Source organism: Taudactylus pleione, unplaced genomic scaffold, assembly GCF_031769625.1.
Source record: "Taudactylus pleione unplaced genomic scaffold, aTauple2 ptg000217l, whole genome shotgun sequence".
Taxonomy (NCBI): Eukaryota; Metazoa; Chordata; class Amphibia; order Anura; family Myobatrachidae; genus Taudactylus; species Taudactylus pleione.
The window spans coordinates 5397603-5467994 of record NW_028284619.1 but is presented as its reverse complement, the minus strand read 5'-3'; the positions used below and the strand labels follow the sequence as shown (position 1 = coordinate 5467994).

Here is a 70392-nt window from a genome sequence, read left to right as displayed (position 1 = left end):
CCTCCTCCACCACCAGTGATCACATTCTGCTGTTCCTCCTCCAACATAGGTGATCGTATTCTGCTGCTCCTCCTCCTCCACTGATGTTAATATTACAGTGCTCGTTCTCAACCACAGGTGATCACATCTCACTGCTTCTTCTCCACTGCAGGTGATCACATCCTGATGCTTTTCTTCCACCACCAGTGATCACATTTTTCTATTTCTCCACCATCACTTGTGGTTATATCCTGATGCTCCTCCTCCACCATCTGAGGTCACATCCTTCTGTTCCTCCACCATCACCTGTGATTATATTCTGCTGCTCCTCCTCCACCACCTGTGGTCACATCCTTCTGTTCCTCCACCATCACTTGTGATTATATCCTGCTGCTCCTCCTCCTCCACCACCTGTGGTCACATCCTTCTGTTCCTCCACCATCACCTGTGATTATATCCTGCTGCTCCTCCACCACCTGTGGTCACATCCTGATGCTACTACTCCCACTGGTGACCACATCCTGTTGCACCTCCTTCACCACCAGTGATCATATTTTGCTGCATTTCCTCTATCTCTGGTGACCACATGCTGTTGCTCTTTCTCCACCATAGGTGACTACATCCCACTGCGCCTCATCCACCACCAGTGACAATATCCCGCTTCTCCTCCTCCACCACACCAGTGATCACATCCCACTGCACCTCCTCTACCCCATGTACTTTCTTTCTTGTTTCTCCTCATTACTCCTATTATTGTATCTTACTATCCTCCACCTCGCACATTCCCCTGTGACCCACAGCCCTGAAGATGGCAGAAAAGTGCAATCTTTTTTTATATTTTTGCCCTATGGAGTTGGCGATAACCCTGACAGTAGTAAGATTTAATGGTTTCCTCAACAAAGGCTTCCCCATGTAAATCGCACAATATTATAGTAACATAATGGGGGCACAATATAAGTTTTATAATATTTAGGTTTTTTTAAGATCATTATACAAATAAATTTTACTTTGAAACAGTATTGCGATGTGTAGTGTGGGTGTTTTTGAAAAATTGTGATTTTTAATGCGATTTTACCTTTACTAAATTTGGTGGATTTAAAATTGCCAGAAAATACCACAAAACTGTGTCTTTGACAATATGCTCCTTAGTTAATTTCAGCGGTGGAAGTAGCTTGTGGGCCATGTGCAACAATGTGAATTGCCCCCCCGAACACACATACACCAAGTATATATAAATATATATATCTAATAGTGTGCACTCTAGGGCCCTCATTCAGAGCCGTACGCTCTGAGCAGAGCGCACGCTCTGAATGAGGGCCGCCCTCCATGAAAATGGAGTGTCCTCCTGGACGCTCGTATAGCTGTGGGTCACCACCCACAGGCTATACGAGCGTGCAGTTTGATGGCCGCGATGGTCTTGACCATCGCGACCATCGAAACTGCGAGCCGGAGCCTGCGGTTGAGGTTTTCAACCGCAAGCTCCGGAGTGATTTTGGCTCTATCAGAGCCAAAATCACTCCCACTGACATCACTAGTGATGTCAGTGGGCCGGCTTCTGACGGGAGGCGTTCCCGTGGGAACGCCCCCGTCAGGGAGGCACGCCCCCGGCACGCCTACCAAAGGGGGCGTGCTGTCAATCAACATCGACAGCACGCCCCCTTTGATCAGACACAACGAGCGAAGGACTTTCCTTCGCTCGTCGCGTCTGGCGCATGCGCATGACGGAGCTCCCTCCGTCGTGCGCATGCTCAGTCCAGAACATCGACCCACTTGCGAGCGGACAGCCGCTCGCGAGTGGGTCTGAATCAGGCCCTAGGTTTTAATTGCACAAGGTACTGACATTGGAACTTATGAAGTACAACATTTTGGACACATCATTGAAGCTCATGTACAGTTGTATATTCATCAGTAATTTAACATTAATAGTACCATTAATATAATCAATCTTTCATTATATTTACTGTAAAATAATGCTCCAATTCACATTACGTCATGCTATAATACTTCTTATTCACATTACACCTCATACTGTAGTAGTGCACACAATTCACATTACGCCGCACAGTATTGCACAATTCATGTTACCTTATTCATGATGTGCCACACAGTAATATCCCCTATTCATATGCCACACAGTAATGTCCTCTATTCATATTATGCCACATAGTAGAGCCCCTTTTTCACATTATGACACAGTAGTGCCCCTTATTCACAATATGCCACAGTAGTGCCATTTATTCACATTATGCCACAGCAGTCCTCCTAATTCACCTAATCATTTTCATTACCATGGCCAGATGGACCATGTAGGTGAAAATCCAGCAAATAAAGCTTAACCACCTTCTCCTCCCTCTTTGCTACTCTCTGACTCTCTGATTATTAGTACCAGTACCTGGCTGGCCTACTGGTAATGCTGTTGGCAACTGGTCCCTTCATTGTTGCGGACCAAGTGCACTGCACCACCGCTGGCTCTGCCACTGGTTCATTTCTTTGTTGGCCTCAAATAACACAAATATTGAAACTACTTATAAGTCCTTCTTTAATTACTGTAAGCCTGTCAGGTTTTCAGGGGTAGAATCACCTACTGAAGGGTTGTGATCTAGTTTGGGAAGGATTCGGGGTGAAAGGCCTGGATACAAGAACTCCTCGTCCACAGATCTTGGATGTTGACGAGACCTGGTCAAAGGTGCGGAGTCTAACCTGCAGGGGAAGTGTTCGCCAGTGACCCCTCCAAGTGGGATATGCGCTTAGCTGCACCCTGCAGGCAGGTAGTGGTCCTTTGACCAGGTATCCAAGATCCGTGGTCTGAGGGTGGGTGGTGGAATTGTGCATGATTTGGTTCAGGGAGAAGGGGGGTGGGTTGCGAGATCAGAGGGGAGCAATTTTGGGTCATGATTTTAATTGAGGGAAGGGGGGGTATCATGTTTCAGATGGGATAGAGGGGGAGAAAGTCAGGTCTAGGTTAAGCTTGCAATTGAGGGAGTGGGGTTATCAGGTTTGGGGGTATGATAATATTTGAGGAAGAAAGGGGCTGTCAGATCTGGGGTCTACTTGTAAGTGTAAACAAAAACAAAAAAATTGGTAATCTTTTTTTTAATTTATTTTATCAATATAAATTGGTCACTATTTTTCTGAAATTGTTGGTGTATTTGGGGCTGATTCTTTTAATGGTAAAATAAATATGTGTTTTAATGTCAAGTCAGTAATAGTCTTAATAATAGTCAAGTCTTATTTATTTTACTAGTGGTGAAAAGCCGTTTTCGGCGAAAAAGTTTTGCCGTTGACGTCATTTCGTCAGGCAAGAACTTATCCCCATATTCAATTCCAAAAACTTTTCGCCGGTGCAAAAAGTCTGTGCCTTGTAACCAGCGGAAAAGATTTGCTTCTGAATGAAGGCGGAAAAAAGTGCAGAATTGGGGGTTTTGGGAGTAAAGTTGTGGGAACACCCCTGTAGCCTTGGGGCAGCCCCCCAAAGGTAAACTGCATAAAAAAAGTGTAAAAAATACTTTAGATAACCCCAAAAAAGTACTTTCATTTTGGGGGCAAAAAAGTTCAAAGTTGGGGGACATGCTTGCACCCATTTTCATGTACCCCAAATTTGCTGGGACTACTTATTCTTGACTAAAAAAACCCTGCTAAATGCTATTCTTCCCTTGTGCAAAGACGTTAAATAGCAGCTATTGAGAGCATTTAAGCACCCCAAATTCTTTCAGCAGGGCTATTCGGGGGTATCTATAGTGATCCCCAATGTCAGGCCATCTTTTGGTGTCAGGCTGATTTCCCCAAATCTGACAGCACTTTTCGCATGTTTGAGTTTCACCGGTACGCGTTTACCTGTCCTTTGGAATTGAATACGGGGATAAGCGCGAAACTTTTCCACATGCAAAACCAGCGAAGACGCCAGAAACTAAAGAATGCGAGTCGCACCTAATTGAATACGGGCCATAGAGTTGTACTTTATTAACTACGTGTAAGGCTACTTTTCTGTAAAAATAGGTTCAGGAACCATGGGTAGAGCTATAGAAAAAGAATTCCATGTATATGCTGCATACACACACAACGATTTTTTTGAACGATTATCGTTAACGATATCGTTTAAAAAAATCGTTCACTTTCTAAGTTAAAACGGTGAACGATTATCGTTCATGCGCATTCACGTTTGTAGTTTGTAGTTCAATCAGGCTGACCAACTCAACGATTTTCATTAAGGGAATATGCAAAAATTGTTTGTAGTTCAAAAAAATCCTTCATTACACTTTAAAAAATATGACAGATAATCTGAAAGAAAATCGTTCAGAAAATCGTTCAGAAAATCGTTGGTAACAAAATCGTTGTGTGTGTATACAGCTTTACACTTACAACAAACTCTGTGGCTGCAGTTCTGTAAGCATGCCTTCACTGAGCTTCATCTACATGAGATTGCTTGTTACAGCCCAGTTCCTCCTTTTCAGCCATAAGTGAAGATGTGCTTGAAATGCATGCAACTCTGTATCACTTGTATTTACAAATGCCCAGTTCATGCCTTTTATTCGTTGCCATGTGTTTATGGAAAGCTAGGGCCACTTGCTTGCAAATGCCCCCCAGGCTAATAGTTGCCAGCCAGCCCCTGTCTCACACTCTGAGCCTGATTCAGAGCCGCTCGCTCTGAATCAGGGTCGGGCTATTTTTTTTTGGAGCGGCCTCCTGGCCGCTCACACAGCTGTGGGTGACCACCCACAGCTATAGCGAGCGGCCATGATGATGGTCTCGATTGTCAAGACCATCGTGACCATCGGGCTTGCGATGAGACCCTTGTGGTACGGTCTTGTGGCCGCAAGCCCTAGAGAGCTTTCGGCTCTAACAGAGTGATGTCAGTGGGGCCGCCCCCAAACGGCAAGCGTTCCCTCGGGAACGCCTCCGTTTGGGCAGCCACCCTCCCGGCCCGCCCACCAAAGGGGGCGAGCTGTCACTCAACATCGACAGCTCGCCCCCTTTGGTGCGAGACCCGGAGCGACGGATTGCCCGCCGCTAGCCGGGTCTCACGCTTGCGCACGATGGAGCCGGCTCCGTCGTGCGCATGCACTGTGGGCCACCATCGACCCGGTTGCGAGCACTCAGCACTTGCGACCGGGTCTGAATCAGGCCCTCTGTCCTCAGGACCCCACACACAGGACATAAGTCACTTTTTCCAGGTCACCCAGAAGGTGCACAGGTGTATTCATTACTCACTGACACATTTTTAAATATCTACAGGTGGAGATAATTATATCACTTTTGATTCTGTGAGAAGACCTGGAAAACATGCACTGTTTGGGGTCCTGAGGACTGAGTTTGAGAACCTGTGCTCTAATATAAAATAATCAAACCCAGATGTACTTACAATTAAAGAAGTTTATATGCCAGGTTGCTGATTGATTGGAGATGTGGTAAATATGTTAACCACACTGACACATAGGGGTCTGTCTGTTGGGCCCTTCCTGCTGGCTGTATTATACCCCTTTTACATCGGAGCTAAAACCCGGGTTTTTGAAGGGTTAACCCGGGCAGCTCCCTGGTGTAAAAGAGGAGAGAGTTGGGATCGCCGGGTCGAGTGACCCGGCAATCCAACCCAGGTAACTGGCAGGGTTTAACACGGGCGTAGCCCGTGAAACCCCGCTGTGAGAACAGCGCACTCCGGGTCACGATGACCTGAAGTGCGCTGCTAGCCGGCCGATTGGTCCGGCTTCAGTGGCGCTTGGAGATGACGTCATCTCCAAGCGACCACTTTCACTCCGCAAAAGCCAGGTCTATGCAGACCCGACTGCGATGTGAGCGGCGCTGACTCGGGAATATCCCGAGTCGGCGCCGGCAAAATTCCGGGTCTGATCCGATAGGAACTTCGTTCCAACTCCGGGTCAGACCCGGAATTTAGGTGGAAAAGGGGTATTACAGGAATGCACCAGCAACCAGGAGGGATAAAAAAAAACCATATCAATGTGACTGCACTAACAAACTAATCTTAATGACTGTTCCTGTTGGCTGAGTAAATCTTGGAGTATGAATGTGTCTTAAGGCCAGGCCTGAATGTATCAAATTGCATGTAAGTAACAGTGGTACTATATACTACTAATAAGGATATTATACAAACTGACAGCTTATTGAACTAACCATTGATTACTAAGAAAGTTAAGGCCCCCATACATCAGCAATCTGAAAACCACAATTGAACAATTTGAAGATTTATTGCCCGATCTTTGGATTTCCCAATCGAGCAATCTGTGCCCATACATTACAGATCTTTTTCAGTGATTTGCAGATCGATTGCAGCAAACACAGATCTGGCAATCTTGAAAGGCCCATCATTTTGCTAGAAATGGTCTACAAATCTGCTGATCATGTCCATACACTAGCAATCTACAGCCCCAATCGATCTGTGAAATCCAACATGTTGGACAATCTGATTAAACAATTCCAATCACTTTTTGGTTGCAATCTGCGATCTGTAAAGCCCATACATTGCAGATTTTTATACACAATCGATTGCAAATTGCACGATTGCTGCAATCTATCTCTGATGTAAAGGCCCCCATACATCAGAGATGGATTGCAGCAATCGTGCAATTCAGACTTAGGAGTGGCCATCGATGGTTAGCAACCATGGTCAAGGGTTTGGCCATTGATGGTAGAGATCCGATGGTTCCTCACCATCGATGGCAGATAGAACTGTAAAGTGTGTTTTTTTTTTTCTCTGTAGCCTGTGCATGGACTATGGAGAGTGCTACTGTTTCCGGAGGGCGCAGGAAACGCTCACCTCCCTCCCAGCGCTATAGTTGATATTTAAGCTCAGGAGGAGGGAGTGGAGGAGTGAAGGGGCGGAAACACAGGACGGCGCTGGGCGCAGCACAGCCTAGCGCCGGCCCTGTACGCACAAAGCGGCACTTAAGACGCACAACATCAGAAATATCTTGTAAAAGGGTTAGGCATTCCTGGGTAGTGGCAAAACAGATGCATGGAGGTGGTCCTTCTTGTATGCATTTTTGGGAGTGTTGCTGAAGTGTTTGCATCCAGTCGCTCACTCAGGAGGCCATACACCTAGGGGCGTATCTATAATGGGTGCAGGGTGTGTGGTGCACATGGGCCCCTGGGTCCATACACAGTGCACCCATACCTTTTAATACTTACCTCTCTGAAGCCCCATGTCGACTGAAGAGGTGCTATACAAAATTTCTGGAAAATGGTCGCTGCTGAATTTTCCTCGTGTTCTGCGCATGCATGCTAGTCGGGATTGCCCACCCTCCCGATTTCAGTGGGAGTCTGCCGATTTTGAATTGAGACTCCCGCTGCCCCGCAAACCCTAGCAGTACTCCCGGGTTTCCCTTGCACCCCAGTCAAAATCCAGAGTGCATGAGCCTGCAGATGTCGTGGGGCGTAGCCTGCATGGGAGACGTCACAATGCAATGTTAAAGGCCGGCCACTGCGGGGTTATGGGTAGTGGTGGCCGCCTATCACTGTGTGCAGTTCAATTGTGTGCCTGGCAGCTGTAGAGGTGGACATGGCATCAGCGACTTTCCTTACGGTGGCCCTGTTACATGTAAGGGAAAGGTAATTACTAAATAAACTGGTAAATCAACAGAGCTGGGGTCCATGAAGGCTGGGTGCTGAGTCACAGGACACAGGCATTAACTGCACTCTGAAAGGGCACTGAGTGACAGCCATCCATTCCATGGCTGTCAGTGAGTGCCCTCTCTGAGGGCTGGTAATGCCTGTGACACTCAGCACTATCTTTCCAGATGGCGAGTGAGCACAGGCCCTCACCTCTGTTAATACGCCCCTGCATACTCCGAGGCAATATCTGCACCTGCCACACGGCTGGTATAACTTTTGTTGGGGTGACCGATGGTGACATCTAAAGATGCACCTGTCTGCATTACAGGGTCTTCAGATGCACACAGTGGGCATCTCAGTCCTGGCACATTCATATGCACGGATGTGCACCAGGAAAGGGATTAATAGCGGCATTTGTATAAAGTTGCTGATGGGCAAACGCCAAACCAAGCAGCCGCATCTGCGCCCACTTCTGAATCTGGCCTAAACTGGGAAGGAAAGGCAGCTGCTCTTACAGACATGCCACCTCTTCTATGTCATAGTAACCTTGAAGCAAACCCAAATATAACAGTATATTTGCTGATCGCATTGTTTTCCTGCAGATGCTGGGCTCCTGCATGCATACCTGGATGTTATCCATAATCCAAATATCCATTGGTTTACTTCCATTTTCATTTGAATCCATATGATAATGATCCAAGATATTGGTAAAGACTCTGCGATTCTGAGCGCCTAATTATTGTAAATAAAACTTAAAGCAATGGGACACTACAACTAGCTTCAGTGAGTCTGAAATATATGGTGACGGGTAAATCTAGCTCCTCAGCAGCAGAGTAAATAGAATTTTGAACCTCGAGCTTTAGGGGCATTTTCTGATTTGGGAACAAAGCCAAAAAATCAAGTTACTTTGCACCTAAACAAATCACTGCAAGAGGTGCAAAGACATGGGCGTTTTTTTTTTGTTCTTTATTTGCATGCATGGTAAATGCTGGCTGCTTTTGTATGTAGCCCACAAATGCTGGACAGCTCTATTTTTACACTGGAATTTGAGTTTGGACACGACCTTCTCTCAATTCTAAATCTCTCTGCACATTTTAATTCTCCCCACACATGCAGTGCAACATTGTTTTGCCTTGCTCTTTTTGCTTTGCCCCCAAGCCTCACACTGGTCTGTATATCAGAAGTTTGTTTCATCAGCTGAATGTGCTAGAAGCACCAGAGCAGAGAGACACCCCAGGCAGGAAAGAGGAACTGCAGGGGTAAGGTGCATACACACAATGATTTTTTTGAACGATCATCGTTAACGATATCGTTTATCGTTCAGTCATTGAAAAAATCGTTCACTTTCTAAGTTAAAACTAGGAACGATTATCGTTCATGCGCGTTCACGTTTGTAGTTCAGTCGGACTGACCAAATGAACGATTTTCATTAAGGGAATGTTCAAAAATCGTTTGTAGTTCAAAAAATTTGTTCATTACATTTAGTAAATGAACGTTTTTAGTAAACTATTTTCGGTCATTTTTCCCTTGAAAAAATGAACGAAAATCTTTTACTAAAATCGTTCATTTACAAAATCGTTGTGCGTATGCAGCTGTAGTGATAGGTGAACGATTTCCAGTACATTGGGGGAGATGTATGAAGCCCAGAAGTGGTATCAGCGCACGTTATGTGCACTAATACCGCTTCTCCCCAATGTATGATCGGGGGTCTGGGCGGTAAATGACAGGGGTGCTATCTACAAGATAGCAGCGCTGATAGCCTGGGCCATGTATGAACGGTCAGATCGCCTGACCATTCGGCTCACTGTCTACAGCTACAGACTAGGCTGATGCGCTGCTGTCTCTAACACTAGGTTGATGTGCTGTGGTCTCCAGCGCGTAGCGCCGGAGGGGGGAGTTAACGTTCCCTCCTCTCCAGCCGATTAGATGTTCATACATCTCATCGGTAGTGCTTCCTGCTTTGACTCGGTAAAGAGGCGAAGCAGGAAGCGTCATAGTGGCACGTTAAGTGCCGCTATAATACATGTACCTCTCGATAACTTCTTACCCCTTAGTCCATTTATGGATGAAACTCATAGGGTTTCTAGTGCCGTGTCCATTCAATAAGCGGGAGGATCCTGCCAATTGAGCTCACATCCATAATGGTGGTGGCAGGATTATATCATCACCTTGACTGTATTGTGACTGTGGATACTCTGTCACCTTCTTTATGCTGTAAGCAATTTTTATTAATCATGTATTTTTTTATTTTTTAATCAAAACTTAACAATTGCCAATTTATTGATCAGCCATTGGACGAGCGGGGCACATGCCCTGGGCGCCGTGGGACCGGCAGCGCGGGGAGGGGGGGGCGCGCCGCTGGCCACGGTACCAGCCCGCCCTAGTTAGCCAGTGTAGTGCCAACCGCAGTGTGTGGTCAGCACTACACATTTACACAGGACCGGCGCTAGGCTTCCCAGCGCCGGTCCTGTGCTGCACAGCTGAGCCCCTTCCCTCCCCTTGAGCGCTTGCCCAATAGCGCCAGGAGGAGGGTGGAAGGCGGGCTCATGCTGTGCATAACACACACATCGCCGCCAGCGCTGGTGGGGCGATGTGTGTGTTAACCAGCAGCCAATGAGAGTCAGACGACTCTCATTGGCTGCTGCTGCTACTGCACACACATCACCGCAGAGCGGCAGCAACATGTGTGTGAATCAGCAGCCAATGAGGTCAGACAGACTCTCATTGACTGCTGCTGCTGCACACACATCACCGCCATCGCTGGCGGCAATGTGGGTGTGTGTAACCCTGTGTAAGGGTTAAAGTGATGTATAAAAGAGAAAATAGATGTCTAAGAATGAGTTAATAACTATATCCATAAATACGGTGTGAAATGAGTGTTATAACCTACATTATTTGTTATAACAGAAAAATGTATGTGAAATTCATATAGGATAGGAGGTAAAAATATATTTCATTTATCTATTTACAGCAAAATGCCATTTATGAGGTAAATGTCAAATATACTGTAGAGATATATGTGATGTGATGTAAATATGTGGAAATGTATGCACCCTGTGCATGTTAGATATCTATGATACCAGTGCACTTTAGTGCTTCATGCTGCAAATATACATTTCACAGACATTGGTGATAGTTGCAGAAGGGGGCGGAGTAATATAGATGGGAGTGAATTGGTTCCTGTCAGGATCCGGTGAGAGGGAGGATATATAATAGCTGTTAGCAGCAGCTGATAGTTAGTCTGCTGATCCCTCCCTCCAGTGCCTGCCCTCCTGTGACCCGGGCAGCCAGTGAGCAGCGATATGCTGCCGGGCACAGGGGGGCAGAGCCGGAGAGGGAGCCCAGCCGGAGCTGGGGAAGAAGGTGGGACAGCTGCACCCACCCTGTCTTGCCGATGATGCTAGAGAGGAGGCGTCGCGGGAGGTGGACCCTCACCGATCGGGGCGTTCCCTGGTGAGAGGAGGCACTGGCTCAGACAGCAGGACGATGGTCGCAGTGGGACTGTCGGCGTCATGGAGCAGGCGCCAGCTACAGTTGGCCAGGAGGTGGCTGTCGGGAGTCCCCCTGTGATGGAGGTCTGAGAGGCGGGTCCTGGGCAGGCAATTCAGCCTGAATTCAGGCTGACTGCAGAGGCTGAAGCAAGCAGCAGCTCCCACTACAAAGGACAGCCCGGCGGCTGTATCTTTATACCGCAGGGGTGTGAGTACAAATACAAGCACCACACTCACAATAATCACCAGCTACCCTTCAGACATTACTCAAAGGCTTAATTTCTGCCTAATCATATAACCGACTTACTAGCAAGCTGAGGCAGCAAAGAGGAGGGACCAAAAGGGATAGATAACTCAATATCTATAAGAGACTGGGACTTAGGGAAAAAAAGCTATTCCCTCAGGGAATACAGGAAGAATTTGCAGCCTGAGGCAGATATAAGTCAGGGGGAGTTGGTGTATGCATCTACTGTACTATCTAAAATAGTGCCAGTTACACTTATAATAAACAGCACACAGCACCAAACTCGGGTGTTTGCATTGGCAGGACTGCTGTATAAATATAATTATTTTGGAGTATGAATAGTTATGTTCATTGATACTGTGATGGAATAACCCCACAGGACTATGGAGTAGATGTATTATAGCGGCACTTAACTATAGCCGCTATAACGCTTCCCGCTTCGCCTCTTTACCGAGGCGAAGCAGGAAGCACTACCGATGAGATGTATAAACATCTCATCGGCCGGAGAGGGGGAGCGTTAACCCCCCCTCCGGTGCTACCCGCTAGAGACAGCAGCGCATCAGCCTAGTGCTGATGCGCTGCATCTCTGTCCCGGCCGGCTCCACTGAGCATGCGCGGGATCTCGCAAGTATCGCGAGATCCCCACGTGGAGCCCTGGAGCCAGCAGCCACCACAGCAGGGACAGCACTGTCCCTGCTGTGGGTATAGGCTAGCGCCAGGCTGTAGCTGATGATAACGACAGCTACAACCGGCCGAACGGTCACGCGTTATGACCGTTCGTACATAGCCCAGGCTATCAGCGCTGCTATCTTGTAGATAGCAGCGCCAATAATGACAGGGGCGCATAGCGCCCCTGTCAATTACCGCCCAGACCCCCGATCATACATCGGGGAGAAGCGGTATCAGCGCACATAGCGTGCGCTGATACCGCTTCAGGGCTTCATACATCTCCCCCTATATTTGTTGATATTGCAAGGCTTATATACTTACCAAGGTACCAGCATAAGCACATTATATGGACTTACCTATATTGTAAAGGGGAGTCCAGTTATACTAATCTATGGCATGACAGAGTCTATAATACGACCAAGGAAAAGTGAAGGCTTGCTAGAGGAAAAGCCCCATAAGGATAATTAACAAAGACAATATCTACACTTCAGAAACTGAACTGGAACTATAAACTCTGGATTGGAACTATTTATAAATATAGTCTCCGAACTAATGTTATAACATTGTTTAAGTTTAAGGGTTTTGTATATTAAGAATTGTATTGATGTAATAGATGGAGTTGTATTTATCCTCTGTATATTAACAGCAGTTTATATGCAAAGTACAAGTGAAGATCCTTTACTTATATTCCTTATAAAAGTAACTATAATGTTTTTTTAACTACTGTGTGTTTACTTACCTGGAGTGATTACAGTGGGAGATACATTACTGCGGAATCCGTGGAAGGAGAAGGCATTGGTGGTAAATGTGAAGTGAAATGATACAGTATTGTATTGTGATTACACATTATCTATACACCACACTATATATTCTATCACTGGGTTTTCCCAGGTGAGCCCTTTTGACATTTAAAATAATTAACCTGGGTGGAGGCACTGACAATGGGGATGTACACCACTTAGAGGAATGCTAAGGGTGGGTACATTTGGAGTAACAAAGGAGTTAGTAACCTGGTGACCCTCTAGTGGTAAAAAGGGGGTTTACATGTATGTTAAACAGCAGTCAATGAGAGTCAGATAGACGCTCATTGACTGCTGCAGCCGCAGCGCCCACTGCAAGAGCCGGCTCCCTTCCGGCTCCTGCAGTGGGTAATGGGAGAGACGTCATGACATCTTGACGTCTCTCCCATTAATGCAGAGCGCGCCAGCCCGGTAGGACTGAAGTGCGAACGGCAGCGTGGATTCAGGTAAGAATTTTGACTTTATTGTTTCATTTCAGTGTGTATTTACCGGGGGGGGGAGGCTAAGGAGGGGACTACTACTGGGGGCACTGCTTCAGGTGGGGTAGGTTCCACTACTGGGGACTACTACTGGGGGGGGATACTACTGGGGACACTGCTTCGGGGGGGGTTCCACTACTGGGGTCTACTACAGGGAGGGACTATTACTAAAGAGGGGACTGCTTCGAGGGGGGGCACAGGACCACTACTGGGGGCTACACTACTGGGGGCATTAAGGGGGACTCCGACTGGGGCCACTATAAAGGGCACTGTGTAGGGGGGACTACTACTGGGGGCACTGCATTGGAGGGACCACTACTGGGGACTACTACTGGGGGGGACCACTACTATTGGGGGCACTGCATCAAGGGGGACTCCTACTGGGGCACTATATAAGGGCTTACTACTGGGGGCACTGAAAAGGGAGAACCACCACAGGGGGCACAACTACTGGGGGCACTACTGGGGGGCTGCATATGGGTGATCACTACTGGGGGCACTGTATAAGGGGAACTAATGGAGGGCTGCATAAGGGGGAACTGTGTAAGGGGCACTGCATATGGGGGATAACTACTGGGGGGCCTGTATAAGGTGAACTAATCGAGGGCTACATAAGGAGGAGCACTACTGGGGGTACTGTATAAGGAGCACTACTGGGGCCTGCATAAGAGACCACTGCTGGGGGCATTGTATCCTGGGGGTACAATATAGGGGGGACTGTATAAGGGGCACTGCATTAAGGTGCAAATGGAAAAATGTTCCCAGTGACAAGAAAGGGGTGTGTGTCAAGTTGACATGCCCCATTTTTCAGTGGCCATGCCCCTTGTGACCACGCCCATTTTCCGCCGTACACGCACATAATGGTGAGGGGGAGTGGGCTCCATTTTCAAATTTGCCCTGGGCTCCAAATACCCTAGTTACGCCACCGTGCATACGGGATGTAGTTAGCAGATCGGCTGGATGCGATGCCACTGGTCTGAATCTCGACGCTGTAAGTCTGACAGGGGACTTAATATAGGCATCGAAATACAGTCTATCTTTAATACCGATGCTGGACCAGACGCCAGCCTGAACCTGGTAAGTCCGGGGCATCTTAGCTGTTAGCCGCAGCTGTATGCTCAAAGCATACTAAATTGGAATTGCCCCAATTAGCAAAGCAAAACCAGAATTCTAAAAAAAGTGTAATCTCATGGTTTCATTCAAATCTCTAAAATAATGTCCCCAACCTAAAAATCCATTGGGTTTCACATCTCAATAATTTTAATGAGTGATCCCCTCTGTGTATAACTGGCAGAATCTGGTCTATAATTATATAACATAAAGTGGATAAAGCGTGCCCTGCTGACAAAAAAATGTTGTCACTGGTGATCACTGTTTATTCTCCTTGGCCATTAGGTCTAAATATCATATAATTGTTTTTCTGAGATTAAACGGAGCTTCAATCCTTAGGTGAGTTGCAAGTGTAGATCAAAACATTTGTAGCTCCAAGGAATATATAGCTATATATTTTATAAATGTTGCTCCTGATGTTTATTTTTTTTTTTGGCTTGATTGCATAAAAAATTGCAATTACTACAACTGGCCACTAGATGGGGGTGTTGCTTGTCTTTAAAGTTTGGCAGCCAGAAATCTACTACTATGAAGTGGTGTTAATATGAATGAAAAGTATATCGGTCTGTACATATACTCTATACTTAGTACTGACTCTATTTTGCATCTTTTTATTGCTGCTGGTAGTGTGTGCAGTGCAGGGGCATTTCTACTTAGGAGGGGGCATGTGTGCTCTCTACGTCACATGCCCCCTCCTCTCCGTTTGGCAGTGCACTGAGCTGTGCACAGTGTCTATAGTGCATGTGCAGGTCACCGGGAAAATTGCCGCGGTGGCCATTTTCCCTGTACTGCGCATGCGATGGAAAATGGCAGCTATGGCCATTTTCCAGACATATTTACAGCACCAGACCCCGCTCTGACGTGGGACTCCAGAGAGATAAGTATATTGTGTGCAGAGTGGGGCCCCCCTGGACCCAGGGGCCCGTGTGCCCCACACACCCTGCACCCATTATAGATACACCCCTGGTGCAGTGCATTTCAGGATATTATCTTACCCTACCTATACAAGTCCCTTCCGATTTTCTTCCTGTGAAGCCTTCCTACTATAACTCCCCCAGCTTCTCACATAGGAGCTGTCATTGGTGGTCAGTGAGGAACATTTCTTTGAAAAGGGGCAGAGCTTTTAGCACTCCTGCGGGCATATCCTGGAAGCTGCTCCCAATGAAGCGGTTACAGGACTGTGCTGGACTGGCTACTTTGCTTTGCTCCCGTTCAGCTGGCCAACCTTATTTTAGGTTAGTCTTTGACTCCCTCTCTGGCCACATGCTCCCCTTGCTCCGGCCATCACTGTTTACAGCTGAATGTTTATAGCTACGGTGCCGGCCATGAGAGGTGTGCACATAGACTAAGCTAATTGCCAAAAGCTGCAACTGCTGTCTGCCCTTTTATATCCCCATGACTAGCAGCACATGACCCGTTTACAATGGCTTCCAAAACCCCCTTCTCCCACCAACAGAGCAAGCCTCTGCCTCGTGCTGGATGACTGACAGCTAAGAGGGCACGAGAGGCTTCTAAAGCCGCCTTCTCTCACAGCTGCCATAGCCAGCCACCCGGCTCACGCGCACACCACTTCCTGTCTCAGATCCTTTAGCTCTTATAATGATTTAGTACCTGGCGCTAGCAGTGGTGCAGTGCAAAAAGTGTCACAAAGCTGCACACCTACACGAGAAGCTTTGCCAATGTTCTCTCAATCAAAACAGAACAAAAACTGGTATGAGGTGGCGCTTAACAGACACAAAGTTGTGTAAGGATTATTATCCTATTTTTAATCACAATAATAAAATACAAAATACACATATCCTAAAGACATTCACATGTACATATCAAATATCTAAACAATAAAAAAGTCTCAAGAGGGACCTAAAGAATAGCATATATCCCGATTCCACACTGTACTAAACAAACGACCCTAATGTGTTAAATTGGTGCCTGTGGTGTTTCAAATAATTGGAAGTTGATATTTATGTAGCCACAATGATCTATAATGTAGTAAACAATGTTGCAGTAAGGCTATTACATTACTGTGTTAAAGTTCTAGTAATGCACTTCTAAAAAATCCTTTTGTAGAATGTCCTGGGTAAAATTTGTACACTCAGGGCCTGATTCAGAGCCGCTCGTAAGCGGTCGCTCATTCGTTCGGAACGACGTTTGCACATCTGCGCATGCGTACAGTTTTTAATACGCATGCGCGAACCAGTCAGTGCGGCCGAAAATCGTTTGTTCGCTATATAGCGAGTGTCTGCTATTTTGAGTGACAGGAGGAGGCGTATCTGGGTGGTAACAGGGGAAGGTGCTTGAAAACGGGGAGTGGAGATCAGAACGCAGGCGTGCTTAAAGGTCAAAGCGGGCGTTTTATGGGTGTGCATAATTAATACAGCAGCGTCATTGACCACGTCACCTGGTTGTTTTATAGTCAGAACTGCTCGCAATATAGTGGTAGGAAAAACCAACCACAAGAATAGCGAGCAGTTCATACGCTGTTCGATGTACTCGATTAATCTAATAAATAGCGGACATGACGTATGATGCGAGCGGCCAGGGGGCGTTTTTATCAAATAAACGAATGCATGTTTTGTTCGCTCGTTCAGACATGGAGGCGGCAACAGACCGCAAGGAGCGAACGGTTCATTTGAATAGCCACCCCCTTTTTCGGAACGAACGAGCGGCCGCTTACGAGCGGCTCTGAATCAGGCCCTCAGTCCTGGGGCAGCGGAATCCCAAGTTTGGCACCTGTATTCTCACACTCAGTTGGATTGTCCACACTTTCTATGGTTTAGATCCAAGGGGCAGTGAGAGATTTATTCATTGGACCTGAGAATCATACCATAGAAATATTATTATTATATTAATATTATATGCTCTCTGGTATTAAATTATTAATTACATTCATTCTTATTTCTAGTGTACATATATAACCTATACATATATTTTTATTCTTTGGTTACCCATATATAGTGTTACAATAGTACAGTAATATACACATAAACACACATAATGTTGTTTGCCTTATCTTGGATCACAGGTTCTCAAACTCTGGGCCTGATTCAGCTTTGGGAATAGAGAGAATTAGCACTTAACTGTGTACCTGGACAAACCATGGTGCAATGCAAGGGGTGTAAATACATCATTTTTTTTTTTTTACATATGGGGTAAATACTGGCTGCTTTTGTATGTAGCCCACAAATACTGCACAGCTTTATTATTACACTGCACTTTGGATGTCAGTTTGGACACTTCCGTCCCAAATCTAAATCTCTCTGCACATTTTAAATCTACCCCACCTGCAGTGCAGCATGGTTTCACCAAGATGATCAGTTAAGTGCTAAACCTCACTCTATTTTCAAAGCTGAATCAGGCCCCCTGTCCTCAGGACCAGGTCTTAAGGCCCCCATACATACGCGATGGATCGGTGCGATGCGGAGATCCCCAGATGCCCGGTCAGAGGATCAGTGAAAACCAACATGTTAGATTGACGATCACGATCAAAAATTGATCTGGATTGGCACATCTGTGAAAATTAACATGCCGCCTTTCACTAATGGGTCGGGGAACATTGATGGCGGATTGACGTTTCTGATCCCATTGCTGGAACCGGCGATCAGTCGGTAGGTGTTTAGGGGGCCTTAACAGAATCGCAAGTGAAATAATTAACTCCACCTGTGGCTCTTTTTAAAATGTCTGAGTAATGAATACACCTGTGCACCTGCTGGGTGACCTGGAAATGTGAAGTGTTTGGGGTCCTAAGGACCGAGTTTGAGAACTAACGATACTGAATTAGAACCTCTATACACTCCTGCCTATACCTTCTAATATCCTGCCTATAAACCTCTAAGGATGACTCTATTTTGCATACGCAGTCATACAGTAAGTAAAGACTCCAGACCTTGAACCTGTGGTTCCAAAGCACAAAGTAATATTCAAGTAAAAGTACAGTCAGTTACACGCTATGATCTAAGTACAATTTAGCGCAAAGAATTATACAGACCCAAGTACAGTTATACTGGACCAGATGTCGGCATCAGCAAGAAACCTCCATCAATCAGCATCCAGCAAGACGACTCCAGACTGGGGTCAAAACACACACATTTATACCCTCACAGAAACAGACAACACAATAGAGAAGTTTGTTGCTAATACCATTGGTCCTAAAGGAGAGTGCATATGTTACAAGGCATTTAACAGGTCGATTCAAATAGACACAGTCCAGCCTCTAACAACTGGTTATCTCTGGTTTCCCGCCTCATGCAAGCATTCACAGAAATACGTTTTGCTGCTTTAAATCTCTTTGGTTCATAAGTTGAGAATGCATGTTGCGATCTTCACACCGACAATACCGGAATGCTGTTGAAAGAGTGCAGATCAGTATAATATCAAACATGACTTACTTATCATGTATTAAATCTTAGCTACCAATTAACCTTTATTTCACAGCAATTATAATAAATGAACAAACTTGAATCTTATACTTTAAAGCTTATGGAACCTTTTATGTGAATATGTAATGTGTAAGTATTTGAGGTTTGATATAAAGACGCTAGTTAACTTGGGGCAGATGCGTGCGCATTAAGCTAATAAACAGCGTTTTCATACAGGATCTTATGCATTCGCTAATATGCGGCTAGTTAACATCGCAATTGTGCGTATTAATGTGTGTTTGAGAAATGGTGAAAGATGCAATCGCATGATGCTAATAGTAATATCGCCATATGTACTTAAGGGTGAGTTTATCTAAAATAGTGCTTGGGCGGCCATTCGCAAAATGGCGTCTTGCGATCTCATTTTCTAAAATGGCGTCTTGCGGCCAGTCACAAGATGGCGTCTTCACGATCTAATTTTAAGCTGATCTTGTCTCAGCCAATTATCCAGCTTTGACAGAACCGTTGCCTGAGATGATAATGTGATAGCTGGTTATGACAGTATATCAACAGAAGTGCCTCTACCTCAGCTTTAAAAGAAAGGGACGATGTAAAGGCTGGCTAGTGTCCACCCTTCATCAAATATTCTAGACCAATAACATTCTCCCCCAGATGGTTGTATATACATTCATGGGACACACCAATAAAAGAAACAGAATAAAATTTCTTTAATGCACAGGAATAGTAATCCTCAAACCTAAAAGTTAAGGAGACTATTAATCATCATTTTCTCCTGCTTTTGTATAGATTGTCAGGGCCATTCCTCACTCCTGTAATGCAGGATATATCACTGATTATCGCCTGGTTAATTCTCCCTTGATAACTTCCACATCCCCATACTTTAGTGGAAATGATGTAATTTATGCAGTTTCGAGAAAAAAACATTTCGTAACTTGTGTGTGAAACACGATACCATTCACAAGCTGCCGTTTACATGGCAGCATGTGCAGCAGAGGGGGATCTTCTCAGTCTCTCTCTGCTGTGTCCTACTACCTTTTGCAACTGTCAGTTCTGATGATCCCATCCCTCCTCTGCTCCTTGCTCCTGATACATACACACAGCCTCCCTCCTCTGCTTCGGGCTCCCGATACATACACACAGCCTCCCTTCTCTGCTCCTTGCTCCCGATACATACACACAGCCTCCCTCCTCTGCTCCGGGCTCCCGATACATACACACAGCCTCCCTCCTCTGCTCCGGGCTCCTGATACATACACACAGCCTCCCTCCTCTGCTCCTTGCTCCCGATACATACACACAGCCTCCCTCCTCTGCTCCGGGCTCCCGATACATACACACAGCCTCCCTCCTCTGCTCCTTGCTCCCGATACATACACACAGCCTCCCTCCTCTGCTCCGGGCTCCTGATACATACACACAGCCTCCCTCCTCTGCTCCGGGCTCCTGATACATACACACAGCCTCCTTCCTCTGCCCCAGGCTCCCGATACATACACACAGCCTCCCTCCTCTGCTCCTTGCTCCCGATACATACACACAGCCTCCCTCCTCTGCTCGGGGCTCCTGATACATACACACAGCCTCCCTCCTCTGCTCCGGGCTCCTGATACATACACACAGCCTCCCTCCTCTGCTCTGGGCTACTGATACATACACACAGCCTCCCTCCTCTGCTCCTTGCTCCCGATACATACACATAGCCTCCCTCCTCTGCTCTGGGCTCCGGATACGTACACACAGCCTCCCTCCTCTGCTCTGAGCTCCGGATACATACACACAACCTCCCCCATCTGCTCAGTGGCTGTCACTCCCCTATTCGCACAGCAGAGATAGCGGGGGATGGTAAAATGATCTCTTTAGGCACACTACATCTATTTCACTGCCACAGAGCAATCGAAAAGCAGGTGTTGTGGAACTGTAAGTCCCAGCAAGTTGCACCAGGCAGTCAGTTCCACAGCACCAGAGCCCAGTCACAATCACCAAACCGACAATCAGCTAAATATAGGTTGGGGGAGCTCTGGCCAGTGGGCCTCCTGAAAGAGTGAGGGACAGGTGTACTCACCCTTGTGCACCCCTTAATCCATCCCTGCAATCCCTCCGAAGCTTATTCCTACCGCAGTATTCTTCCAACTCACCACAGGTTTCCCATTTTTGATCTCTGACCATATCTGTGCCCCCAAAAATCTGGGGCATGTGCCCCCCCCCCTCCCCCACACACACACATGGTTGTGGCCCTGCCATATGCATCATTACTCACTTTACATACAACAGAAATTTAAGGCTATATTACCAAGTTACTGTAATAACATTTCTTGTCAATAACAGAGTACACTTGGGGGTAAATTTACTAAGAATTGAGAATGGTTGAGATGACCATCTCAGGAGAATTTAGGCATGATTTTCAACTCTCTCAAATTGACTAAAGGCAAGGTCGGGTAAGTTAGAGAGATTTCTCTCTTCTCACTCATAAATCTCGGGTGAAAAGCAAACTCGAATCTTCTCACCATCGTCCAAACTCTGAAGTACTTTTCACCTAAAAGATACAGCTCGCAAATTTGTCATCCTGTTTCTTGGTAATCTCGGGTGAGATGCCTAAAAACTCTCTGCCAAATTGAAATTTTAAACACTCCCCTCCAGAGCTGCGAGTTTGTGATTTGTGTATGTATCTTTCTGTCCCACCCCCTCCCCCCAAAAAAAGACTAACCAGCCCCGGACTTGCCAGCCAGTCCTGGTTCTTAAAATTACAGGGAACAAAATGTGTAGGGCTCCACAGTAATTTAAGAACCAGCACCTGGCAGCAGGGACAGAGCTGGTTTTAAAAATAGGGAGAAAAAAAATTGTGTGAGGTTCCCCTTATATTTAACACCCGGACCCTTTCTAGCAGAGGACTGATGCCGCAGCCAGGGGAGCCCTTTCACTGGACCCCTCAGTCACAGCATCAGCCCTGACCGCTAGTCAGCCTAGTCCAGGGATTCCTGGGGAGTTGGGCCACCCCAGGGCTATCCCCGCCACCTGTGGGTGGCAGGTTGATAGTGTATGTAGTGTATAAAATTTACAATTAACATTGTCTTTTTACAGTGGAACTACAGGTCCCAGCAAGCCTCCCCAGCATTCTGGTACTTGGAGAACCACAAGTACCAGCATGCGGGGCATTAAGGGCCCGCTGGTACCTGCAGTTCACCTGTAAAGAAATGTGTAAAAAAAAAAAACACAAGACGCACACACCGTGAAAATAGTTTTATTGCATACATACACACACACACACATGCTCATCTGCTCCCAGATGTTCACGTCACCATAAAATATCCTATGGAAGTACCTGAAAAAAGATCCCAATACTCAACTATTGTCCCACGATGTTACCCGCAGAAATCCAATAAGGGCCACGGACACACTGTAACACACTTCAGCATGTTACAGTACGCGATTGACAGCTCATGAAAATGAGTTGTCATTAGTACCGGGCCGCGAAAAACAGTGAATAGTAAAGATTTATTACACACATGCAATGTGCTTCTCCAAGTACCAGCATGCGGGGGATGCTTGCTGGGACCTGTAGTTCCACTGTAAAGACCATGTTAAATCTATTTTTTACATACACTATCAACCCACCACCCACCGCACAGGGGTGGTGGGGATAGTCCCGGGCTATCAGACTAGGCCAGGGGTGCCCTGGAGAGGGGGACCCCTTTATTGAGGAGGTCCCCAACTCCCCGACTAGTGGTCAGGGCTGATGCTGTGGCTGGGGGGCCCGGTGAAAGGGCTCCCCTGGCTGTGGCATCAGTCCCCCACTAGAAAGGGTCCGGAGCTGGTTTTAAATATTGGGGGAACCTTACGCAATTTTTTTTTCACCTATATTTAAAACCAGGTCTGTCCCTGCTGCCTGGTGCTGGTTCTTAAATTACAGGGGAAAAAAATGTGTAGGGTTCCACTGTAATTTAAGAACCAGGACTGGTTGGCAAGTCTGGGGCTGGTTTAGCTTTGGTGGGGGGACCCTATGTAATTTTTTGTTTAATATTATTTAACCCATTTTTGACAGGTCTTAATACACAAGCAGCCAGTACATATCTCACTGATATGTGCAGGCTGCTAGCTTGATAGAGATTTGCAGAGAGAAAACACTGCAATCTTGGGTGTGTATTCTCATCTTTGCTTGCAACTCGGGGGAGATATCTCGATCTGCTTCACCATCGGCCATCTCGCTTTCAGCTAAACTCACTTCTTAGTAAATTTGCGAGATGAAAAACGGTAAAATCAACTGAGATTTGGCGATTCAAATAGAGATAAAAAAAAACTAAACTCGACCATTCTTGATTCTTAGTAAATTTACCCTTTCTACTTTAAATTAAAAACCTAAGTGGCTATACTGAGTTATTACTGAGTCACAAGTTGAAGTGCACTTTTTGTTTTATAAATTACAGACCCAGCCTTGAAACTTATTCTACTAATTGTTCCTGAGTATATTATAGCTGTAGCACCAGTATCTTTTTCCAGAATCGATATCACAATGTAACCACTAGTTATTGAGCTGTCAAGTTAATAGGCTTTTTCTCACTGTTTTGCAGGCCAGCTTTTTTCGGTGATTGAACCAGTTGATTACTGCTGACTCTGTACATTTTATAGTATCTATGCTAATAGATGATGGATAATTTTGAAGAGGTAGTCCATCTGATGTTTTACCAGCTGAAGATATCCTATACTGCACTTGAAGATGTAATATCTGCTCTGATAGGTAAGGTACGGAGTGTAGTAGTCTGCTTCACAGAGTGAGGTACACTCTGAGTGTAATGCTGGGTACATCAATTGATCGTCCAATATATCGTGTGCAAAGGCCAGTGTGTACCGCAATGTCTGTGAACGACGTTGTTCAAACATATCGCAGATCTATTGGGGCATCATGCTGTGTGTACAGGAGGGTCAGCAGATTGCCCGTACACTTGCAACAGATGCCGTGAGTAGGAGGGCAGAACACAGCCCCTGGCCAGCAGGACCCGTGGCCAGATGACAGATAATGGTGGTTCAGTGTGTATTAAAGGGATGCGTTTAGCATCCCAGCGGTTGAGATGCTGATTCTTACATTACCGGCACTGGGATGCTAAAGGTAAAGAGTGGAATTGGAGGGAGGGTAAGGTTTAGGGTGTGGGGAGGTGGAGGTTCGGTTTAGGCACTAGGGCAGAGGTTAGGGTCAGGCACCAGGAAGGGAGGGTTAGCATACCCAACAACAACAACAACTGGTGGTATGCTAAACCTGTCAGGATGCCGGTGTCTGTATTTTAACTGCAGGGATCTTGAATGCCGGAATCCCAAACTCAACCCGTATGAACAACCATCATCTGCAGATATATCTGTTAGGTGTGTACCTACCTAAAGCCTTCTCCTTATGTTAGAATAGCCTGTAGCTATTTTTGCACTTAATAGATCTACTAGATTTAGTAGCCAGGAAATATGCTGAGAGAATTCATGAAGCCTATATGACAAGTTTCCTATAGAGTTCTAATCAGTTTCTTTCCTTTCTTAAATATATAATGACCAGCTGATTAGATATAACTGAGTAGGGTAGAGGGTAAATTTACTGAAGTGAGAGTTTTTAGAAGTGAGTTTTAAAAGTGATGTTGCCCATACAACCAATCAGATTCTACTTAACATTTAACTAGCACCTTCTAGAAGATAATAGCTAGAATCTGGTTGGAGCACTTTGAGGGTTACACCACCCTTTAACAGACAGACGCACGCTTGTCGCTGCTGCTTTGAGGATGCAGGTGCGGCTACAGCCCACACAATTCACAAAGACATAAAAAAAAAGAATATTTTTATTGTTTGAGGAGCGCACTTTGAGGGTTACACCACCCTTTAACAGACAGACGCACGCTTGTCGCTGCTGCTTTAAGGATGCAGGTGTGGCTACAGCCCACACATTTCACAAAGACAGAAAAAAAAAGAAGAATATTTTTATTGTTTGTGGAGCGCACTTTGAGGGTTACACCACCCTTTAACAGACAGACGCACGCTTGTCGCTGCTGCTTTGAGGATGCAAGTGCGGCTACAGCGCACACAATTCACAAAGACAGAAAAAAAAAGAAGAATATTTTTATTGTTTGTGTAGCACACTTTGAGGGTGTCACCACCCTTTAACAGACAGATGCACGCTTGTCGCTGCTGCTTTGAGGATGCAGGTGGAATCTAGACGGGATTTGGAACCGGGGACACACTACCTCCATCAATTGTCTAAATCCCACTGCACTAATGGCGGATACCGGACGCACGTCTAACACCAACCAATTGTTTAGTAAAAGTAGTGATGTTCCTACTTCCTCTCTGGGATGATGAACAACTCCCAGCAGCAGCAACAGCACTAGGAGGAAGTGGTTCTTGATCTTTCCCTATTTTATTTTTATCGGAGAAAGTTTGGTCCTCCATTAATGTTATATTGATATATACATGCGGCTAAAGCGCACACAAACACAGAAAATATTTTTTTATTTTTGCTGGAGAGTAGTGCACTTTGTGGGTTACACCACCCTTTAAGAAATGAGCCAGCCGGCTCTTTACTTATGGGACACAGGCGCACGCTTGGCGCTGCTCCTTTGTTGATGCACGTGCAGCCACAATGCACACAATTCACAAACACAGAAAATAATTTTTTTTGGTTTGGACTGGAGTGTACTTTGGGGGTTACAGCACCCTTTAACGGTCAAGCCAGCCGGCCCTTTACTTATGACACAGGCGCACGCTTGGCACTACTTTGTTGATGCACGTGCGGCTACTGCGCACACAATTCACAAACACAGAAAATAATTTTTTTTTTGGTTTGGACTGGAGTGTACTTTGGGGGTTACAGCACCCTTTAACGGTCAAGCCAGCCGGCCCTTTACTTATGACACAGGCGCACGCTTGGCAATACTTTGTTGATGCACGTGCGGCTACTGCGCACACAATTCACAAACACAGAAAATATATATTTTTTTGGTTTGGAGTGTACTTTGGGGGTTACAGCACCCTTTAACGGTCAAGCCAGCCGGCCCTTTACTTATGACACAGGCGCACGCTTGGCACTACTTTGTTGATGCACGTGCGGCTACTGCGCACACAATTCACAAACACAGAAAATAATTGTTTTTTTGGTTTGGACTGGAGTGTACTTTGGGGGTTACAGCACCCTTTAACGGTCAAGCCAGCCGGCCCTTTACTTATGACACAGGCGCACGCTTGGCACTACTTTGTTGATGCACGTGCGGCTACTGCGCACACAATTCACAAACACAGAAAATAATTTTTTTTTTGGTTTGGACTGGAGTGTACTTTGGGGGTTACAGCACCCTTTAACGGTCAAGCCAGCTGGCCCTTTACTTATGACACAGGCGCACGCTTGGCACTACTTTGTTGATGCACGTGCGGCTACTGCGCACACAATTCACAAACACACAAAAAATATTATTTTTTTAGCACTTGGGGGGAGCACCCCTGATGGACAGAGCACCCCCTGGACAACACTACAGCACCCCTTTAGGACTGGGACACTGCACAGGACTTTGGAGTGGACACAGCCCCTATGGAGAACTGACTGCACAACACAGTCCAGCCAGCCCCTATGGACTTTGAAGTAGTGGACACAGCCCCTATTAACAACAGCAGCACAGCACAACACAGCCAGCCCCTATGGACTTTGAAGTAGTGGACAACAGCAGCACAGCACAGCGCAGCACAGCACAGCACAGCACAACACTACTCTGCACTACACTACACTACACAGCCCAGCCAGCCCTAACTCCCACCCTCCGTCTTCACTGTCCACAGCCGAGTGAGAAAATGGCGCCGACGCGGGTACCTTATATAGGATCCAAAACCCGCGAGACTCGGAAGGCGGGATGATGACGTTTTGCCTCGATTTCAGATCCGAGTCAGGTGGGAAAAGTCGAGACTGACTCGGATCGGCCTCGGATCGGGGGGCTCGGGGGGGTTCGGATTTCAGAAATCCGAACCCGCTCACCCCTATTAAAACACGCAAATTTTACCAATTTAAACAATTTTTTTTTGTCCTTTTTCAGGGTTTAAAACCATATGATCGACTGTCATTTGCTCCCATACATTAACAGGTTTTCATTCCAACCAGCCAGATTGGACAGATATCTGACTGATAATTGTATAGTTGATGCTCAGCATTACTCTGATCCTTAATAAGGAGATTGATGATGAACGTGTTGACAGTGGAGAATGCATGTGCTGGTAGCTGATGCTGGGCTGCTTGTTTTATATAATTTTCCATATCTTCTGTAATTTGAGCTTCCAGCAAATGAAGTAACAGGGTGGAGGTGCCTAGATGGTTAATGTGCCTATCTCTATTTACTCTGACACTACAAATGGCCCAGATGCCTTGACATCATGCATGCTACACTGGTCCAGCCTCCCTGTCACTCCCAGGTGGATCTAGCCACAATTATAGTGCCAGGTGCCTTCCTTACACAACAGGTAGCAGAGGCAAGGGGGACACGTGAACTGGGCTCTCAAAATTCCTGAGGGTTTTGGGCCCCTCATAATCTCTGGGCCCGGTACAAGTGTCCCCTTTGAACCCCCCTGTCACCTGGCCTGATCCTAGTGCTTAAAAGAGCAGTAGAAGGACCACAACTCATAAAGAAGGGCCATGGTCTGAGCCTTACGTGCCACCATACTTGCCTACTTTGAAAAAGCATTTCACGGAGATTGTGAAAGCAACACCTATGAGCGCGACTGTAAAGTGGGCGTGTACGGTTATATCTGAGAGGCGTGTAAAAATGTTACTTTCTTCCAAATGTAAATGAGCCCCAAAACAGTTATAAAAAAAAATAGAAATAGATCTTACTAAGTGGTTTCATATAAGTGGTCACGAGAAACCTTTATATGAAAATGCATGTAGCAATAGGGATTATTGGGGGATATGTATGAAGCCCTGAAGCGGTATCAGCGCATGTTATGTGCGCTGATACCGCTTCTCCCCGATGTATGATCGGGGGTCTGGGCGGTAAATGACAGGGGCGCTATGCACCCCTGTCATTATCGGTGCTGCTATCTACAAGAAAGCAGTGCCAACGGCAGAGCCATGCACGAACGGTCATAACGCATGACCGTTCGGCCAGCTGTAGCTGTCGTTATCGACAGCTACATCCTGGCACTAGCCTATCCCCACAGCAGGGACAGCGCTGTCGCGGCTGCCGGCTCCAGGGCTCCACGCGGGGATCTCACGATACTTGCGAGATCCCGCGCATGCTCAGTGGAGCCGGCCGGGACAGAGACACAGCGCATCAGCACTAGGCTGATGCGCTGCTGTCTCTAGCGGGTAGCGCCGGAGGGGGGGAGTTATCGCTCCCCCTCTCCGGCCGATGAGATGTTTATACATCTCATCGGTAGTGCTTCCTGCTTCGCCTCGGTAAAGAGGCGAAGCGGGAAGCATTATAGCGGCACGTTAAGTATAATACATCTACCCCAGTGTGTCTTATAACCAATGCAGGGTAATGGCACTGATCCCATTTGAATGTGTATCTATCTATTTCCAAGTATATAACAGCTACATAATGGGGGTAATCAGAGAGATTGCTACTATTTTAGGGAGTCTCCCTGACAATGAGGGAGAGTTGGCAAGTATGCTTGTCACTGCATGTAGTGTATGGCATGTTTGCGATTTTCAGTTTTCCACTAGTAACTTTTCCCATCATAGTTTGAGGTGATTTTTCTTTTTTTTTTTAAGAATGTCACATTGTCTAGATTTGGAGTGCCCGTTCCTAAATCTTTATTATCCCTTGACCTTCTTTAATAGTAAATGTTTAAGTAGTATGCCAGCACTAGTACTGGGTTTACTTCTGTTCTTTTATTAACTGATCCATGATTGGTTTTAATATTTACACCAGGACAGGAGTAATATAAAATAAATAAGGGATGCATTTTTTTTTCTGGTGTCATAACTTTACTTTTATTATTTTGGGGTGCAGCTGGTGGGAACACACCACACCCAGAGTAAGTACAGTAATATATGCTGCCTCTGAAATAGAATTTAAACTGAATTTTAAAGGGAGCCCTCTTTTTCAGTTTAAACTAAATCTCAAGTTCTTTGGGGAGCAGCTCACTCACACAGCACAGTATTTTTTGGACCAATAAGCTGTCATACACAAGTGACAATATACAGATGTGTCCACATACATCTATCTTTTGTGCGCTAAAAGTCTCCTTACACAACACATGATCGCCATGTGACTCTGTAGCGCTGAGCGCATTTTCAGGCATCTTTTTACTTTCAAATGCATCTTATTCACACAGCAATGCAAATAGGAAGCTGATTAAAATTATATGTGGCATGCCTATATTCTGTATGACTGCAGATGTATCTGCATGTGAAATTCTACATTAGTGTCAGCAGCTGTGACACGGTAACATAGCATTTTGCATGCAGATGCACCTGCAGTTACACATAGAATATAGGCATGCTGCAAAATCAGCAGAAGTTGCTTGTGCATCCTATTTTCATCACTGTGTGAATTACGGTGCATACACACGGTCAGATTTAAAAAACGATTTAAACCATAATATCTAAGAAACCTAGAATTTGACGGCAGATAAGAACCACTTGGCCCATCTAGTCTGCTCCTATCATTTGATCGTTTAAATCGTCCTTTTTTTTGCCACCTAAACGATGCGCGGGCAAGGATGCTCTATATCGACCATCGCCCGTGCATGCAGGCCAACCTGGTCGATATCAACCAGGTTAGCCTGGTTACTATAAGGACCCTAGATCATCGATCGAGGGTCGTTATAGTAGTTGGGGAGAATGGTGCATGTGCTGGATGTTCGATTGATCATCCTACATGTGCTGGATAATAGCTGACAACGATATCTGATCGTTGTCTGATCTGACCGTGTGTATGGTCCATAAGGAAAAAAGTTGCTCGAAATGATACTCAGCGCTACAGAGTCATGCCACAGCATAGCACAACCAGAAGGGCTGTTTAATGCACAAGGAGGCTAGATGTATGTGGACACATCTGTATACTGCAGTGTAGAGTGTTATCCTTGTGAAAAACAAGTGCAAGTTCACTGTTCACACAAAAGCCTGCATGCACTGGATTGCATTTGTATAGAAAAAAACCTGTGTTAATTCTAATGCAATCAGTATTAATGTTTAATTGTATTAACAAGTTCTCTTTGATAATTCAACAGAGAACCAAGAAGCCTACCAGGAGTACACAAACCTCAGAAGTCCATGTGCTCAGCAGGCTAATACATTCGTCCTGTACACAGATTGAACATCTATAAATCTATATGGAGAACTCACTGGAACAAAAAGGAGAACGTTTACATTTTGATAAACACCTGGGAGACTCCAGTGTCAATGATATAATTGAACAACATATAGAATACTGTGATTAGAGTAAAATGAAAGCTGACATGAGAGAAATTGCTAATAAACTTAATCTATGCCAAGAAAGAGTAACTGATATGATAAATTATGAAGAAATGGAATGTAGCAACATGAATATACAAGTTTTGCAATTATTAAAGAGACTGGACCTTGACAAATATCATCCACAAAAAATGAAGACCCCTGATTTCCATAAGATCTGTAGATCTTCTCTCTATGAAACAGATTGCGGAAGAATCACAACTTCCTTTCCATTTCTTGCAAAGATTGCTCATGTTGGATTAGCGCGCGTGATATGTACAGTGTAGAGTCAATGGTGATCCCATTCAGGATAATACAAGCAATGCAGATAACCTTTACACATCTGGGGATATCTTAGCAGATTTCCTTGGAGATGTTGATGAAGACTTTGAACATCAAAGCACAAATAGTAAACAAACCATCCACCCTATGGATGTGCAGATGGTCATTTTTCATTGTGCTAATGATTTTATGAGACAATATATTTACACAAAACTATCACTCTGTCAGTTTGCTGTACCGCTTTTAGTAACTAATCCCAACACAAACTCTATTGAGTTCCCACTTTGGTCTTTTTTTCAAGAAGTAATAAAAGTGGAAAACTAGAAGCAGTGATAACACAGAGAATGATAAATCTAATGACAAATGTATTAAGGAAACAGAAACTCCCATTGTATCCTTCATTCGTCTTGGCCCATCTACATCCTCTAAGTCCCAGATAATAAATTGGCTGATGAGTAGACAAAGACATGACATCTTCTACCATCGCCACTGCAAAGGAAGCACCAAGAACTCTGTGCTAATGGATGGCGTTACAGAGATTGCCTGGTATTGTCCAGGTGGGAAGGAGGATGATGCATTTGATGACTGCATCGCATTTACTAATCTCCATGGTGATGCCAGAGACCATGATCAACAGGTAAAATTCTTGCAACAAATTTCATCTGTCCTTGTAGTAATGTTCACTGATCCAGATGCAAAGGATGCAAAGGGGATAGAAGTGCTACAACAATTATTGAAATCCTCTATACCATTAATCTGTTTACTTACAGACAAAGGACTTTGTCAACCAACACCTGGATTGAAAAATAAAATAGATATAAAAATAGAAATGAAGCAGAATTGGTACAAGTAGTAACAACCACGATACAATCATTATTACCTCCTTTACAACTAAGGTACTCACTGACCAAATGTGGCAGCATTGCTAGAACTCTTGGATTTATGGTTGATGAAGACAAAGAACAATTCAAACAATTCAAACAGGGCAAGGTTCTATTCTCTCTGTTAAAAGAAAAAAATGTATCAGACACTAAGGGCTCTATTTATTAACATTATTTTTACTAAAATAAAGTGAAAAAGGGTGTTTTCACACCCTTTTCACATTATTTTAGTTTCACCTCTATTTATTACAGGGCAATTGGAGTAGAATTAGTAAAATTCTACTCCAACCCCCAGTATCACTTATTTTTAGTAAAGCAGATCGCATTTCCCATAATTGTAATGGGAAATGTGATCTGTGTGCAAGTTACTAAAAATAAATTGTAAAAAAATACCGGGGGAAGCCCTGTGATAATAACGCCACCTGGAGGTGGCGTTATCCAGGGTCTCCCCCGGTTACCGGGGCTTAGTGCCGGGGGCGGGGCTTAGCGTCGGTGGGGGGGTAGTAGCGGTGGTCGGTCGGCGCATGCGCGTGCTCTTAGTCGCGGTATTTTTTCCGAAAATACCGCGACTAGATTGCGGATGGGATCCGCAGGGACAGAGCTTTATCGCAAGCTCTGTCCCTGCAAGGGATTTATAGTAAATCCCTGTGATATTACCTGAATTCGCAATGCGAATTCACTCGGTAATATCACACTACAATCCGCATTCAATATGCGGATTGTAGTAAATAGAGCCCTAAGAATGAATTTCTTACTTTACAGGGTGATCTCTGGCACAAGTGGTGCAAGAAAGACAAAGAAATGACTGGATGGAAGATAAACAACCAAAGTATTGAGCAACAACGAAGTGACATCGAGTCTCAAAAATATATAATCAGAAATGATCAAGTAGCAAGAGCTTTTCCCCTCAATTACTTCATGAGATCTTTTCTACAGATTCTACAGTCAAATGTTAAATGCTCAAAAATGTATTTTCTACAGTGGTTTAAAATGTATTTGGGTGACTTATCTTCAAAAACTCTTTTCATCGCTATACCAGGAGTACCATAATGTGTGGTCAAATGTAGAGAAAGAAAAGCAAATTGGTAACAATAACCAGATTACAGGAAAAATTTAAGATTTGAAAAAAGTATCAAATGAGATCAATATGTCAACATTTGGGCTTGAACACATTCTGAGAGAACTTTGACAAATCTATGAAGCCTTTGAAATCTTCTCCAAAGAAAATGAAAATTCTTCCCATTTGCCAAAGATTGCAGCAAATCTCATGGTCTCTGGGTATCTGGTTGAGTTGATGGATGGTGATGCTACCCATGTTCCATTGAGGTGGATTCGATCTATTCTGGATGAACTGATAAAAATACTAGGAGACAAAAAGCTTTATGTCCTCTCTGTACTGGGCATACAAAGTACAGGTAAATCCACGTTACTCAATGATATGTTTGGGCTGCAGTTTGCAGTAAGTGCTGGGAGATGTACTAGAGGAGCATTTATGCAGCTTATAGAGATAGATGAAGAACTAAGAACTGAATTAAACTTTGACTATGTTCTTGTTAAAGATACTGAGGGGTTAAGAGCTGTGGAGTTGTCAAACAAAAATGCACTTAATCATGACAATGAATTGGCTACATTTGTAATTGGCCTGGGTAACCTTACAGTAATCAATATTTTTGGGGAAAATCCCTCTGAAATGCAAGACATCCTACAGATTGCTGTCCAAGCCTTTCTGAGAATGAAAAGAGTCAATCTACAGCCCAGCTGTCTATTTGTTCATCAAAACGTTGGAGAAATCACAGCCAAAGAGAAAAATATGGAGGGACGAAGACAACTACAGGAAAAACCTGGATGAGATGACCTTGTGTGCTGCACATCAAGAGCAATGTGATGTCACCTGTTTTAATGATGTCATCAAATTTGATTAAACACTCATATTCACCTCTGGGAAGGGGACCCACCAATGGCTCCTCCAAACCCAAGTTACAGCCAAAACGTGCAAACTACGACAGGTCATACTCGACTCTGCAAAACAGGAAGCTCAAAAAATCATTTTAAGCATTTCAATGTTCAAAACTCGTGTTAGTGACCTGTGGAATGCATTGCTCAATGAGAATTTTGTGTTCAGCTTCAAGAATTCTCTTGAGATTGCAGCTCACAACAAACGAAGTGAAATACAGCCAATGGGCATGGACACTAAGAGAACACATTTATTTTTTTTATTTATTAACAGTTTCTTATATAGCGCAGCATATTCCGTTGCGCTTTACAATTGTAAACATTCATAGAACAAAACTGGGTAATAACAGACAGATATATAGGTAGGAAGGCCCTGCTCGCAAGCTTACAATCTATAGCACATGCTGACACTTCAAACCAAAATCAATAACCAAATTCACAAGGATGAAATAAAATCAGTGAGTGTAATGTTTCTACATGAAGAGTTTGAACAAAAATATAAAACAATCCTGGAAGATTTAAAGATCTTTTAATGATGAAAAAAACAGGGAGTTACTAGTTCAATGGAGAGTGAATACAGAAATCAGGATTGCTTCTATTAAAGATGACCTTATAGAAGATATAAGAAAAAAAAGCGGATGAACTAATCACATTAAAAAAGGACAATAGAAAAATAAATAAGATTAAAGAGAAATATGAGGAAGAAATGTTTGCAGAAAGCAGAAAAATGGCCCTGGTCTTGTAAGGAAAAAACTTAAATGATGAAGACTTGCTGGAAAAATTTTATAAAATGTGGAATACTTTCATTAGCAGAGCAACTGCGGCAATACATACTCCTGACCCACCAGCAATCACAAGGGACTTAGAAAAAAAATTTCTAGAATACTTCAAGCAAGAAACCGATCTGGTCGATTACAATCAGAAATTCTTGTATGTGGACAAACTTAGTTGAGGAGTTCTCCAAGTACATTTCAACTAAACGCAAGTATATTGATTGGCATGAAAAGCTTTCAGATGATAGGAAAAAATTAGAAAGTGTAACCCAGGCCCTAAACAAGCGAGTAGATGAATATATAGATAAAAAGCAGCAGGAAAAAATGGATTATCAGTTTAAATACTTTCATGAAATTCTGGTCATCCTAAATACAGAAATAAGCTTAATGTTAGATAGTAAGTAAAAATTTGTACGAGAATACACACTGTATGTGTCTCTGTTCTTGTGCCAAAAGGCTGCCCGCAGATTTATACAGATCTCTGATGCCTTTAGAAAAGCCAATGATCCTGTTGTCTATATACAAAGTAAGAGAGAACAATTCTGGCAGAGTTTTAAAATATCTTGTGAAGGAACAAAACAAATCACATCGCTGGCCGACTTTCTGTGTAACACATTAAAGGAATCCATCCAACAAGGAGTGTATGAGAAGTCTGCAATCCAATTAGCTGGTGCCATGAAAAGTAACCACCCTGCTCTGAATGGGAACAGATCAAAACTAGAGTTCTGTCTACTTAAGTCACTGGCAGAGAAGGAGAACTTCCAGGATTATACAAATTATGTCACTGATCCTAAATCAGCAGTGCGAGCCTTTATTGGGGAATGTATTGACCAGTATTATAATGACAAGTCCAAGATTGCAGTCACCCTGCACATTAATGTGGATCACTTCAGAAACATTATAACACAGGCTATAGATACATCATCTGCAATGGTCACAGATGCACATGGCGACGTCAGCTCGTGGCTGGAAACTTTCTGCTCAGAGCTGGGAAGTGAGATGAATCTGTCCTGTGCGGACCTCAAAAGTGTGAAATGTTAGAACATAACAGATATAGATTTTCTGAAAGAGGCCATGACACAGGCTATGGAAATTGTGGTGAAAGACCTAAAATGTGACTTTTCCAAGTGTGATCTGATCAATATGAAAAAAAAGATTCTTGAAATACTATTTAGTGGGTGTCCGGGGTGCTGGCAAAAGTGTCCATTTTGTGGCGCAGTCTGTACGAATACTATTGCTGACCATGATGGGAAACACAGTGTGAAGTTCCATTGTCCTCAAGCTATTGCTGGTTGGAGATGGTACAAAACAGATCACTTTGTCACAGATATATGTACCACTCTTGTATCCAGTGATCTATGTTTTATACTTGATGATGACAGGCGCTTCCCCTGCAAAACCTACAGTGATGCTGGACCTCCTTACAGTAACTGGTCTATTACACCAGACAACTCCTCACTAACTTACTGGAAATGGGTGATCTGCCACTTCCAGTCTGCATGGGAAGAATATTATAACTTACGATTTACAGATCAGGGAACTATCCCATCACAGTGGAAGAGTATAAATAAGCAGGATATCATTTCAGAGTTAAGGAGCCTATCCATTAGCAGATGTATTTCTGAGCGATGATATACAAAAGATATCCCTTGAAAATGTGCTGAATGACATCCGTCATGTATATGACAGATTTTGGCAAACGAAGAACGATATCGCATGACATCATTCAGGGAGTGGATTTTTTTCTCTGCAGCGCTTTGTAGCTGCTGCTAATATCTGTCGTCGTTTACCGCATATAAACTGCACGATGTTGCTAATATCGCACAGCTATATGCGATAATTCTCCAACATGTTGTAGAGAAGATAGATGCGATTTATCGGCCGCAGGAGTGCGTATCTGTCATCGTTCAGGGCCTATCTATTGGCAGATATAGTGAACGATATATCGTTCAATCATTCATTTTATCTGCTAATGGATAGGCCCCTATAGACAAATTAATTTATACAGAAAAAAAGAGCCTGCAGGGTAAAGCCTAAATAATACTTCTATCTTGTAAACAGCATCAAAGATCAATTTGGTTCTAGTGTAAAATGGAAATCATTGAGGGTAAAATCAATGGACATTTTAGACTAATGATGCAAAATATACAGGTAAATAAAATAATAGATGTTTAATGATTAGTGTGATCTTACAGACATTGTGGATGTAGACCTGGAGTTATTGTAGATGTAGAAAACTGAATTTGACCACAATCGGCTGGGAGAAGATATAGGAGAAGATGTACTAAGCCTTGGAGAGAGATAAAGAGCCAAGCAATCAGCTGCTAGCTGTCATTTACAGACTGTTTTGAAAAATAGGAGCTGTTTGGTTGGTACTTTCTCTCTCCAAGGCTAAGTATATCCGTATGACTTTTTTAATTTTTCTTTTTTTGTTAAATAGCAGCACTAGAACTGGCATATACAATAGGTGTTTAAATATTAGTTGTGCAAATCCTGCTTACTTAATGTATTTTTTGCTTTCTTGTTACTTTAATAAATCATGTTTTGTGTTTGATTTCCTGATCGGTGCAATTAATGGTATTGCACAGTCTTAAAGATCAATTCATTTTGGGCAAAAAAAGATTCCAATGTCCTCCAACCTTTTTGACTAGCTAGGTTCTAAAAACTGTCTAGATCACGTGAAAAAGCTATTTTTTTGTTTTGTAATGTTTTCAAGCAGACTGGATAAATAATGAATGCATGCAAAATAATCAATATTCCCAGGACTGTGTGTCTTACTATAGTAAGCCTAAAATACTATAGGTGTAAGGTACGGTTTTGTATGGAGTGGTTGCTGTGTCTTACTAGATAGAAATGGTATTCCCAAAAAATAATTTCATAACGTGTTGTCCTGCCAATAATGTTCATCTTTAAATGGCTTTCTGCAACTGATTGGTATTAATCTCTTCATAATATAGGTTCCCTCATTGCTTCTGCAGTTAGGAAACTGTAAAAGCATGTCCTATTCTGGTTCGCTATTGTGAAAGAAGCCTTATGTGCTTTCCTCATATTAATTTCATATTATTCAAGAGAATATTCTACTTTTATCATTTGAAAAAAAATTTTTGTAAATAAAAACTAATTGTATCTGTTAAAAACTTACTAGCAAGGTTATATAGAGAATATATACCTTTTAAGTCTAGTTAAGAAAGATGGCACGCGAGATGTAGTAAAACAGTCTATAACATATTGTATTTGTCAATGTGATAATACTATCAATATGAGAGATATAAATATATATAGTGTGTATGTGTGCAAGATGTATAAAAAGAGAGAGAAGGGTTTTTGTGAAGCTGATGTGAGAGCCATGGGGATGTATAGGGGGAATCAGTATGATGGCCAGCGGTTCAAATCCCGGCAGCATGATAGAGGTGAAGATCCCGAACATCTAAAGGGAAGTATCAACTAACCTAATTCCTCCCCCTCCCTAGCCTTCCCTTAGGGGTGGCTAACCCCCCCCTTCCCCGCAGCCTAGCCCTAACCTGCCCCCAGGGGTGCCTAATCCATGCCTTCCCCGGTCATTGTCGTCCCCCCCAGGAGCCCCTAACCTAACCCTCGCCCCCCCCACACAGCTGTTGGCGCCTGGCTTACCTTCGATCGGTAAGCCGGGTGTCGGGCTCCCGGCGTAGGTCTAATGACAGGCGTAGGGATTTCGACACCTGTCATTAGACACTTGCCGGGATTAGACAGTCGGGCTGCCGACTGTCGGCATTTGGACAGTCAGTATCCCGATGGCATACCGTATAGGGGAATGGGAAGACCTCATTGAATCCTTTATTTAGATGGCCTATGCATTAAATACACAGACTCCATCTTTCAAATGTCCGAAAACACACTTACACTAAAACCATAAAGCTCCTACTTACAGTATGTGCCAGTCCAAACTTATTAATTCAACAATTACCATCTGTTTTTTAACCTGAAATACACATTACAAACTACAACTTTGATATATTTCAGACAAATAGTTAGGGGCATATGTATCAAAGCTTGATGTGAGATAAAATTGTGAAATATAGATCACCAACTAATCGTCTCCAAACTATCATTTCTTAAATACAGCCTGCAAAATGTAAGTTAGAAGCTGAATGGTGATATATAGCTCACAATTTTATCTCACACAGAGGCGTCACTAGGGTTGGTGTCACCCGGTGCTGTAATGCACGGTAACACCCCCCCCTCCACCAAAAATAAAACAAATCGGGACCAAGGCGCGCAGCTCCGTGAACTCTTCCCCCCTTACTAGTCCAGCAGTCACACTGTGCTCCTCCCATAATGCCAGGTGCACCGGCGGGCATGATTATGCCACGCCCGATAGTCTGGGTAGCAGTGCTTAAAGTGGTCATAAGAGATGTGGTGGAATGACACACCTGGCGATTTATCAATAAAAGGACAGCATGTGGTGCAAAAAAAAGGGGCGTGATCTCAAAAGAAAGGGGCATGGTAATACAATACTATCCCTAATTGAAATTATGCCACACAGTAGCACAATCTTATCCCCAATACACTGCACATAGTCCCCCTGATTCACATTACACCATAAAGTAGTGTCCCTTATTTATGTTCTGACACACAGTAGTGCCCATTTTACACAATGACTACATTATTGACCCTTATACACAATACCCACAGTAGTAGTGCCCCTTATGCAATGCCCCCTGTAGCTGTGCCCATTATGCAGTTCCCCCTTTACTAGTGCCCCTTTATGCAATGCCCCCTGTAGTTGTGCCCAATATGCAATGTCCCCTGTAGTATAGCCCCTTATTCAGTGCCCCTATAGTGCCTTATACAGTACACTCAGTAGTGCTCTTATGCAATACCCACAGTGGTGCCCCTTTTACAATACCCCCATGCAGTCCTCCTAGACAGTAGTGCCCTTATACTGTTCTCCCTATACAGTACCCTCAGTAGTGCCCCTATGCAGTGGCCCCAGAATGCCCCCAGTAATGCCCCTTATGCTGTGCCCCCTCTCCTGTGCAATACTACTTACCTCTCTTCACGATGTCCAGGCTGGCTTGCACTAGGGGAGTCTGGGTGCGCACCTCCTTCTGCTTCTCCCTCTGGCATGCCACATGCGTGATGATGTCACCGCGGCCGGCGTCCAGAGCCTCACACAGGCACAGAGATATGCTCTGTGCCTGTGTGTGGCTCTGGATGCCAGCCGTGGTGAGAGAATGAAGTGACCCCCGGCAGTGTGCAGGGCCAGCTCATTTGGGGTCGGCGGTGGTGCCGGGGAAGGGGGTGTGCTGGCAGCAGACATGTCTGTGGATGGAGTGAAGCCTGTGGGTGGGTCTGTGTGCTGCTCTTTTTGGTGTCACCCCCTTGAAGGGTGACACCCGATGTGGGCCACACCCCCCTTGTGACGCCACTGATCTCCCATCAAGCTTTGCTGCATAAGCCCCTTAGTGCTATAGTATTACATAATGTATAAACTATGAAATGTTAAATAATACATCACAATAATATCATAAATTCACAAATCAGGTATAGGATGTTGATTGCTAAGAAAACATGGACATACTCAGGGTTTGCACACAGCAAATCTGAGACCCAGTTGTGAGAACACGGAGCTCGGCTCACCTCAAGGATGCTTGGGTAAGAAGCAAAGTAAATGAATTTCAGACTGCACACTCTGGACATTATATACATATATATATATATATATATATACAGTATATGATTGGAGGTGCTACCTGTGGAGACCATTGATATATACACAAAGAAGAAATACAGGTGCACAACTCCATATTAACTGATTATATATAAATAAATAAATTTTGCAGTAAATACAATATAGGTTTTCTCATAATCTTGGCCAAGGTTATGGGCCTGCCCACTATATCCGGGTAACCTCTTGTCGGGCAGGTCCCTAACATACTAGGGCTCAAATCCAGAGCGCAAGACACCCCCAAACTAGCCCAGCTAAACCACCTCAAGGCACCGCTCTAATAAGAAAAGTGAAGTGTTAAGAGCAGCCGCTGGCCGCATATAGAGAATAAAAAAGTGTGGCCGGAGGCCGACCACACGTGATTAAAATGGCTGCCAAAGCATTGAGGGGATTAACCCTCATGCCATTGCGCCATTTTTAAAAGGACAGTGTAAAAGCACTAAAGCATTAAAGTATATATGTATTGCTGTAATGCACTGTAGCTGATCTGCAATGCATTAGTGCATGAAGCAACATATGTTTAATAGGCTATGCACTATATGGCTTAAATGTATATTTTGTAGAGATAATGCACTTCTTGAATATATGCCTGAATATGACATGACCAGCCTCTGTGTCTGCAGAAACTAGCAGGAGGTCTGATGAATAGGAAGACCTGTTGTGGTCAGTGACCTCTGGCTGAAAGTTCTCTGTGTGAAGGTGTGAATGGTGTCATATGGCCAAACACTTCATGTACAGAACTTACTTTTGAAAAGACAATTAATTTGTTTTAAGAAGATCCTTTTGGATGCCACTTCTAAAAGCTGAATGTGTTAAGTAAGGTTGGAAATGCCAAACTGATAAGGATGAATGTAATTTACCATTTCCTGTGACATGTTATACCAACATTTTAGGAGACAGTATAATGTATGATAAATCAGTTGTGTTTAAAGTTTGGATGGTGGATTAGGAAGGAGGATATTGAGTGACTCCTTTGAAATGTAATATGTTGTTAATTTATGTTTTCTGAGCTAGAATGATTGGCAAATAAACACCGTTTGGCTTTACTTCAATTGCCTCAATCTTGCGACCAACAGAATTGCGCCAAAACGCTATTCCGTTCTCCTGCTGTTCTGGGTAAGAGCTCCGTGTCTCCAAGTTCAAGCCCTCTGCCAGCTACCGTGCAGACCTGGTCCATTGCGAGGGATCAGGTGGGAACAGCCGACACCAAACAGGAGGTGTGTCTGCAGTTAATCAAACGCATACGCAGCAGAAGCGGTTCCAGGTTCCAAGGCAGGAGCCTGATTGTACGTAAAAAGCGGTTCCAAATGCCGATGGTAGAGTTTGGTGGTGGCAGCATCGTTACATGCCCACGGCGCAGTGGGCGGAGTCAGTGACTGTGAGTGGGAGTCAAAAAGCGCTAACCCGTGACCAGGGATGGCCTAGGCGAAAGGCGTCCGGTCACATCTGGTGGCATAGCGGTGGGATAATCCCAGGCGGCTTTTTGGTCACCCGACGAGAGAAGCCGAGTTACTCAGGAGAGGAGTAACTGCAGTTCAGAAGAACGCGCAGGATGACTGATAACAGCGGAATGGAGTTGCATCAGACGGAGGTGGAAAGTGCGGCCAGCGTAACAATGGACGCCCCTCAGAATGTGGTGAGAGCAACAAGTCCTGCCCCCTCTTGCAGCAGTTATGTTTCTCAGCATTCACCAGCATGGCAGGGATCCCTACGAATGGATACCCTAGCGGAATTGGAAGAAAAGGCAAAGGAATAAGAATGCATGCTCATCATTCGGATGTGGCATGATGAGCGGGCACCACGGGCCGTGGTACCCCAAGCACTGTTGCAGACTGCTGTACCGGGATCAGATCGTATACAGTTTGCCAAATTTGCAGACAGTGATGGGGACATTGATGGACATTTGCAAGTATTTGAAAGGACTTGTAAACTACACGATTTACCCAAGCAGGAGTGGGTCAGACACCTGGTGCCCACACTGCACGGAGAGGCCCTGGAGGCCTATCGAGGAGTGGCCACCGAGGACTGTGGTAACTATGACGAAGTCGTAAGGGCCCTCCTACAGCAATACTTTGTCACTCCTGAGTCCTACAGGAAAAAGTTCCGGGACTTGCCCAAGAACCCTACCAGCACCCATGAGCAGTTCGCCACCCAGCTGAGGCAGTACGTGGTGAAATGGGTGAAGGGATCTGGTGCCACTACCTGGGATGCACTGGTTGATCTGCTGTGCCAAGAGGTGAAGGAGTGGGTGCTAGACCGGGAGCCACCCAGCTTGAAGATGGCGGCCCAGTTAGCGGACAAGTATGTGGCAATTCGGCCACAAGGGCAGAAGCGCCCAACTAGCAGCAGACCCCAATGGACTGTACAACCAGGGGAACACCCCTCTTCTGCTCATCACCCCCCAAAGCGGGCATCCTCCAACCCGGGTGCTCTTGGCCAGCAATCGCCCCGCCCTGTCCCTGCAAATCATCAGAGACCACCGGGGCCCCGACTGGTCAAGAAGTGTTATGACTGTGGGAAAATCAGACATCTGAGGATGAACTGTCCCACACCCCAAGCACCCCAGACTCGTGCCCCAAATCCGAGTGATGGAGCCCGGCTTGCTTGCCTGACCCGGGGAGGTGAGCCCAAAGAGACTGTTCCTACTCCAGCCAGTCCAGTGGAGTGTGGGGAGAATCAGGTGGACTCTACTGAGAGTCACCTGCATGGCCAAGGGGCCACCCCAAAATATGTGGTGGCACCTGCAGACGGTCCAAGTGGGGCCCCTGCAGGGACAAGGATTAAGAGACTCTGGGGCCTCAATCACTGTTGTGAGCCCCTGCCTAATTGATCCTGCCACAGTACTGCCAGGTCGCACTACCAAAGTGACCGTGGCAGAAAGAATGGAGCGAGAGGTACCTGTGGCGAGAGTCTACCTAGACTGGGGAACTGGCCCAGAGTTGAGGGATGTTGCCATCATGGATGGCTTTCCAACCGATGTGGTCCTGGGGAATGACCTTGGTGGTGGAATCGTTACCATGTTTGCTGACGCCATCGCCCGGAGTCAAGTTTCCGGATCACAGTCTACATCAACTGCACGAGAACAGCCCAGCCCAGAGGAAAAGACCACAGCGGCTAGACAACTGCCAGCGCAGCTTACCACAGCATCAACCAGCCCAGAGGAAAAGATTACAGCGGCTAGATCAGCACATCTACCCAGCATGCCTTTTGCCTCTGGTATGCCTACGTCCCCTAGCAACGCAGAGGATGTTGGTTCCGGCTCGTTGGATCCTGTGAGGGTGCCCAGTGATGCTCCTGTCCCTAGTGGTTAGCCAACTCCGGCGGTGAGTATGAATGACCACACTGACTTCCCTTTGACTGACCTCAACCAGACTGACCCTAGCGATCCCAACCCATATCCCCCTGTAGACTGTCCCTACTTAGAAGGAAGTGAGGGCCCCAGACAGGAGTTCAGGGTAGCTCAGCTTGCTGAACCATATCTGGAAGGCATATCATGCCAAGCTGGCAGCGGCCTTTCAGGGATAGCGGCAGTGAGTGTGACCTGGCGGGAAGGGTTAAGATAAAGAGTAGCCAGGAAGGTAGAAGGGGATAGGCCAGTTAGGGAGCAAGGTCCCCTGCTTGTGCCAAGTAGATCGGGGAAGACACGCAGCCTAACCATGGTGGATGTCGCACAGAGTTCAGAGGCTGGTGATCTATCCGCCATTACTATGGAACAGGTAGCGGACGAGGTGGTGAGAGAAGACCTAGGTGACAGGGTAGGTTCCCATAGTCATAGGTCATTGGAGGAGGATGGTAGGGCAGGTCTGACCGGTAGTGCAGACAGATGCCAGGTGGAGATGAAAGAGGTGCAGTGCCTGGGGTATAGAGTGGGGGGAGACCGTGGTAGGCCCAGACCAGGGGGGGTGGAGGCAACCAGAGACTGTCCCCGTCCCACAACCCCAAGACAGATACTGACCTTAGAAACTGTAAGGCCCTACGGACGAGTTGTCCCTGACCTTAGTACTGTAGTGACACCCCTTACAGAGTTGACCAGGGAGGGACTTCCCAAGTCAGTGGACTGGATACCCGCTTGTGAGTTGGCATTCCAGTCATTGAAGGAGGCTCTGGTACCAGCTCCAGTGCAGATGGCGCAATTTCAGGACCAGGACATTGTGGTACAAACTAATGCGTCATTGCACGGACTGGGAGCAGTACGGAGCCAGGAGGGGCCATATGGGCAGGAGCACCCTGTGGCCTGTTTGAGCAGAATACTGCTATGGTGGGAGGTGGGGTATACCACAATTGGAACACAGCGGTTGGCAATTGTTTGGGCATTGGACCACCTTCGGCACTATGTGTGTGACTGGCTCCCCAAAAGGGAAGCTGACAGACTGTTGTGGTGGAGCCTTGGACTTCAGTGTGACTATTTGGACATTGTGCACCAACAAGGAAAGTCCCACTACAATATGGATGAACTGTCAAGGCCAGAGCCGAAGACCCCCAGGTAGCTTCCCTGAACCCCCCAAGAGACTGCGGGACCAGGGGCCAAATCCTTGGGACATGGCCCTCTGGTAGCCCGCTTGAGGGGGAGGGGAGAAGTGTGGCCGGAGGCCGACCACACATGATTAAAATGGCTGCCAAAGCATTGAGGGGATTAACCCTCATGCCATTGCGCCATTTTTAAAAGGATTATATATATTAACTGATTATATATAAATAAATACATTTTGCAGTAAATACAATATAGGTTTTCTCATAATCTTGGCCAAGGTTATGGGCCTGCCCACTATATCCGGGTAACCTCTTGTCAGGCAGGTCCCTAACATACTAGGGCTCAAATCCAGAGCGCAAGACACCCCCAAACTAGCCCAGCTAAACCACCTCAAGGCACCGCTCTAATAAGAAAAGTGAAGTGTTAAGAGCAGCCGCTGGCCGCATATAGAGAATAAAAAAGTGTGGCCGGAGGCCGACCACACGTGATTAAAATGGCTGCCAAAGCATTGAGGGGATTAACCCTCATGCCATTGCACCATTTTTAAAAGGACAGTGTAAAAGCACACTGCACATGGTTTATAATAAACTGTATTAAAGTATATATGTATTGCTGTAATGCACTGTAGCTGATCTGCAATGCATTAGTGCATGAAGCAACATATGTTTAATAGGCTATGCACTATATGGTTTAAATGTATATTTTGTAGAGAAAATGCACTTCTTGAATATATGCCTGAATATGACATAACCAGCCTCTGTGTCTGCAGAAACTAGCAGGAGGTCTGATGAATAGGAAGACCTGTTGTGGTCAGTGACCTCTGGCTGAAAGTTCTCTGTGTGAAGGTGTGAATGGTGTCATATGGCCAAACACTTCAGATACAGAACTTCCTTTTGAAAAGACAATTAATTTGTTTTAAGAAGATCCTTTTGGATGCCACTTCTAAAAGCTGAATGTGTTAAGTAAGGTTGGAAATGCCAAACTGATAAGGATGAATGTAATTTACCATTTCCTGTGACATGTTATACCAACATTTTAGGAGACAGTATAATGTATGATAAATCAGTTGTGTTTAAAGTTTGGATGGTGGATTAGGAAGGAGGATATTGAGTGACTCCTTTGAAATGTAATATGTTGTTAATTTATGTTTTCTGAGCTAGAATGATTGGCAAATAAACACCGTTTGCCTTTACTTCAATTGCCTCAATCTTGCGACCAACAGAATTGCGCCAAAATGCTATTCCGTTCTCCTGCTGTTCTGGGTAAGAGCTCCGTGTCTCCAAGTTCAAGCCCTCTGCCAGCTACCGTGCAGACCTGGTCCATTGCGAGGGATCAGGTTTGAACAGCCGACACCAAACAGGAGGTGTGTCTGCAGTTAATCAAACGCATACGCAGCAGAAGTGGTTCCAGGTTCCAAGGCAGGAGCCTGATTGTACGTAAAAAGCGGTTCCAAACGCCTATGGTAGAGTTTGGTGGTGGCAGCATCGTTACACGCCCATGGCGCAGTGGGCGGAGTCAGTGACAGGCGGTCACTGACAGTGAGTGGGAGTCCAAAAGCGCTAACCCGTGACCAGGGACGGCCTAGGCGAAAGGCGTCCGGTCACAGAGATGCTACCTGTGGAGACCATTGATATATACACAAAGAAGAAATACAGGTGCACAACTCCATATTAACTGATTATATATAAATAAATACATTTTGCAGTAAATACAATAGAGGTTTTCTCATAATCTTAGCCAAGGTTATTGGCCTGCCCACCATATCCGGGTAACCTCTTGTCGGGCAGGTCCCTAACATACTAGGGCTCAAATCCAGAGCGCAAGACACCCCCAAACTAGCCCAGCTAAACCACCCCAAGGCACCGCTCTAATAAGAAAAGTGAAGTGTTAAGAGCAGCCGCTGGCCGCATATAAAGAATAAAAATAAAAAAGTGAAATACATATATATAAAAGAAACAGACAGTGAGGTATTAAAATGTGTTAAAGGAAAATGTGTTATACTGCGGCACCCTGAAGCAGATCAGCAAAGCAATCTAGGGGGACCCACACCCCAAAAATTAACCAAAGCTGCACTACACAGTCTAAATCTTAGCAGGACTTACCTATATTGTGCTTTGACTGGTGTGCATATTACATTGCTAGACTCCATGCTCTAAACCAATGTAGTAGAGGTGCTAGTCTGTGTGGGAAGTGGCTCAGACTTCCCAGGTGTGCAAATCAATGCACTAATTAGTTTACAAAGAAAAATGGATCTCAGACTGCACACTCTGGACATATATATATATATATATATATATATATATATATATATAATTGGAGGTGCTACCTGTGGAGACCATTGATATATACACAAAGAAGAACTACAAGTGCACAACTGGGCCTTGGGGTGGTTTAGCTGGGCTAGTTTGGGGGTGTCCTGCACTCTGGATTTGAGCCCTAGTATGTTAGGGACCTGCCCGACAAGAGGTTACCCGATATGGTGGGCAGGCCCATAACCTTGGCCAAGATTATGCCAAAAACCTCTATTGTATTTACTGCAAAATGTATTTATTTATATATAATCAGTTAATTTGGAGTTGTGCACTTGTATTTCTTCTTTGGGTAAGAAGCAGCAAGGGTGATTGGGAAGGACTAAGTTACTAAATCACATAATTACACAATAGCCATTAACATTGAAGCCATCTGTTTCACCCTATCTGGCCATGTGTGTATCAAAACATGGGGGGAGAGAAGTGATACTTGGCCACTGATGAGAGAACAGCTTCTAGGCCCAGGTGTGTGCAGCTCAATTGTCTGAGTGTTGTGCGAGTTGGTATATTGGGCTTGTGCTCCCTTTTGTGGGTGTGACTAGCACAGGAAGTCAAAATGTATTGTCTTCTGTCCAGGCAGTGGCGTGACTAGGGTATTTGGAGCCCAGGGCAAATTTTAAAAAGGAGCCCCCCCCCCCCATATGTGCACTAGCTGAAAAATGGGCGTGGTCACAATGGGCGTGCACTTAAAAATGGAGCGTGTCAACATGACGCATATACCCCTTTCTCGTCACTCTGAACATTCCTTTCCATTCTATATGCACCTTACCCCAGTAGTGACCCTTATACAGTCCCTCCTATGCAGTGCCGTGAGTAGTGGTCCCTCTTATGCAGGCCCCCAGTAGTGCCCCTTGTACAGTACCCCCAGTATGCAATGCCCCCAGTAGTGCCCCTTGTACAGTACCTCCAGTAGTGGTCCCCCTAATGCAGCTCCCCATTTGTTTCCCTTATACAGTGCCCCCAGTAGTAATCCCCCTTATGTAGGGCCCCTTAGACAGTGCCCCCAGTAGTGGTCCTCTCTATTCAGTGCCCCCAGTGCAGTGCCACTTGTGCCTCCAGTAGTAAGCCCCTTATATAGTTCCCCCAGTAGTAGACCCCCCTATGCAGTGCCCCAGTAGTGGTCCCCCTATGCAGTGCCTTTTTATATAGTGCCCCCAGTAGTAGACCCCACCATCATGCAGTGCCCTTTATATAGTGCCCCCAGTAGTATACCCCACCATCATGCAGTGCCCTTTATATAGTGCACCCGATAGTGGTCCCCCCCCAGTGGTGTCCCCAGTAGTAATCCTCCCCCCCTGACAAATAAACATTGTAAATAAAACACAGTAAATAAAAGAAAAATACACTTACCTGAATCCATGCTACAGCTCCCACCACAGTCCGTACGCGCTATTGCAGTGATTCCCAACCTCGGTCCTCAAGGCACACTAACAGTCCTGGTGTTAGTGATATCCATGATTGTGCACAGATGGTTAAATCAAAGTAACTGAGGTACTAATTAAGTCACTTGTGCTCAAGTATGGCTATCCCTAAAACCTGGACTGTTAGTGTGCCTTGAGGACCGTAGTTGGGAACCCCTGCCCTATTGGGTAAGCACTCATGGCGAGGGAAGGGGCTCAACTGTGCAGCACAGGACCGGAGCAGGGAAGCCTAGTGCCGGTCCTATGTAAATGTGTAGTGCTGACCACACTCACTGCACTCGGCACTACACGGGTAACTAGGACGGGCTGGTACCGTGGCCGGCGGCACACACACACACTCCCAAGGTAAATCACTATTTGCTCATATGTTAATGGACTAAACTGACTGGTCTCTGAGCTGTCTGTGTAATATAACAAATAAGGAAATATACTGTAACAGAAACACATGATATCCCATATTGGTAGTGAGGGTAAGCACAACTTGCTCTTTATTTTACTGAGGAGACCACAAACCATTTCAGCACCATGAAAGTCTTTGTGTTGGTTATACGACAGATAAAGAGATTACAAAACCAGAGGGATTTTGGTGAGTTGTCCATTAAAGTTGAAGCTCTCATGACAGATACTTCAGAATTACTTCAATTAAGTTGAATGTATAAATGTAATTTCATATAATGTGGTTACCAGCATGGAGAGGCTTATCCCTATTCTGCTGTTGACTGAAACTGCTCCTCCATTTTCTAACTTATTCTGTGACTAACCAATTGCTCCCATTCCCCTCCTCAATTTATTACACTTCTACCTATTATATGAAGCCCTACTCTCTCTGCCATTATCACACATCTGTACATGTCGTTGCCACCCAGCCCCACCCATTCTTCTGAAATACTTTATGCTATTACTGTATCTGCCATTATTTGATTGCCAACAGGTTCCTTTGTTCCCCACTTACTTCGAAATTGATGACACACTGAAAAAGCATGAAATAAACATTGATTTTTTAACCAATTGCTCCAGCCTTTAAATAGAAAAAAATCTTATTAGGCTCATGTTTATTTCCGAGTGATTGAAAGAATGTATATAGGTGGTATATTTCATGTGTGTAAAAAGAGGTGTTTTAGAAATTGGGTAATGAGTGAAATGGCAAAGAGACTTTACTGTCTGTTTGTTTTATGGATACCTATGAGTGTTTTTATTAGTTAGGGTTACACAGTACAGGTTGAGTCTCCGATATCCAAATATTCCGAAATACGGAATTTTTTGGCCATGACTCAGATAATGAAACCTTTGATTTTTGATGGTTCAATGTACACAAACTTTGTCTAAGGCACAAATTATTGAAAATATTGTATAAAATGACCTTCAGGCTGTGTGTATAAGGTGTATATGAAACATAACTGAATTTTATGTATGTACACAAACTTTGTTTGAGTCACAAAATTATTGAAAATATTGTATAAAATGACCTTCAGGCTGTGTGTATAAGGTGTATATAACACATAAATCCATTCTGTGTGTATATTGGGGTCCCATTCCCAAGATATTTCATTATGGTATGCAATTATTCCAAAATACGGAATATTCCGTTATCCAAAATACCCCTGGTCCCAAGCATTTTGGATATGGGAGACTCAACCTGTACTTCAATATACTCCTTAAAATGCTTACAATATCTCTCAATATATTTCCAATAAGTCTCGGCAGGTCTCAGTAGTTCTCAATATCTCTGAATCATTTTCAGTATCTCTCATATACTCTCAATTGCGCTTAACAGTAGTCAGTAGTGCTTAACAATTCTCATTATCTCTGCAGGGATGTCTCCCTTTACAGATTTTACACACACACATCTCTGCTGTGGTTCCCAGTGCTGAGTCACCATCTCTGGCTCTCAGTCTCACTCTGCTGGCGCTTCTGACGTGGTCCCCCAGTGCACCATCAGCGGGTATTCAGTGGCGTGTCTCACCCTGCACAATGGCGGCATTATTGCTTTGCCCGCTCTTTCTGCAGACCTGCGGCACCTCACCCTGCTCTGCACGCCACTTTTCAGCAACTCCTAGTCTGAACTGCGATTGTTCTGTTGGAGGTTTGTCTCATTTGGCATGTTGCAGCTCCACCTAGTGGCAGCCTGATAAACTGCAATGTCCACTGGCTCCTATGGAGCCAGGGGTATCACAGTGGGTGCCTCTTTTGCAAGGGGACACCATGCTCTTTTTCAACCCACATAAATGGAAATATATGAAAGCTAACATAATTGGTGCTGGTTAGATTTGTAAGAAGGAATGCATGTTTCTTTACACCACTGCTTCATAACCGCAAGTAATATGCTTTTAAAAGGTGTACTTTATTTGGAGATGGGGCCCTTTCTAATTAAAACTCTATATAGTATTTGTACCTGAAGTTTAATTTAAATGTTATCTGTCAGTTCCAATGTAGCTTCCAACATTTCCACTCTGCTCTTCTAAAAAAATCGGTCACACTCACCAGATGAAAACAAGCAGCTGTGTGGTTGATGTTCTTTCCCTGCATAAATGGGAAGAACAGTACTTAGGAAATGAGCAGGACATATATATCAGAATGAGAAGGACTATCTTATAAAGGCCAGAGCAGGAGCATTGTGGAGCTCAAGGGAACTGATAGATGGGAGAACATAGTGGACTAAATATTACGTTGGAGTAGCAGACTGAATTATTTTTGTGTGCATCATAGTAAATCTCTGGGACACTTATAATGTCTATTGTGTAAAATAATAATTTTGCATACTACACTACACATGCAAAAATGTGTGCGCATTTATTTCTTGACTTGAGTCTCATGGAATGGAAAAATTAAAGGCTGTGCAAGCTTAGGACAAGTACACTAAAAGTGTCATTACTCCACACTCTGTCCGAGCGGAGGTGCTGCCAAATGACATAATCACGTTGGTGGTGTCGTCCACACGTGATAAGAGGTCATCAGTGCTACCATCACCATGGTTACAGACGCTGTGGAGTAATGAGATTATAGTATTACCAATAGAAACAGTAAGTTAAACACAAATCATAGTAATTGAGGCTGTATAAAGAGTACACATATTTGGGGCCATAGTTGGTATCTGTGCACAGTAATGCTCGATAATTGCATATGGCCCTTTAGAGTGTTTCTGGCTACCTTATGATCTTTATACTATTGATTTATGCATTGCCTCTTTTACAGTATTACTCTTTTTATAAAGCCTAGTTTAGAATGCATTGTGCTTTACTTACTGTACTTATTGGTGCTACTGTATATTCGTTACTCCTTTGGCAGGGTGTGCGGTCCCACCCCGGGCTCTGGCGTCCACATGGTGTCATGTACCTAAAGTAAGCACTGGTGTTTGTCACTTTATCCTGATGAAAAAACAATTAAAGACTTTGAAACATTGACACATTTTTATTACGCTTGTAGTGCTGCACCTGTTTTATGATACTGTATTTATAATATTGTGTGTAAATATTTATTAGGACAGAATGTTTGTTTTATAACTAAAAGCACACCCGTAATTAGCCTATACCAATCCATGTGTATTAAACCAACACTTAATTGCTCACCATAACATGCACAGCCTCCAAAGAAAAAATTACAATAACATATGTACGAATGACCCCTAATAAATAATAATGAAAAACTCATCGTAGATGCAGCTAATAAACTTACAGCAATTATATGGTAAAAGTGTTAGATTATATTGAGCACTTATTTGAAAGCCATCCTGGACTTGCTAAACAGTCTGTCAAATTTGTTGAACATTCCGGATAACATGATTGTAGTGACACTAGAAGTCCAGTAGTAAATCTTTATACCTGCACACCCCATGTGGTAGGTAAAGAGTCTGATAGATCACTGCTGTCTTTCAAGTTCTATGAAGAACAGAAAACTATATGGACATACTGGCTATTTCTGGCTTTTACAAACAATTATTTTGTTTTCAAAAATACTTTTGTTTGCAGTTAAATGGCACAGCGATGGGTTCTTCTATGGCCCCATCCAATGCAAATAGGCTTAGGTTTGAAATGGATATTTTTTTTTTACAAGATTTACATCAACAATGTGCTACTGTTTTGGACTGGTGATGACAAGGAATTGGATAGCTTGATAAATTAAACCAATGGTTCAACTTCATCAAATTTTAGTCATAGAGAACTTACCTTCCTCATTGTTTTAAAATCACTTATTGACAGTAAAAATTAAACCAGCCTTTACATTAAAAGTCTCAAGAATGAAACGTAGAACACAGAACTTGACACAGCTTGTAATTTATTCCTTCTTTGAGTCCTTGGAGTGTCACTTTGCATGCATTACATTAGTTTGGTTTACTCTGGAAGGCACCTGGGCAAGTAGTTTTGTTGAGTGCCAGTTTACTGATATACATACACATTTTATTTATATATATATATATATATTATTTGGGCTAGCACTCTCGTTTAGGTGGTAGAAGCCACTCTGGTGCATCCTGTGTGATCAGTGACTCCTGTGTGATCAGTGACTCCTTCAACATCCCACGACGTGGTCTCCATCATTGCCCAGGGGGAAAGAGCTGAATGACTCCTGCCTACTTCACTAAAACATGCTGACCTACTCCATCTACACGTGAACCATTGGGGCCATTATGGGATGTTGAAGAAGTCACCAAGACACATAGCACTATATGCAGTGATTCAAGTATCGTTTTGGTATGCATGTTTATACACTAATTACGCTATTTATTTTCAAAGAAAATACTACACTATATGTGTTCTTTCTGGCTCTGCTTGAGCCTATCCTATTTAAGGTTTCTGGACACCTTGGAGTTCCGGGTCCATTTTACCACATGTAGTCCCAGTAAAAGAACCACAGATAAGTGAAAAAGTTTTATTTTCTGGTACACACATTTATATTTGAGCACGTGCTAATTTTTTATAAATTACTACACTATCAGGCGCATGTTCTTTCCAAACCTCACTTCCAGATCACATTTATTCTGATTGCCATTCGGGAACACGGGAAGACTGCTGCCACCTTCACCAGAAGGATTAGAGTGTTACACCTGTTAGCACCAACTGGACTTTATATAAACATATCTCGCACTGCAGTGCAACACCATTTGAGACTTGAACCAGAGCGCCATTCTATAAATCCTTTACACACACATATATATATATATTCTGGCAATGCCCCAGCACTCATGGATAAATCACTGGATATTCGCGCTGGTGCCTTCCTAGGAGCAAGGCTGCTCCAATACATAGAAAAAGAAAAACTGGTGACACTTAGCATCTGATAAAATAATCCAATGGATTAAAAGAGATTCTTTTATCAGATGCTGAGTGCCCCCAGTTTTTCTTTTATATACTGTGACATTCAGTCGGGTTAGGGGTCCCTCTCCTGGGGTAGATGGACTCCTTCCTTACACACACAGCAGCCGGGAAACAGCACACCAGTCTGGATGCGAGTACAAGCTGGTCGGCGCCAGTCTTTATTGTACAACATCAGAAATTACATAAAGAAAACATAAACCTAAATCCTAGCCCTGTCTGGGCTCTAACTTTACAAGTAACTTCCCTCACTACATGGTCCTGGCAGGGCCTAACACCCTCGCCAGCAACAAAAGCACAGCACAGTCCTCACAGCTAGGTTTTCCAAGTGTCTCTGAGCAAACTCCCTGTCTGCTCACCCAGGTGAGACACTCAGCGCCAAACAAACCAAGCCATCTCCAGCTGCAAGCCCTAATGAGCCTCTTACCAGGCTGAAAGGCCCAAAACCTGGAGTGGCCATGGGTGGAGCCCTCCCTCTCCTCTCACCCACAACCCCCAGGTCCCAAACCGGCTTTTCAAAAAGCAGAGACTCAAGCCTGCTACACTGCAGACTTTCTCCTGGGGATTTAAAACACATAGGACAGGAATCTGGGACAAATGTCCCTGTAACAGACCACTTTACCAGTGATCCTATCACAATACAGTATGTGTGTGTGTGTGTATGTATATATATATATATATATATATGTGTCCAGGGCCGGCTCTAGGGGTGTTCGACCAGTGCGGTCACACAAGGGCGCGACCCGTAGAGGGGCAGCACCCCTCCCCAGCATCCCGATTTCAGAGGGACAGTACTGTCCCGCTGTTCCACCCACGGGCCGAAGTGGCCCGCGGGTGGTCAAATTGGGAGGCTGGGGACCCCCATCGCTGCAGCTGTGCGGCAGTGCCGGACCCCCGGAGAGTGAATTGATGCTGCGCAGCAACCATTCACTGACAGGAGAGGGCTGGGGGAAGCCCAGCCAGTAACGGAGTGCTGGGCTTTACCCCCAGCCTGACGTTATTTGAAGGCATGCCATGCGGGCACGCCTCCAAATAATGTCACACAGGGGGCATGGCCTATGGTAATTGGGCCACACCACCAAATTAGGGCGCTCTCTCAGGGTCCGGCACAGGGTGCTCAGAACCCTGGAGAAGGCCCTGTATATGTATGTGTGTGTGTGTGTGTGTGTGTGTGTGTGTATGTATATATATATATATATATATATATTTATATATTTTACATACATACTAGAGATGAGTGGTTTGGTTTTCCCGGAAAATGAAAGTACCTAAAGTTCAGAACCCTTACGAGGCAAAACCTCATCTTCCCCGTGCCACATTTTGCGTGTATTGGATTACATATAAGACTCCATCCCTTGTGATCGGACACTATTTCACAAAGGAAAGCAAAAGGAGAGGGTGTGGGACTGTGGGCTCTGTACAAAATACCATTAGGAGAATGCCACTTTCAGTGTAGTGAGAGGTTGTAGGGCTGAGGGCTATGTACTGCAGTGTGTACACTAGTTGTAGGAGTAGGTAGATACAGTGGGTATTGGAAGGGTGACTGCAGGCAGCATTGTCACTGAGAGTCAGTGTACAGTATGTGTGTTTGTTTGTAACACACACTGCACACCATGCTTGCCTACCCTCACGATTTCTGCGGGAGCCTCCCGAATTAAGATGGGAGCTCCCGCTACCCCGCAATGTATCTGCAATCCCCCGCCTTCCCCACTGCCCTGCAGGAAATCCTACCTGCGCATGCGCGATGGGGCCCAGGCTTGCATACAGGAAGACACAGGGGCAGGGAGTCTGTCTGTTATGAAGCCCGGAGATGCCTCCCAGGTCCGCCCCCTGCACAGCTGACAGTCACTTGGGCCACACACTGACTGCTGGGAGAGACTGATGCTCCCAGCATTCCCTGACCAGCCCAGACTTCCCAGCCATAAGGGAGGATAGACAGCTGGAGGAGGAGCCTACGCTGAACTGACTGAGGAGCTGTGTGACTGATCAGAGCTCACTGTAGCTCCAGCAAGAACCATGAATGTCAGTGGTGCTGCAGGAGAGGACAGGTGAGGGGATGAGCGAGAGAGTGTGTGTGTGTGTGGGGTGTGGGGATCTATTAATGTGTGTGTGTCAGTCTGGGGACCATTAATGTGAGTCTGTGTGGGGGGGTCCTATTACTGTGTGTGTGTGTGGGGGTCCTATTACTGTGTGTGTGTGTGTGTGGGGGGGGGGTCCTATTACTGTGTGTGTGTGTGTGTGGGGGGTCCTATTACTGTGTGTGTGTGTGTGTGTGGGGTGGTCCTATTACTGTGTGTGTGTGTGGGGAGGGGGTCCTATTACTGTGTGTGTGGTGGTCCTATTACTGTGTGTGTGTGGGGGGGTCCTATTACTGTGAATGTGTCTGTGTGGGGGGGTCCTATTACTGTGTGTGTGTGTGGGGGGGTCCTATTACTGTGTGTGTGTGGGCGCGTGGTAATAGATACACCAATAGATGGATCTAGACATACCTTTTGGGCGGTGAGGGCAACGCCCTCCAACACCGCACGTGTCGTTTGCTACTTCCGTAAATGATCTCCCTCAAACTACTTTTCAAAAGTAGGCAAGTATGCTGCACACTCACACACTACAGCAAACAGGCTACTGTGTGTGGTGCTATTGGTTGTTTCTTGTTTGTTAAAGAGAATCTGCACCTTTTTTTTCTCAAGGAATTCTATCACTGTATATTGTTTATCTGTCCAACAAAAACCTCTACTGTGTCTGGCTGCAGCATTGCAAGAAGACCTGTTTGTTTTGAGTCTTTTTTCCAGTGATAAAAATAATTAATTGCAGAATTTTTTTTTTCTCCCCCTGCAGTCTGTTCTAATTCAATTTTAAATATTGTGTATTTCAAGAAGTGTGCGATGAGACAAGTGACACAGCACACATTACTGTTCTCTGTGTGGTGTATCCTCCCCATCATCTACCCCTCAAAAACAGTTCTCACAAAGGAGACCTGTTCCTCCTGCTGTGTGAAAACATTTTGCCAGTGTTTTGTTTATTTTCCTTCCAGTGTCAACGACTGTGTGCAGTGCCCCCCCCCATCATCTGCACCAAATAGTAAGACACATGCAGGAATTGGACTGAGGGGGGAGGGTATAGACAGGAGATGGACTGAGAGGGGAGACACATGCAGGAGATGGACTGAGGGGGGAGACACATGCAGGAGATGGACTGAGGGGGGAGACACATGCAGGAGATGGACTGAGGGGGGAGACACATGGAGGAGATGGACTGAGGGGGGAGACACATGCAGGAGATGGAGTGAGGGGGGAGACACATGCAGGAGATGGACTGAGAGGGGAGACACATGGAGGAGATGGACTGAGGGGGGAGACACATGCAGGAGATGGACTGAGGGGGCAGACACATGCAGGAGATGGACTGAGGGGGGGCACATGCAGGTGATGGACTGAAAGGGGGTACATGCAGGAGATGGACTCAAAGGGGGGCACATGCAGGAGATGGACTGAAAGGGGGAGAACATGCAGGAGATGGACTGAGAGGGGGGGGCACATGCAGGAGATGGACTGAGAGAGGGAGAACATGCGGGAGATGGACTGAGAGGGGGAGAACATGCGGGAGATGGACTGAGAGGGGGAGAACATGCGGGAAATGGACAGAGAGGGGGAGAACATGCGGGAAATGGACAGAGAGGGGGAGAACATGCGGGAGATGGACTGAGAGGGGGAGAACATGCGGGAAATGGACAGAGAGGGGGAGAACATGCGGGAAATGGACAGAGAGGGGGAGAACATGCGGGAGATGGACTGAGAGGGGGAGAACATGCAGGAAAAGGACTGAGAGGGGGGGCACATGCAGGCGATGGACTGAAAGGGGGTACATGCAGGAGATGGACTCAAAGGGGGGCACATGCAGGAGATGGACTGAAAGGGGGAGAACATGCAGGAGATGGACTGAGAGGGGGGGGCACATGCAGGAGATGGACTGAGAGGGGGAGAACATGCGGGAGATGGACAGAGAGGGGGAGAACATGCGGGAGATGGACTGAGAGGGGGAGAACATGCAGGAAAAGGACTGAGAGGGGGATAACATGCAGGAGATGGACTGAGAGGGGGGCACATGCAGGAGATGGACTGAGAGGGGGCACATGCAGCAGATGGACTGAGTGGGGGACATATGCAGGAGATGGACTGAGAGCGGGGGCACATGCAGGAGATGGACTCAGAGGGGAGGCACATGCAGGAGATGGACTCAGAGGGGTGGCACATGCAGGAGATGGACTGAGTATGGGTTGAGACACATGCAGGACATAGACTGAGGATTGACACATGTAGGAGATGGGGAGATATACAGTATGCAGTAGCTGTGCATGGAGGCTGGGAGATGCAGACATGATTGAGGGGCCAGAGGCAGGAGACAGGGGTTGGAGCTGGAAAGAGAGGTGACAGGCAGGATACTTTATTGATTGGTTCTATTTCCTCTTCATCCTAAGAACCTGGACGTGACATAGAGTGAGGGCGGAAGTGTGGTTACATGCCCTCACAGCACTGCTATATTGTCTCAGCTGGAGTATCTGACCCCCAATAGTGGAAATGTATACCCTTGCCACAGGTTGCTATTCCCCCCTCTATGTCCACGTGGAGAGTAACTGATGACGTCAGGGTCTGTTCGCTGAACTGCATCTAGGTGCTACCATATTTTATTACATACTTGCCGACATTATATATCTCCTCCCCAGGAGAAGCCCGGGTAGAAGATTCTGTTGAATCTCCCCATCCTATCCACTTCACTAGGAAGTGGGCGGGAAGCGGGAGATATGCCTACTTTTCCGGGGTTGCGGGGGGCTACCTGAAAAATCTGGAGCCTCCTGCGATTTTTAGGAGAGTAGGCATGTATGCTTTATTGCTTACAGACAAGGGCCCTCATTCAGAGCCACTCGCTATTTGCGGTCGTTCGTTCTAAAACAAGGGGTGGCTATTCAAATGAACCGTTCGCTATTTGCAGTCTGTTCACGCCTATGTCTGAACGAGCGAACAAAACTTGCGTTCGTTTTTTGGAAAGATACGCCCCCTGGCTGCTCGCATCCTACGTCATGTCCGCTATTTATTAGATTAATCGAGTACATCGACATGGGTATGAACTGCTCGCTATTCTTGGGGTTGGTGTTTGCTACCACAATTTTGCGAGCAGTTCTGACTATAAAATAACCCAGTGACGTGGTCAATGACGCTGCTGTTTTAAATATGCACACCCATAAAACGCCCGTTTTGACCTTTAAGCACGCCTGCGTTCTGATTTCCACTCCCCATTTTCAAGCACCTTTCCCTGTTACCACCCACGCCTCTTTCTGTCACTCAAAATAGCAGACATTTGCTATTTTGCGAGCACATGAATTTCGGCCGCACTGACTGGTTAGCGCATGCGTATAATGATCCGTACGCATGCGCAGTTGGCCAAACATCGCTCGGAGCGAGCAAACTGACGCTTACGAGTGGCTCTGAATCAGGCCCAAGGTCCATGCTCAGAGACTGGATTCTTCATCACAGGTGGTAGATAGTAGCTCTACCAATCAGGGACTCTTCCAGTCAGCATGTGCTGATCTTCTCCAATCAGAGCTCAGCACATGCCCTTATGCCGAGACTCATGGGATAACCACCACATATTTGTACCCTGATGTCATCAGTTACTGTCCAATGTCATTCCCTACTATCCACGTGGACATAGAGGGGGAATATAAACCTGTGGCTACAGTGAAAGTGCTGCAGGGCTTCTGGGAGAGTCAGGAAGGTTTAGTTTGCTCATAGGACTGCTGATTTGGCGAATAGGTCTGTCATCATTTCCTAGTGGAATGGAGAATGGAGCGGTTCATGTGACAGGCACTGACACGGCTCTCCCAGCACAGCGCCATCACTACACACTTAACTCCTTCAGCTGCTAGAGACCGATAACACAGGTCTGCAAAATTTAAGGTATTGAAAGCTTTTTTAATAACAATTTTATATTCTTAATTATACTCCTGTGTACATCAAGAGACAGTATATAAAAAAACTACCACATCACATTTACCTATAAGGGGGTTACATACATTGTTAATAAAAAAAGTTTAATTGTTGTGTTTTTGACTTAATTACATAATAAAATAACAATAAAACCAAACAATAATAAAAACAAAACCATAATTATTGAAAAAATCGTTAATATCTTGGTTTTTTTGTCCTCAAACTTCGTTTTGTCGCTTTTTGCTTATAAGCTTTTTCTGTGTCGTCTCTGTGTATCATCCAGCAGCAGTCAGCCATCATGCTGACGTCCCAGCGGCCCTGGTATTTTCTTTCTACATCTTTAACGTCTTGGTGGAACCGTTCACCCTGTTCTTTACTGCAGTCTCAGAGATTATTTGGGAAATGCTCAATATGGGAATTCAAAAAATGTACCTTTAAACTTAAGCATTTCCCTGACAATTTCTTTGTAGTTTGGATCCTTGATCTACTTGATGAGTAGCATCAATTAGTGTGTATACTGTACTGTATGAGTGGTGTGTACTGTATATGTACTTTGTGTGTATATGGTGGTAGGCAGGGGTTAAAAAAAGCTGGCACAGGGCAAAACTGTGTTGCATCTGTTGTATTTGGTTCCACCTTCGCCAGCTCACCTTGTAGTTGTAGTGTGTGTGCAATGTTCCTGTAGACAGGATGAGCAATGATTCTATTGACAATTATCTACTGTTGTTAGTACATTACACAGGTCTGCAATGAAAAAGCTTTTTTTAATGAATTTATGTGATACTTATAGATTTTTGGCTTCTGAACACGAAAATGACTCCCAATTTTGCATATCACATCACGTTTTTCTGCAAAATGTGTATTTATGAATAAGTCTAGGCCCTTTGTAAATTTCAGCTCCAGGCCCATGTGGACCTTAATCTTGCAATGGGAATGGGAAGTTTTATGACGAGAATTGAATTGCAACATTCTATACTACCGACTGAGGCCCTGATTCAGAGCCGGACGCTCTGACAGAGCGCTCGCTCTGAATCAGGGCCGTCCTTCTGTTTTTTTAGAGCAGCCTCCTGGCCGCTCGCATAGCTGTGGGTGACCACCCACAGCTATAGCGAGCGGCCAGGAAGATGGTCGCGATGGTCAAGACCATCGTGACCATCGGGCTTGCGACGACACCCTTGTGGTAAGGTCTCGTTGCCGCAAGCCCCAGAGTGCTTTTGGCTCTAACAGAGCCGAAAGCACTCCCACTGACATCACTTGTGATGTCAGTGGGGCCGGCCCCAGACGGTAGGCGTTCCCATGGGAACGCCTCCTTCTGGGCAGCCACGCCACCGGCCCGCCCACCAAAGGGGGCGTGCTGTCACTCAACATCGACAGCACGCCCCCTTTGGTACAAGACCCGGAGCGACGGTTTGCCCGTCGCTATCCGGGTCTCGCGCATGCGCACAACGGAGCCGGATCCGTCGTGCGCATGCGCACTGGGTCACCATTGACCCGCTTGCGAGCGCATAGCGCTCGCGAGCGGGTCTGAATCAGGCCCTGAGTTCATTTAAGACAATGTTTTATAATAAATGTAGGCAGAATACATTTATTACTTTAAAGAGTATGAAAAATATTACTTATTCATAGGAGTGAGCGGGTTCGGATTTCTGAAATCCGAACCCCCCCGAGCCCCCCCGATCCGAGTCAGATCCGAGTCAGGCTCGACTTTTCCCGCCTGACTCGGATCTGAAATCGAGGCAAAACGTCATCATCCCGCCTTCCGGGTCTCGCGGGTTTTGGATCCTATATAAGGTACCCGCGTCGGCGCCATTTTCTCACTCGGCTGTGGACAGTGAAGAGGGAGGGTGGGAGTTAGGGCTGGCTGGGCTGTGTAGTGTAGTGTAGTGTAGTGCAGAGTAGTGTTGTGCTGTGCTGCGCTGCTGTTGTCCACTACTTCAAAGTCCATAGGGGCTGGCTGTGTTGTGCTGTGCTGCTGTTGTTAATAGGGGCTGTGTCCACTACTTCAAAGTCCATAGGGGCTGGCTGGACTGTGTTGTGCAGTCAGTTCTCCATAGGGGCTGTGTCCACTCCAAAGTCCTGTGCAGTGTCCCAGTCATAAAGGGGTGCTGTAGTGTTGTCCAGGGGGTGCTCTGTCCATCAGGGGTGCTCCCCCCAAGTGCTAAAAAAATTATATTTTTTCTGTGTTTGTGAATTGTGTGCGCAGTAGCCGCACGTGCATCAACAAAGTAGTGCCAAGCGTGCGCCTGTGTCATAAGTAAAGGGCCGGCTGGCTTGACCGTTAAAGGGTGCTGTAACCCCCAAAGTACACTCCAGTCCAAACCAAAAAAAAAATTATTTTCTGTGTTTGTGAATTGTGTGAGCAGTAGCCGCATGTGCATCAACAAAGTAGTGTCAAGCGTGCGCCTGTGTCATAAGTAAAGGGCCAGCTGGCTTGACCGTTAAAGGGTGCTGTAACCCCCAAAGTACACTCCAGTCCAAACCAAAACAAAAAATATTTTCTGTGTTTGTGAATTGTGTGCGCAGTAGCTGCACGTGCATCAACAAAGTAGTGCCAAGCGTGCACCTGTGTCAAATGTAAAGGGCCAGCTGGCTTGACCGTTAAAGGGTGATGTAACCCCCAAAGTACACTCCAGTCCAAACCAAAACAAAATATTTTTTCTGTGTTTGTGAATTGTGTGCGCAGTAGCCGCACGTGCATCAACAAAGGAGCAGCGCCAAGCGTGCGCCTGTGTCCCATAAGTAAAGAGCTGGCTGGCTCATTTCTTAAAGGGTGGTGTAACCCACAAAGTGCACTACTCTCCAGCAAAAATAAAAAAATATTTTCTGTGTTTGTGTGCGCCTTAGCCGCACGTATATATCAACATAACATAAATGGGGGACCAAACTTTCTCCGATAAAAATAAAATAGGGAAAGATCAAGAACCACTTCCTCCTAGTGCTGTTGCTGCTGCTGGGAGTTGTTCATCATCCCAGAGAGGAAGTAGGAACATCACTACTTTTTACTAAACATTTGACCCTCCAACTGTCCCTAGTGATGAGGATGAAGTACGACAGCAGTGATCCTGAAGCAAAACGTATAACTGAGGCTTTGACTGCTATGTTGGTGTTAGACGTGCGTCCGGTATCCGCCATTAGTGCAGTGGGATTTAGACAATTGATGGAGGTAGTGTGTCCCCGGTTCCAAATCCCGTTTAGATTCCACCTGCATCCTCAAAGCAGCAGCGACAAGCGTGCGTCTGTCTGTTAAAGGGTGGTGACACCCTCAAAGTGTGCTACACAAACAATAAAAATATTGTTCTTTTTTTTTCTGTCTTTGTGAAATGTGTGGGCTGTAGCCGCACTTGCATCCTCAAAGCAGCAGCGACAAGCGTGCGTCTGTCTGTTAAAGGATGGTGTAACCCTCAAAGTGCGCTCCACAAACAATAAAAATATTCTTCTTCTTTTTTCTGTCTTTGTGAATTGTGTGGGCTGTAGCCGCACTTGCATCCTCAAAGCAGCAGCGACAAGCGTGCGTCTGTCTGTTAAAGGATTACATCGGTGACAGCATCCAAGTAGGCATGTCAGACAGTCCGTACCTGTACTGGCAGGAAAAAGAAGCAATTTGGAGGTCCCTGTACAAACTGGCTCTATTTTACCTGAGTTGCCCCCCCTCCAGTGTGTACTCCGAAAGAGTGTTTAGTGCAGCCAGGAACCTTGTCAGCGAAAGGCGTAGGAGGTTGCTTCCACAAAATGTGGAGAAGATGATGTTCATAAAATGAATTATCAACTCTTCCAGGGAGACCAGAACGTACAGAGGGACCTGTGGTTGTGGATTCCAGCGGGGACGAATTAATACTCTGTGAGGATGAGGATGTACACAACACTGAAGAGGGTGAGGAATCGGTGGATGAGGACGACATCTTGCCTCCGTAGAGCCAGTTTGTGCAGGGACAGATTAATTGCCAGCTTGTTTTGTGGGGGCCCAAACGAACCAATCATTTCAGCCACAGTCGTGTGGCAGACCCTGGCGCTGAAATGTTTGGTTTGTTAAAGTGTGCATGTCCTGTTTATACAACATAAGGGTGGGTGGGAGGGCCCAAGGACAATTCCATCTTGCACCTCTTTTTTTTCTTTGCATTATGTATAGTTTGGGGCCTAGTTTTTCAAACTGCCATCCTGTCTGCCACTGCAGTGTCACTCCTAGATGGACCACGTGTTTGTGCCGCCCACTCGTATCTCTTAGCATAGTCATCCAGCTACCTCGGTGCAACCTTTTGGACATAAAAACACTATTGTGAGGTGTGAGGTGTTCAGAATAGACTGGAAATGAGTGGAAATTAAGGTTATTGAGGTTAATAATAGCATAAGAGCAGAAAAACCCACAAATTCTGTAATTTTAGCTGTTTTTATGCTTTTTTTCAAAAAAATACAGATCCAAAACACAAAACCCAGAACCCAAAACACGGAAGGGTGGTTTTGGCAAAACCAATCCAGATCCAAAACACGAAAAGTGGCCGGTGCACACCCCTACTTAATCATAAACACACGTATTGCAGAATAACGTGATGTGATATGCAAAATCGGGATTCATTTTCGTGTTCAGAAGCTAAAATTCACATAAGTATCACATAAATTTGTTAAAAAAGCTTTTTCATAGCAGACCTGTGTAATTATTTTAGCTGACTTTTCAAGTGCAGCCTAATGACTCATACACACTAGACGATGAGCTGTATGAATGGTATTGGTGAAAGATTTCCCTTGAACTTTCTGAAGTGCAGGACAAACGATATTGGGTGTACACACTGAAAGATATCTTTAAGTGACGTCATCCTGACACATCACTGAAAAGGCTCTTTCTGACGAAATCGTCAGATTGGCCTGCATGTGAGCACAACTGCAAACATCGTTAACGACCCGCAGGAGTGCGCATCGTATTGCATACACAAACGATATGAACAATATATTTTCAAAGATATCGTTATTGTTCATATCGTTCATAATAATCGTCTAGTGTGTATGTCCTTACACAAGCCGTGTACACACTGGCCGATATTTTGAATGACTGAACGATAACGATATCATTATCGTTCATTATATCAGCCAGTGTATACGATCCCGAGTGTCGTTGACGACAACGTTCATTGCCTGAACATGCAGGCAAACCTGACCATATCGTCAAGTTGTGCATGTTCATGGATGTAGAAGGGTAACGGCACTGAATGATATCGTTAATGATATCATTCAGTCTGGATGCTCAATGTTGTTAACAACATTGAGCACGGCACTGCAGGGGAAACCCTAGATGATATTGCTCATGGAGCATATCGTCTAATGTGTATGCATGCCCCTTTAGTTAACCCTGTCAGAGACAATAATTACATAGAAACCAATCTCTCCACTTACCTCAGTCCAGTCAACCTCATTTCACCTACTTAGCTGTAGGATTATAAGGACTGGAAATAAACCTTTACATTTCCCATCAGCCAGTAATAGAGCTGTTAACCAACCAAGGGCAGGCAGCTAGTTATAACTGGAATTATTCTTACAATAATCAAGCGCAGGGAATCAGCCCTCCCATTCTGCATTGTTATCTGAGAAACTGCAATGCACCAGATGGAGCTGCGGGTAAGAGGGCTTGGGAGGCGGGGGCCTGGGGCACCAGTGACTGAGACTGGGGGCAGACCCTTGGTGGAGCAACTTCCCAGCAAGTGAAGCAGTCGCAGAAGACCGGGCATTTTGTGCTATGTAGTTCCACCCAGGGCCGTCCCGAGCCTAATATTTTTAGTATGCGAAGATACATTTTGGCGCCCCTTGGTGGACTTTGCACGTGCCGAAGGTACGTGCACCTGACAAAGGAAAGGGGTGTGGTCTCATGGGAAAAGCCATAATCATGAGCGCTGCCCGTAATTCCAATCATGCTGGGTACATGCCATGGGCTCTTGGTGCTGCTGGGCTTGTTCCCAGTCCCTTTCTCCAGTCAAGAGATGCCGCATGCATGCGCATGACATCTATTCACCATTTCCCCCCCCCCCATCTGGGACACTTTCTCGCTAAAATCGGGATGGTGGTGAGGCATTCTAAAGGCGAGGTCTCAAAAGAAAGGGGCGTGGTCACACAATAGTATTCCTAATTCAAACTATACCACACAGTAGCACAATCTTGTTCACATTACACCGCACGTAGGGCCTGATTCAGAGCCAGACGCTCTGACCAGAGCGCTCGCTCTGAATCAGGGCCCTCCTACCTAAACTTGGAGCGGCCTCTTGGACGCTCGCATAGCTGTGGGTTACCACCCACAGCTTATGCGAGCGTCCATGATGGTGGTCGCGATGGTCAAGACCATCGCGACCAACGGGCTTGCGACGAGACCCTGCGGTAGGGTCTCAGTGACCGCAAGCCCTGGAATGATTTTGGCTCTATCAGAGCCAAAATCACTGACATCACTAGTGATGTCAGTGGGGCCGGACCCAAACGATAGGCGTTCCCATGGGAACGCCTCCGTCTGGCAGCCACGCTCCCGGCACGCCCACCAAAGGGGTCGTGCTGTCACTCACCATCGACAACACGCCCCCATTGGTGCGAGACCCCGAGTGACGGCTTCCCCGTCGCTCGCCGGGTCTCGCGCATGCGCATGACGGAGCAGCCTCCGTCGTGCGCATGCGCATTTGGGTACCATCGACCCGCTTGCGAGCATCCTGCGCTCGCGAGCGGGTCTGAATGAGACCCATAGTGCCCCTGATTCACATTACATCGCATAGTAGTGTCCCTTATTTATGTTCTGACACACAGTAGTGCCTCTTTTACACAATGCCGAGATTAGTGACCCTTATACACTATGCACACAGTAGTAGTGCTAATACAAAGCCCACAGTAGTAGTGCCCTTAATACAATGCCCATAGTAGTAGTGCCCCTTATACAATGCCTACAGCAATAGTGTCCCTTACACATAATGCCCACAGCGGTGATACACATTTATGCAGTGCCCCCAGTAGTGGTGCCCCTTCTGCAATGCCCCCATTAGTAGTGGCCCCAGTAGTAATGATCCCTGCAGTAATGCCCCCAGTAGTAGTGACCCTGTAATAGTGCCCCCAAAAGTAATGTTCCCTGTATTAGTGCCCCCTTTAAGAGTGCCCCCAGCATCGTATTGCATACACAAACGATATGAACAATATATTTTCAAAGATATCGTTATTGTTCATATCGTTCATAATAATCGTCTAGTGTGTATGTCCTTACACAAGCCGTGTACACACTGGCCGATATTTTGAATGACTGAACGATAACGATATCATTATCGTTCATTATATCAGCCAGTGTATACGATCCCGAGTGTCGTTGACGACAACGTTCATTGCCTGAACATGCAGGCAAACCTGACCATATCGTCAAGTTGTGCATGTTCATGGATGTAGAAGGGTAACGGCACTGAATGATATCGTTAATGATATCATTCAGTCTGGATGCTCAATGTTGTTAACAACATTGAGCACGGCACTGCAGGGGAAACCCTAGATGATATTGCTCATGGAGCATATCGTCTAATGTGTATGCATGCCCCTTTAGTTAACCCTGTCAGAGACAATAATTACATAGAAACCAATCTCTCCACTTACCTCAGTCCAGTCAACCTCATTTCACCTACTTAGCTGTAGGATTATAAGGACTGGAAATAAACCTTTACATTTCCCATCAGCCAGTAATAGAGCTGTTAACCAACCAAGGGCAGGCAGCTAGTTATAACTGGAATTATTCTTACAATAATCAAGCGCAGGGAATCAGCCCTCCCATTCTGCATTGTTATCTGAGAAACTGCAATGCACCAGATGGAGCTGCGGGTAAGAGGGCTTGGGAGGCGGGGGCCTGGGGCACCAGTGACTGAGACTGGGGGTAGACCCTTGGTGGAGCAACTTCCCAGCAAGTGAAGCAGTTGCAGAAGACCGGGCATTTTGTGCTATGTAGTTCCACCCAGGGCCGTCCCGAGCCTAATATTTTTAGTATGCGAAGATACATTTTGGCGCCCCTTGGTGGACTTTGCACGTGCCGAAGGTACGTGCACCTGACAAAGGAAAGGGGTGTGGTCTCATGGGAAAAGCCATAATCATGAGCGCTGCCCGTAATTCCAATCATGCTGGGTACATGCCATGGGCTCTTGGTGCTGCTGGGCTTGTTCCCAGTCCCTTTCTCCAGTCAAGAGATGCCGCATGCATGCGCATGACATCTATTCACCATTTCCCCCCCCCCCCATCTGGGACACTTTCTCGCTAAAATCGGGATGGTGGTGAGGCATTCTAAAGGCGAGGTCTCAAAAGAAAGGGGCGTGGTCACACAATAGTATTCCTAATTCAAACTATACCACACAGTAGCACAATCTTGTTCACATTACACCGCACGTAGGGCCTGATTCAGAGCCGGACGCTCTGACCAGAGCGCTCGCTCTGAATCAGGGCCCTCCTACCTAAACTTGGAGCGGCCTCTTGGACGCTCGCATAGCTGTGGGTTACCACCCACAGCTTATGCGAGCGTCCATGATGGTGGTCGCGATGGTCAAGACCATCGCGACCAACGGGCTTGCGACGAGACCCTGCGGTAGGGTCTCAGTGACCGCAAGCCCTGGAATGATTTTGGCTCTATCAGAGCCAAAATCACTGACATCACTAGTGATGTCAGTGGGGCCGGACCCAAACGATAGGCGTTCCCATGGGAACGCCTCCGTCTGGCAGCCACGCTCCCGGCACGCCCACCAAAGGGGTCGTGCTGTCACTCACCATCGACAACACGCCCCCATTGGTGCGAGACCCCGAGCGACGGCTTCCCCGTCGCTCGCCGGGTCTCGCGCATGCGCATGACGGAGCAGCCTCCGTCATGCGCATGCGCATTTGGGTACCATCGACCCGCTTGCGAGCATCCTGCGCTCGCGAGCGGGTCTGAATGAGACCCATAGTGCCCCTGATTCACATTACATCGCATAGTAGTGTCCCTTATTTATGTTCTGACACACAGTAGTGCCTCTTTTACACAATGCCGAGATTAGTGACCCTTATACACTATGCACACAGTAGTAGTGCTAATACAAAGCCCACAGTAGTAGTGCCCTTAATACAATGCCCATAGTAGTAGTGCCCCTTATACAATGCCTACAGCAATAGTGTCCCTTACACATAATGCCCACAGCGGTGATACACATTTATGCAGTGCCCCCAGTAGTGGTGCCCCTTCTGCAATGCCCCCATTAGTAGTGGCCCCAGTAGTAATGATCCCTGCAGTAATGCCCCCAGTAGTAGTGACCCTGTAATAGTGCCCCCAAAAGTAATGTTCCCTGTATTAGTGCCCCCTTTAAGAGTGCCCCCAGTATTAACACCCCCTTCATGAGTGCACCCAGTAGTAATGCCCCTGTAAGAGTGCCCCAGTAGTGATGCCCTCTATAAAATGTGCCCCCAGTACTAATGCCCCCTGTAAAGCCCCCTGTAAGAGTGCCCTCAGTAGTAATGCCACCTGTAAGATGTGCCCCCAGTAGTAATGCCCCCTGTAAGATGTGCCCCCAGTAAGAATGGCATGCCCACAGACACAACCCCCCTCAAATACTCACCTTAAGCCCTGATCCTGCTTCCGCTGCCATCCACCGCTCCTCGGAACTATGGGAGAGATGTCATGACGTCTCTCCCATAGTGCCCTTGGGGGGGAGCTGTAAGCCGGAGCTCAGGAGTGAGCTCCGGCTATCGCTGCAGGGAAAGAGCCGCGTGCCTGCTGGTAATTAAATCTCAGCGGGCGCCCGGCAAATGGAGCCTGCCTCTGCCGGGGGTGGGATATGGAGTGTGCCGGTGGTGGGGTGTGGGAAGGAGATGTGGCACTGGGGTCTGAATTGTGGCCCAGCGGAGGTGGCTAATCACAGAGCCCTCTGCTGGCTGGCACCCTATGCACCTACGTAGTAGGCGTAATGGGTGGGCCGACTCTGGTTCCACCACAGTAGCAGTCTTACAGTATCTTGACTCAAACTCAGTCCTTAAAGCTCCCACATCAGGTGGTTTTCCCCTCTAAGTTATCAAGAGGGCTCCCACCCACATCAGTTGGTTTTCCCCTCCATCAGGGGTATCAGGAGGGCTCCCTATCCCACATAAGGAGGCTTTCGCCTCCATCAGGAGGACTCTGAGCATCATGCTAATTGCACTATACAGGTCACTATCTTATCTGTGACTAACTCATAGCTGTATATACTCCTAATTAACCCCAGGTCTGTAGCTTTGGTCGTTCTTCATACAAACATACATTCCATTCCTTAGTGCCGTCCCCATCTTTATAATAGATAATGTTGCAATGTTATTCCTTATCTTGTGTCTCTGGTGTATGGTTGGAGAGCTGTAGACCTTTGCATGTGTACCAGACACATTAACTGAAGGGGATATATACACAACCCTAATGCAAACCCTTCAGCACTACTGTCCATGCGTGATCTGAGTGGAGAGTGCCAGGGAGGGTCGCTACAGATCCAGAGGCACTTTAAGAGAGAAGGGGACACGTGTGCAGGCTCCGATTGGGCCCCCTCCTCTCTGGCGGTGCAGTAGACTCTGGTATTGTGCCAGAGACTACAGTGCATGCACAGGTCTCATGGAACATGGCGCCCACGCCACATTCCTGGGACATCTCTACTGCGCATGCGCGAATCACCGGGGAAATGGCTACGGTGGGCATTTTCCCAGTGATTTCTGCAGCCAGTGCTGGGCCGATGGAGAGGTAAGTATAATTAATTGGATGCAGGGTGTGCGTTGTGTGGGCCCCCTGGGCCAGGGGCCTGTGTGCACTTCACAGCTTGCACCCGTCATAAATATGCCCCTGTATGGATCCCTCTTCTGGTACTTTTTGTGATCTGTAGCCCATAGGCAACAGGAGCTAACGCAAACCTTGAGATTGTGGTAGCTACCTGGGCCAGTCTCGGAATACAGATACATTCAAGACATTCTATAAACTTGAATATATCTCTAGAAAAAGGCTGTTTTTAGATAGATAGATATGCACTATATTTAATTTCCCTTTTTTTAGGGGAGGGGGCACCAAATGATAACTTGCCTCCGGGCATCTGGGATGAATTTACGCCACTGGTGAGGGATAGAGTGAGGTGAGAGGCCTCCTCAGTAAAACAGAGCAGAGCAAGTTGTGCTTATCCTCAATACCAATAGGAGATGTCATGTGCTTCTCAACTGCAGAAGTGTTAAGGA

At 45.7% G+C, this 70392-nt stretch overlaps 1 pseudogene; it reads left to right on the top strand.

Annotated features, from left to right (window-relative positions):
- Positions 1–23352: 23352 nt before the first annotated feature.
- LOC148517432 (interferon-induced very large GTPase 1-like) lies at positions 23353–35636 on the top strand (annotated as a pseudogene).
- The last annotated feature ends 34756 nt before the right edge of the window (positions 35637–70392 follow it).